This window comes from Quercus lobata, chromosome 12, assembly GCF_001633185.2.
Source record: "Quercus lobata isolate SW786 chromosome 12, ValleyOak3.0 Primary Assembly, whole genome shotgun sequence".
Classification (NCBI taxonomy): domain Eukaryota; kingdom Viridiplantae; phylum Streptophyta; class Magnoliopsida; order Fagales; family Fagaceae; genus Quercus; species Quercus lobata.
Window position 1 is genome coordinate 20,890,252 of NC_044915.1, and position 72,089 is coordinate 20,962,340.

The 72,089-nt window shown below is 37.8% G+C and overlaps 3 protein-coding genes, 1 non-coding gene and 1 pseudogene across 5 annotated transcripts; 3 read left to right on the forward strand and 2 right to left on the reverse strand.

Moving 5' to 3' along the window:
• Positions 1–19,969: 19,969 nt before the first annotated feature.
• On the forward strand, positions 19,970–21,547 carry LOC115972566 (annotated as a pseudogene).
• Positions 21,548–22,692: 1,145 nt separating this feature from the next.
• LOC115969904 lies at positions 22,693–24,749 on the reverse strand. Of its 2 annotated transcripts, none has more exons than XM_031089540.1 (2): positions 24,336–24,749; positions 22,693–23,043 (listed from the first exon to the last, which is right to left on the reverse strand). In XM_031089540.1, exons 1-2 carry the CDS (start codon positions 24,641–24,643, stop codon positions 22,938–22,940), a joined length of 414 nt encoding a protein of 137 aa, XP_030945400.1. In that variant the 5' UTR covers positions 24,644–24,749; the 3' UTR covers positions 22,693–22,937. The 2 variants fall into 2 exon arrangements, with proteins under 2 accessions (XP_030945400.1, XP_030945399.1); XM_031089539.1 differs by having other exon boundaries at positions 24,330–24,749.
• Positions 24,750–29,943: 5,194 nt separating this feature from the next.
• On the reverse strand, positions 29,944–52,578 carry LOC115970373 (sucrose-binding protein-like). Its single transcript, XM_031090013.1, is given in 10 exon segments — positions 29,944–30,101; positions 30,764–30,980; positions 30,982–31,083; positions 31,937–32,209; positions 32,305–32,366; positions 32,369–32,384; positions 34,235–34,437; positions 46,772–46,857; positions 52,183–52,527; positions 52,529–52,578. Coding segments are annotated over 10 exon segments (1,512 nt in total).
• Positions 52,579–59,567: 6,989 nt separating this feature from the next.
• Positions 59,568–59,921, forward strand: LOC115970374. The gene has a single exon (XM_031090014.1). It carries the CDS (start codon positions 59,568–59,570, stop codon positions 59,919–59,921), a length of 354 nt encoding a protein of 117 aa, XP_030945874.1.
• Positions 59,922–64,911: 4,990 nt separating this feature from the next.
• TRNAK-UUU lies at positions 64,912–64,984 on the forward strand. Its single transcript has one exon. It is a non-coding gene; the product is annotated as a tRNA-Lys (tRNA).
• The last annotated feature ends 7,105 nt before the right edge of the window (positions 64,985–72,089 follow it).

The following is a 72,089-nucleotide window of genomic DNA, read 5'->3' on the forward strand; positions in this document are numbered from 1 at the left end:
TCCAGCTACGCCACAATGATGACAGAAATGCTGCTTTTTCTGTTTGGACTTTTGAGTATTTCCCTTCTTAATCCTAGAGTTCTTAATCTCTTTCTTATCAAGCTTAAGGGGTGCTCTTAAGATAGATTTACTTTTGTCTACGTTCTCACTCGCCAATTCATTCTCAACATCATTGTTCTCAGTTTCAACATTATTAGCAGGAGGAATAAAAACAGTAGTACTAGTAGAAGCAATACTAGGAGAAGAGAAATCATACCCTAAGCCGGTTCGATCGGAAGCAGCTTTCTGAAAACTAAGCATCTCATCGAGCTTAGCACTTGAAGTCCTTTCCAATTAAGCTTTGACTTGGAACATTTTTGCCTCAAGCTTCTTGGTCTTTTCAGCCAAGAAATTATTCTCAAACTTAGTGCTCCAATAGTCTGATTTACTTCATCAAACTTTGTAGAGATCTCTTCTCGCTTAAGCTCCACATCACTAAGCTTCTTGGTGGCCAACCTATATAACTTCTCATGCTTTTCGGAGACCTTGTATAACTTTGCATAGGCTGTGTGGATGTCATCTTGTTCATCAATCTTTTCAAACTTAGACTCCACCAATTCCCCTTCTTCATCCACATCTTCAACAATTCCTTTAGTAGGATTTACGGTGTTAGTGAAAGCACTTTGGTCCTAAGGGTACAATGTACTGACCGCCATCCCTAACATCTTTCTTCCCTTTGTCTTGACTCTTGAATTGCGAAGAACTGGATTGCTTTTAGTCCTTATCAAATCCTTTCGCGTTGGCATTCTTCATAAACTTCTTGAACTGCCTCGTGATATAGGATTTCATCTTAGAATCTTCATTGTTTGAAGACTCATCAATGTCATTGCTCTTGGCTTTCAAAGCCAAGCTCTTGCTTTTACTTTTGCTTGATTTCCCTATCCTCGTCAAACCCAACTCATAGGTCTGTAGATTTCCAACCAGCTCAGTTAAAGGAATTTTGTCGATGTCCTTTGATCTCTTAATGGCAGTGATCTTGGCATGGAATCTCTTAGGTAGAGATCTGAGCTCCTTTCTCGCAATCTTAGGTTCAAGAATGGTTTTCCCAAGATTAAAAGCTGAGTTCACTATGTCCTTGAGCCTGGCATAAAACTCATCGAACGACTCATCCTCCTCCATCTTGATCTCTTCAAAGCTGGTAGTGAGCCTCTGAAGTTTTGAATCCTTGACAGCCTTGGTTCCCTCATAGGTTGCCTAGAGGATGGTCCATGCTTCCTTAGCAGTTTCAGTAGAGGATATTTTATTGAACTCTTCATTTGTGACTACACTGAATAAAGCATTCACTGCCCTACTGTTGAAATTAGCTGCCTTGATCTTAGCATCATTCCAGTCGGCCAGCGCTTTCGTAGGCTTGGTCCAGCCTATCTCCACAGCTTGCTACACTTTCTCATCCAAATACTGCAAAAAAGCTCTCATGCGTACTTTCCAATATGCATAGTTAGTGTCGTCAAATAAAAGAGGTATAATTAGAGACTGTCCTCTATCCATGACAGACAGGGGTTGATGTAGGACACAATTTACTATTTAATTATTGTAATTTATTATTTTTGGTATTTTTAAGTAAAAAACGTTATTTTAGGTTTAGGTGATTTATTTCCTTGTTTTTAGGTGCATTTAATGCTTTTTAGGTCAAATTTTATTCTTAATATGGTTAGGTATCAATTAGGAGTTATTTTAGAATATATTTTCTTGTCTATCAAGTTTTATGGAGCCTTTAAATAGTCCTCTAAGTCTATAAACGTTTTTCATAAATTATTGAATAAAAATCAGAAAAAAGGTGAGGCTTTGCTCTTCCTTTGGTTCTTCAAGAACTATGAACTTATCAGGGATTCTTTCTTGTGGCGTTCAAACTTTATACCTTTGGTTCGTGATTCAATTATAATCATTGGGTCAAGGTGTTACACATATACCTTTGGTTTGCGTTTTTATTATAAACGTTGGGTCAGGGTTTCTATCAAAAATCTAAATTTTAGCTTTCTTGGGCAAGTACTCCAATATTTTTGTTGGGTCTCAAAGCGTGTCGAATGAGGTTCGCATCATTTGGTATCAGAGCACAGGTTCTAAAATCAGTTTTCTATCCCCTTATCTTGTGTTTCCTGTTACCATCCTATCTTGTTTCTTTTGTGTTCTTTATTCCTTGTTCTTATTTTGTGACGTGCACTAGGTCAAAATCGTGCACTAAGCACCAAAAAAAAAAAAAAAAAAAAGTGAAAAAAAAAAGAAGAGATGGTAATTATTGAGAACATTGTGGAATATTCAATTGAGGTCAAATATGAGGATGAGTCCACAACTCACAATCCTCAAGTCTCAGTTGATTTGTTGAAGATGACTATACAATATGTTGATTTTCTTGGAGTAGAAAATTCTAATTGTATTATCAACCCTTTGTTGATTGATGTTACAAATAAATTGAAAGCAGACGAGAAGAAATTTTATGCTACACTTTATGAAGGATTCAAATTTCAGAACCGGATCAAGTTATTAAAGCATTCGAAGTATTTGTTTATTTGGAGCGGAAGATTTCAGATTTCAAAGATAAACTCAAGGACGAGTTTGTTTCAAGAAGAGGGGTCTGATGTAGGACACAATTTACTATTTAATTATTGTAATTTATTATTTTTGGTATTTTTATGTAAAAAACGTTATTTTAGGTTTAGATGATTTATTTCCTTGTTTTTAGGTGCATTTAATGCTTTTTAGGTCAAATTTTATTCCTAATATGGTTAGGTATCAATTAGGAGTTATTTTAGAATATATTTTCTTGTTTGTCAAGTTTTATGGAGCCCTTAAATAGTTCTCTAAGTCTGTAAACGTTTTTCATATATTATGGAATGAAATCAAAAAATGTGAGGCTTTGCTCTTCTTTTGGTTCTTCAAGAACCCTGAACTTATCAGGGATTCTTCCTTGTGGCGTTCAAACTTTATACCTTTGGTTCGTGATTCAATTATAATAATTGGGTCAAGCTGTTATACTTATACCTTTGGTTCGCGTTTCGATTATAAACGTTGGTTCAGGGTTTCTATCAAAAATTTGAATATTAGGTTTCTTGGGCAAGTATTTCAATATTTTTGTTGGGTCTCAAAGTGTGTCGATTGAGGTTCGCATCATTTGGTATCGGAGCGCAGGTTCTAAAATCAGTCTTCTATCCCTTTATCTTGTGTTTCCTGTTACCATCCTATCTTGTTTCTTTTGTGTTCTTTATTCCTTGTTCTTATTTTGTGACGTGCACTAGGTCAAAATCGTGCACCAAGCTCAAAAAAAAAAAAAAAAAGTGGAAAAAAAAGAAGAGGTGGTAATTATTGAGAACATTGTGGAAGATTCGATTGAGGTCAAATATGAGGATGAGTCCACAACTCACAATCCTCAAGTCTCAGTTGATTTGTTGAAGATGACTATACAATATGTTGATTTTCTTGGAGTAGAAATTTTAATTGTATTATCAACCCTTTGTTGATTGATGTTACAGATAAATGGAAAGTAGAAGAGAAGAAATTTTATGCTACACTTTATGAAGGATTCAAGTTTCAGAACCGGATCAAGTTATTAAAGCATTCGAAGTATTTGTTTATTTGGAGCGGAAGATTTCAGATTTCAAAGATGAACACGAGGACGAGTTTGTTTCAAGAGGAGGGGTCTGATTTAGGACACAACTTGCTATTTAATTATTGTAATTTATTATTTTTGGTATTTTTACGTAAAAAACGTTATTTTAGGTTTAGATGATTTATTTCCCTGTTTTTAGGTGCATTTAATGCTTTTTAAGTCAAATTTTATTCCTAAGATGGTTAGGTATAAATTAGGAGTTATTTTAGAATATATTTTCTTGTTTGTCAAGTTTTATGGAGCCCTTCAATAGTTCTCTAAGTCTGTAAACGTTTTTCATATACTATGGAATAAAATCAAAAAAAGGTAAGGCTTTGCTCTTCTTTTGGTTCTTCAAGAACCCTGAACTTATCAGGGATTCTTCCTTGTGGCGTTCAAACTTTATACCTTTGGTTCGTGATTCAATTATAGTCATTGGATCAAGGTGTTATACTTATAACTTTGGTTCGCGTTTCGATTATAAACATTGGGTCAGGGTTTCTATCAAAAATTTGAATTTTAGCTTTCCTGGGCAAGTATTTCAAAATTTTTGTTGGGTCTTAAAGTGTGTCGATTGAGGTTCGCATCATTTGGTATCAGAGCGCAGGTTCTAAAATCAGTTTTCTATCCCTTTATCTTGTGTTTCCTGTTATCATCCTATCTTGTTTCTTTTGTGTTCTTTATTCCTTGTTCTTATTTTGTGACGTGCACTAGGTCAAAATCGTGCACCAAGCTCAAAAAAAAAAAAAAATGTGGAAAAAAAAGAAGAGATTGTAATTATTGAGAACATTGTGGAAGATTCAATTGAGGTCAAATATGAGGATGAGTCCACAACTCACAATCCTCAAGTCTCAGTTGATTTGTTGAAGTTGACTATACAATTTGTTGATTTTCTTGGAGTAGAAAATTTTAATTGGATTATCAACCTTTTGTTGGTTGATGTTACAAATAAATTGAAAGTAGATGAGAAGAAATTTTATGCTACACTTTATGAAGGATTCAAGTTTCAGAACCGGATGAAGTTATTAAAGCATTCGAAGTATTTGTTTATTTGGAGCGGAAGATTTCAGATTTCAAAGATGAGCTCAAGGACGGGTTTGTTTCAAGAGGAGGGTTCTGATGTAGGACACAATTTACTATTTAATTATTGTAATTTATTATTTTTGGTATTTTTATGTAAAAAACGTTATTTTAGGTTTAGATGATTTATTTTCTTGTTTTTAGGTGCATTTAATGCTTTTTAGGTCAAATTTTATTCCTAATATGGTTTGGTATCAATTAGGAGTTATTTTAGAATATATTTTCTTGTTTGTCAAGTTTTATGGAGCCCTTAAATAGTTTTCTAAGTCTGTAAACGTTTTTTATATATTATGGAATAAAATCAAAAAAGGTGAGGCTTTGCTCTTCTTTTGGTTCTTCAAGAACTCGGAACTTATCTGGGATTCTTCCTTGTGGCATTCAAACTTTATACCTTTGGTTCGTGATTCAATTATAATCATTAGGTCAAGGTGTTATACTTATAACTTTGGTTCGCGTTTCGATTATAAACATTGGGCAGGGTTTCTATCAAAAATCTGAATTTTAGCTTTCTCGGGCAAGTATTTCAATGTTTTTGTTGGGTCTCAAAGTGTGTCAATTGAGGTTCGCATCATTTGGTATCGGAGCGCAGGTTCTAAAATTAGTTTTCTATCCCTTTATCTTGTGTTTCCTGTTATCATCCTATCTTGTTTCTTTTGTGTTCTTTATTCCTTGTTCTTATTTTGTGTCGTGCACTAGGTCAAAATCGTGCACCAAGGTCAAAAAAAAAAAAAAAAAAAGTCGAAAAAATAGAAGAGATGGTAATTATTGAGAACATTGTGGAAGATTCAATTTAGGTCAAATGTGAGGATGAGTCCACAACTCACAATCCTCAAGTCTCAGTTGATTTGTTGAAGATGACTATACAATATGTTGACTTTCTTGGAGTAGAAAATTTTAATTGTATTATCAACCCTTTGTTGATTGATGTTACAAATAAATTGAAAGTAGATGAGAAGAAAGTTTATGCTACACTTTACGAAGGATTCACGTTTCAGAACCGGATCAAGTTATTAAAGCATTCGAAGTATTTGTTTATTTGGAGCGGAAGATTTCAGATTTCAAAGATGAACTCAAGGACGAGTTTGTTTCAAGAGGAGGGGTCTGATGTAGGACACAATTTACTATTTAATTATTGTAATTTATTATTTTTGGTATTTTTATGTAAAAACCGTTTTTCTAGGTTTAGATGATTTATTTTCTTGTTTTTAGATGCATTTAATGCTTTCTAGGTCAAATTTTATTCCTAATATGGTTAGGTATCAATTAGGAGTTATTTTAGAATATATTTTCTTGTTTGTCAAGTTTTATGGAGCCCTTAAAAAGTTCTCTAAGTCTGTAAACGTTTTTCATATATTATGGAATAAAATAAAAAAAGGTGAGGCTTTGCTCTTCTTTTGGTTCTTTAACAACCCTGAACTTATCTGGGATTCCTCCTTGTGGCGTTCAAATTTTATACCTTTGGTTCGTGATTCAATTATAATCATTGGGTCAAGCTGTTATACTTATACCTTTGGTTAGCGTTTCGATTATAAACGTTGGGTCAGGGTTTCTATCAAAAATCAGAATTTTAGGTTTCTTGGGCAAGTATTTCAATATTTTTGTTGGGTCTCAAAGTGTGCCAATTGAGGTTCGCATAATTTGGTATCAGAGCGCAGGTTCTAAAATCAGTTTTCTATCCCTTTATCTGGTGTTTCTTGTTATCATCCTATCTTGTTTCTTTTGTGTTCTTTATTCCTTGTTCTTATTTTTTGACGTGCACTAGGTCAAAATCGTGCACCAAGCTCAAAAAAAAAGAAAAAAAAAGAAGAGATAGTAATTATTGTGAACATTGTGGCAGATTCAATTGAGGTCAAATATGAGGATGAGTCCACAACTCACAATCCTCAAGTCTCAGTAGATTCGTTGAAGATGACTGTACAATATGTTGATTTTCCTGGAGTTGAAAATTTTAACTGTATTATCAACCCTTTGTTGATTGATTTTACAAATAAATTGAAAGTAGATGAGAAGAATTTTATGCTACACTTTATGAAGGATTCAAGTTTCAGAACCGGATGAAGTTATTAAAGCATTCGAAGTATTTGTTTATTTGGAGCGAAAGATTTCAGATTTCAAAGATGAACTCGAGGACAAGTTTGTTTCAAGAGGAGGGGTCTGATGTAGGACACAATTTACTCTTTAATTATTGTAATTTATTATTTTTGGTATTTTTATGTAAAAAACATTATTTTAGGTTTGGATGATTTATTTCCTTGTTTTTAGTTGCATTTAATGCTTTTTAGGTCAAATTTTACTCCTAATATGGTTAGGTATCAATTAGGAGTTATTTTAGAATATATTTTCTTATTTGTCAAGTTTTATGGAGCCCTTAAATAGTTCTCTAAGTCTATAAACGTTTTTCATATATTATGGAATAAAATCAAAAAAGGTGAGGCTTTGCTCTTCTTTTGGTTCTTCAAGAACCCTGAACTTATCAGGGATTCTTCCTTGTGGCGTTCAAACTTTATACCTTTGGTTGGTGATTCAATTATAATCATTGGGTCAAGGTGTTATACTTATACCTTTGGTTCGCGTTTCGATTATAAACGTTGGTTCAGGGTTTCTATCAAAAATCTGAATTTTAGCTTTCTTGGGTAAGTATTTCAATATTTTTGTTGGGTCTCAAAGTGTGACCATTGAGGTTCGCATCATTTGGTATCAGAGCGCAGGTTCTAAAATCAGTTTTCTATCCCTTTATCTTGTGTTTCTTGTTATCATCCTATCTTGTTTCTTTTGTGTTCTTTATTCCTTGTTCTTATTTTGTAACGTGCACTAGGTCAAAATCTTGCAACAAGCTCAAAAAAAAAAAAAAAAAGTGGAAAAAAAAGAAGAGATAGTAATTATTGTGAACATTGTGGCAGATTGAATTGAGGTCAAATATGAGGATGAGTCCACAACTCACAATCCTCAAGTCTCAGTTGATTTGTTGAAGATGACTATACAATATGTTGATTTTCTTGGAGTAGAAAATTTTAATTGTATTATCAACCCTTTGTTGGTTGATGTTACAAATAAATTGAAAGTAGATGAGAAGAAATTTTATGCTACACTTTATGAAGGATTCAAGTTTTAGAACCGGATGAAGTTATTAAAGCATTCGAAGTATTTGTTTATTTGGAGCGGAAGATTTCAGATTTCAAAGATGAACTCGAGGACAAGTTTGTTTCAAGAGGAGGGGTCTGATGTAGGACACAATTTACTATTTAATTATTGTAATTTATTATTTTTGGTATTTTTATGTAAAAAACATTATTTTAGGTTTAGACGATTTATTTCCTTGTTTTTAGGTGCATTTAATGCTTTTTAGGTCAAATTTTATTCCTAATATGGTTAGGTATCAATTAGGAGTTATTTTAGAATATATTTTCATGTTTGTCAAGTTTTATGGAGCCCTTAAATAGTTCTCTAAGTCTGTAAGCGTTTTTCATATATTATGGAATAAAATCAAAAAAGGTGAGGTTTTGCTCTTCTTTTGGTTCATTAAAAACCTTGAACTTATCAGGGATTCTTCCTTGTGGCGTTCAAACATTATACCTTTGGTTCGTGATTTATTTATAATCATTGGGTCAAGGTGTTATACTTATACCATTGGTTCGCGTTTCGATTATAAACGTTGGGTTAGGATTTCTATCAAAAATCTGAATTTTAACATTCTTGGGCAAGTATTTTAATATTTTTGTTGGTTCTCAAAGTGTGTCAATTGAGGTTCGCATCATTTGGTATCAGAGCGCAGGTTCTAAAATCAGTTTTCTATCCCTTTATCTTGTGTTTCCTGTTATCATGCTATCTTGTTTCTTTTGTGTTCTTTATTCCTTGTTCTTATTTTGTGACGTGCACTAGGTCAAAATCGTGCACCAAGCTCAAAAAAAAAAAAAAAAAAAAAAAAAAAAAAAAAAGCGAAAAAAAAAGAAGAGATTGTAATTATTGTGAACATTGTGGCAGATTCAATTGAGGTCAAATATGAGGATGAGTCCACAACTCACAATTCTCAAGTCTCAGTTGATTTGTTGAAGATGACTATACAATATGTTGATTTTCTTGGATTAGAAAGTTTTAATTGTATTATCAACCCTTTCTTGATTGATGTTACAAATAAATTGAAAGTAGATGAGAAGAAATTTTATGCTACACTTTATGAAGGATTCAAGTTTCAGAACCGGATCAAGTTATTAAAGCATTTGAAGTAGTTGTTTATTTGGAACGGAAGATTTCAGATTTCAAAGATGAACTCGAGGACAAGTTTGTTTCAAGAGGAGGGGTCTGATGTAGGACACAATTTACTATTTAATTATTGTAATTTATTATTTTTGGTATTTTTAAGTAAAAAACGTTATTTTAGGTTTTGATGATTTATTTCCTTGTTTTTAGGTGCATTTAATGCTTTTTACGTCAAATTTTATTCCTAATATGGTTAGGTATCAATTAGGAGTTATTTTAGAATATATTTTCTTATTTGTCAAGTTTTATGGAGCCATTAAATAGTTCTCTAAGTCTGTAAACGTTTTTCATATAATATGGAATAAAATCAAAAAAATGTAAGGTTTTGCTCTTCTTTTGGTTCTTCAAGAACCCTGAACTTATCAGGGATTCTTCCTTGTGGCGTTCAAACTTTATACCTTTGGTTCGTGATTCAATTATAATCATTGGGTCAAGGTGTTATACTTATACCTTTGGTTCGCGTTTCGATTATAAACATTGGGTCAGAGTTTCTATAAAAATTCTGAATTTTAGCTTTCTTGGGCAAGTATTTCAATATTTTTGTTGGGTCTCAAAGTGTGTCGATTGAGGTTCGCATCATTTGGTATCAGAGCGCAGGTTCTAAAATCAGTTTTCTATCCCTTTATCTTGTGTTTCCTGTTATCATCCTATCTTGTTTCTTTTGTGTTCTTTATTCCTTGTTCTTATTTTGTGACGTGCACTAGGTCAAAATCGTGCACCAAGCTCAAAAAAAAAAAAAAATGTGGAAAAAAAAGAAGAGATTGTAATTATTGAGAACATTGTGGAAGATTCAATTGAGGTCAAATATGAGGATGAGTCCACAACTCACAATCCTCAAGTCTCAGTTGATTTGTTGAAGTTGACTATACAATTTGTTGATTTTCTTGGAGTAGAAAATTTTAATTGGATTATCAACCTTTTGTTGGTTGATGTTACAAATAAATTGAAAGTAGATGAGAAGAAATTTTATGCTACACTTTATGAAGGATTCAAGTTTCAGAACCGGATGAAGTTATTAAAGCATTCGAAGTATTTGTTTATTTGGAGCGGAAGATTTCAGATTTCAAAGATGAGCTCAAGGACGGGTTTGTTTCAAGAGGAGGGTTCTGATGTAGGACACAATTTACTATTTAATTATTGTAATTTATTATTTTTGGTATTTTTATGTAAAAAACGTTATTTTAGGTTTAGATGATTTATTTTCTTGTTTTTAGGTGCATTTAATGCTTTTTAGGTCAAATTTTATTCCTAATATGGTTTGGTATCAATTAGGAGTTATTTTAGAATATATTTTCTTGTTTGTCAAGTTTTATGGAGCCCTTAAATAGTTTTCTAAGTCTGTAAACGTTTTTCATATATTATGGAATAAAAATTAGAAAAGGTGAGGCTTTGCTCTTCTTTTGGTTCTTCAAGAACCCTGAACTTATCAGGGATTCTTCCTTGTGGCGTTCAAACTTTATACCTTTGGTTCGTGTTTCAATTATAATCATTGGGTCAAGGTGTTATACTTATACCTTTGGTTCGCGTTTCGATTATAAACGTTGGGTCAAGGTTTCTATCAAAAATCTGAATTTTAGCTTTCTTGGGCAAGTATTCCAATATTTTTGTTGGGTCTCAAAGCGTGTCTAGTGAGGTTCGCATCATTTGGTATTAGAGTGCAGGTTTTAAAATCAGTTTTCTATCCTTTTATCTTGTGTTTCCTGTTATCATCCTATCTTGTTTCTTTGTGTTCTTTATTCCTTGTTCTTATTTTGCGATTTGCTCTAGGTGAAAATCGTGCACAAAGCTCCAAAAAAAAAAAAAAAAAAAAAGTGAAAAAAAAGAAGAGATGGTAATTATTGAGAACATTGTGGAGGATTCAATTGAGGTCAAATATGAGGATGAGTCCACAACTCGCAATCCTCATGTCTTAGTTGATTTGTTGAAGATGACTATACAATATGTTGATTTTCTTGGAGTAGAAAATTTTAATTTTATTATCAACCCTTTGTTGATCGATGTTGCAAATAAATTGAAAGTAGATGAGAAGAAATTTTATGCTACACTTTATGATGGATTCAAGTTTCAGAATCGGATCAAGTTATGAAAGCATTCGAAGTATTTGTTTATTTGGAGTGGAAGATTTCAAATTTCAAAGATGAACTCGGTGACGAATTTGTTTCAAGAGGAGGGGTCTGATGTAAGACACAATTTACTATTTAATTATTGTAATTTATTATTTTTGGTATTTTTATGTAAAAAACGTTATTTTATGTTTAGGTGATTTATTTCCTTGTTTTTAGGTGCATTTAATACTTTTTAGGTCAAATTTTATTCCTGATATGGTTAGGTATCAATTAGGAGTTATTTTAGAATAGATTTTCTTGTCTGTCATGTTTTATGGAGCCCTTAAATAGTCCTCTAAGTCTATAAACGTTTTTCATAAATTATTGAATAAAAATCAGAAAAAAGGTGAGACTTTGCTATTCTTTTGGTTCTTCAAGAACTGTGAACTTATCAGGGATTCTTCCTTGTGGCGTTCAAACTTTATACCTTTGGTTCGTGATTCAATTATAATTATTTGGTTAAGGTGTTACACTTATACCTTTGGTTTGCGTTTCGATTATAAACGTTGGGTTAGGGTTTCTATCAAAAATCTGAATTTAGCTTTCTTGGGCAAGTATTCCAATATTTTTGTTGGGTCTCAAAGTTTGTCGATTGAGGTTCGCATCAGGGGTTAGTGGATCACACAGCAAAGATTAACCCTAATAAGAGTGTGCCTGTTCTAATACCAGTTGATAGGCCAAGAAAGTATTAACCCCTTGTGATGAATTAATTGATTAATTATCCAAGTTTATTAATTAATCAAATTAACATGCAAAATACATGGCAGTACAAGCAAATCATCAATTAAACTGAATGCAGTGGAAATTAAATTGACATTGTGATTTGTTTACGAATGGGAAAAACCTACACGGCAAAAAACCCCACTGGGTGATTTTAAGGTCATTACTCCCGAGAATCCACTATTATCAAAACAAGCGGTTACAGGTAAAGGAATCCCAGTACCTTATACCAACCTACTGTTGAACCCTTACCCCAATACCCAATTGGACTTATTTTGTAGTGACAATCTCTCATTTCAATGCACAGCTCCCAGTACGTGACTAACCAATTGCGTAGATTTCAGTACACGACTTAATCACCAACTTGAGAAGAATATTGGTTGCAAAGTTCTTCAATTTATCACACGATAAAGATCAAGAAGCTCATTGGTCACAAAACCCTATGGTTTTCAAACATAACAGATTCTTCAAGAGAAAGATGAACTAGGGAAAATTCTATCTCTTGTCTCAATTTGCATGAACAAGACTTTGCTTCACACTTGTATAACTTGTGTAACCTTTGAAGGCCCTCAAAATAATCCTTATATATGTTTAGGGTTGTGAGAAAAGAAAGTCTAAACACATACTCATGGATTGGATGAAAAACAGCTCTGAAAAAATGAGTTTCATAAACCTCGATAAATAGCCATCTATCGAGCTAGCTGTCAAGTCACGGGCTTTAGCAGCTTTTAAACCTCGATAGATGCTAGCTGTCGAGCTTTAAAAACCAGCACTTTCTCAATTGATTCTTGGACAGATTTGCATGGTTTTAACACTTGAACTTGAAACCTTGTTCCTTGAAGTATTAAACACATCCTAGATCTACCCAATTACAAGTAAAGTGCGTTTTGTCAAAAGATTAGTCAATTACATAAAATAGTGACATATATTCCTAACATTGAATCACATATATCCTAATAGGTAGAGTTAGATTGATGAGCCTGTAAATAATCAAATTTTTCTTAGAAGATTGCTTTTAGTCATCACTTTTTGGACGGTTGGTTGGAAGATTGGTAGATAAAACTAGGTTTAACTTAAGCACTAAGACTAAGAATCCATGCATGTTAATTTGCAGTCCAAATGTGGGGTCACTGGTTCCAAAAGAAAAATGCCCATTGGCCATCTAACCTATACACACGATCAATGTAGTATTCACCCAGCTCTTGCCACCTAAAAAGAGACTCACTCACGTACATGGCAATCTCAAGTCAGGTTGTGCATTGATGTCACAATGGATGGTCAAATATATAATTACAGACTTCAGTAAAGAAAATAGCAATGGTTTTACTTTTATAGAAATGTTTATATATATATATATATATATATATATATATAAAGAACTTCATATAATGAAAGAAAAGTATACTTTTTTTTGGTGTATAGAGCAAAAATTGAAAAGGAAAAAAAGAAAAGAAAAGAAAGAAGCTAACAAGAGCAAATTACTTTTCAATTATCAGGAGAAATTATATTTTATCACCCTAAACTATGCACTAGATTACATTTTGCACCCTAAATTATCCGACTGCACACTTTGCACCATAAACTATCACATTTATCACACTTTACATCCCGGTGTTATTTTTGCTGTTATATTTAACAGAATCTTGCTGCATGTGACAAGCATATGGTTTTTGCTTAGGTGGAATAAAGTTAAAAGATTGAAACACCCTTCTTCAAAATCAATTAGAACAAAACCCATCCTCTTCCTCAGATTCTGTTTTAAAATATTTAAATTTACATCTCTGATTCCATGGCAGAATTCATTCACAATACCCCATCACCTTCCCTGAATCATTGTTTGTTTAGTTTTCATCATTGGACAGACGATTCCAAATGCCTCCTTCTGACCCTCAAAACTAAGCCTAGATTGGAAAACTGAGCCACGGAATGTATTATTGATATATTGAAAAACTATACAGAACAAATCTTCAAAGATTGACATTAAACACCTCAAATGGAAGAATGAGCTATATTAATATAAAAAGTAAGAGAAATATTATGGTCAGTGTGGCTTCAAAAATAAGAAAAGAGCTCTTCCACTGATATGGGCCTGGACTATCATTCAGAGATTCCAACGCTAAGGATTTCTTTGCGTCAAGGTCCTTTTCAAACGCAAGCAACATATTAGAGGGAAATCTTTTTTTAGATGGTGGGTGTGTGAGACAGAGGCAAAGGTTCTAGTGATGAAAACAAAACAAACAATGATTCGGGAAGGTGGATGGGGGACTCTGAATAAATTCTGCCATGGAATCAGAGAGGTAAATTTAAATATTTTGAAACTGAATCTGGGGAAGAGGATGAGTTTTGTTTTAATTGATTTTGAACAAATGTTTCAATCTTTTAACTATGTTCCACCTAAACGAAAAGCATGTGCTTGTCACATGTAGCAAGATTCTGTTAAATATAACAGCAAAAATAACACCGGGGTGCAAAGTGTGATAAGTGTGATAGTTTAGAGTGTAAAGTGTGCAGTCGGATAGTTTAGGGTGCAAAGTGTAATCTAGTGCATAGTTTAGGATGGTAAAGTGTAATTTCCCCCAGTTATCACTACCTCTGTTACCATAAATCAACATTATAGTTTCCCATCATATAATAGGCATTTTATGTATGAATTTTGCTTCTTACTTTTATCATATCCAAACTAGAATAAATAACATTCAATCATACAACTATAATATATAAAAGGTAGAAGATCCAATAGGATTATGGAGTCATAAATTTTTGAGACAAGCCTCACAATTCAAAAAAAAAAAGAAAAAGAAAAAAAACCAAGGATAAATTCAAACCCTTAACAAGGAACTAAAATAAGAACCAAGGTTAACAACAAAGTACATAAAAGCCAAAGTTAAACTAACTAGTCTAGAGTCCTAACCTTCGAGATTAGCAAATCTAAATCATGGCATTCTTGTTCTTCATAACTAATTGCCTGATATCCTATAACTCATTCACTTGAAAGCTAGGATTGTTCAAGACTGTGTTATCCAACATCCCAGGCATGATATTGTAGTTAGACGTATCATTCAGTGGAGCATATGGAACAATATTATTAGAAGAAACTGTACTGAACTTCACCTGAGCAGAGGATGCCCTGTATAGGAACCCAAAATCCGGAATATAAAACCTGCAAGTGTTATGAACTTCACTTGAGTCCTTTTCTTAGACTAGGATTCCTAATAACCAAATAGAAAAAGGAATCAAAACATAAACTAAATCTCATAGTTCATATTTAAATAGGATACTAGCACAAAAAACCTCACTCTTGCTTGGATTTACTGCACCGCCAAAGATAAGTAATACAAACCATGATCCAATGCACAAATTTGGTAGGGAAGCCAGCTAATAGCAGACACGTAAGAATAAACTTAAGCCTATAGAATCATAGGCTTTCCTCAAATCAGCCTTGATGGCACATCTGGCTATACCATTGTGCCTATTATAGACCATTGTTCCTATTATACCATCTGTGTTCCTCTTGAGATCTTCATGTTGTGTGAGTCTAAGCTAAATCTATCACTTTCTCTTTGGTTGAGACTTTGTTTTATAAATATACTGAGCTTATAAACTTTTTCCTTTTCTTACTGGTTTTACTTTGGAATTTTTTGTGTGTGCCTAATTCACACTCAGCTCATGCAGAAAAAAAAAAAAGCAATTGAATTTGAAAATTTTATTAATTTTTCAAAAGTTATTGTGCTTATTTTATCATCTTATTATCTCATCATGTATGTGTGATGTTTAAGTCTTGGAGCCTATTTGTTGTCTTCTGTTCAAAACTTTAGTATTTGGGGGAGAATCCGATCAGTTACTGTGAGCAGATAGAAATGTATATATATATATTTTTAAAATGTATGAATTTTTCTTTTTAGTTGTTTAATGTTTATATCACTTTCAATGTCACCTACAATTAGCTATTGTTTAATCATCTTAAATACTAGTAATTTTCTTGAGGAAAGCAAATGGGACTAAAGGAGCCCAGAGAAGGAAGTAGCAAACCCATGGGCATTATGTGATGTAGAAAAGTAAGAATGGGCCACGACAGGCCCAAAGTAAGAAAGTAAGGGGTTGATGGAAGGCTCATGAACCCCAAGGATGAAGGATGTGGTAATTGGCTTAGAGAAGCCCAAAAGAGTTAGTAAAAGCCTATGAGAATACAGAGTTAGAAAATGAGCCAAGGATGCCCAAGGAGAAAGAAATGGGCCAAAGGAGGGCAATGGGTCAAGAAAGCCCAAAATAGCATGAGTATAAACCCAATGACCATACTGGGTCATTGTAACCAATTGAGAGAAGAGTATACAATAGGCCCGAAAGAGGCCCAACGAGTATGGATCAAATAGCGCCGCAGTAGGAATAACAAAATGGCATGACAGGAATACTAGCAAGCCAACGGAAGGAGCAAATAGTGTGCTAAAAGGGAGAAAGGCCCAGCCCTTGGGGGAGGCAAACCATAAAGAATGGAGGATCAGAAAATAGTTCTCGCCACAAGAGGCCAAGAATGAACGGCAGAATGTGTAGACGAACCTCCAGTCCATGGCAAACACATAAGCAGCAGACAAACTTTGGACATACACGGAAGTGGAGCACGCACAGGGCTTAGGCACCACCAACATGTACCCAGCCAATATAGGAGTGGTGGGTTATGGGTTAGAGGTAAGAGAGGGTATGGTTTGGCGATGGGGAGAAGGGAAAGCCTATTCTAGGGTTCCCGCTCAAACTCTTTTAGGGAAAATGTCCTGCTGGGATGACATACCACCCAAAAGAGGGAAGGATGAGTTGGAACCACTAGGTGTATGCCATGAGGGATAGTAAGAGATAATACCTACACTGTGGTAGATAAGAAGGCCACGATGAATAAGCAAACAAAAACAGTTTTCTTTGTTTGGTAATGGGAAGTGACACAGCCAGCACAAGTGGTGGTGGCTAGGCTGCTGACAAACCAGTGGATGGTTGGGAAGGACACCCAAATCTAGACAAAAGTAGTTAAGAGCTAAAATGGTAAAAACCAGTCATGGCAGGCAGTATATAAAGGGCCCACGTTGTGCACAATATTATCATCGCAACAGTAGTAACCACTAGGAGAGAATTACAGCACCACCATCACACTACATGAGTAAGCACTAAGAAAGAAAGAAAAGAGTGGGAAAGAATTAAAGTAACAAAATAGAGAAAAAAGAAGAAGAGGATCAGGATTAGAAATAGAGAGTGTGGAATGGCAGACATGCACCAATAGTCCAATCCCTTCTCTCCCTCTAAAAGCCTACCCTCTATTGGGGATAAAGGATTCGCTTAGGGCATAAGCCATTCAGGCTCGTTCCCTCAAAGTGGATAATTTCTACAGTAGGATCCTCCTACGAGGTTACCCACGTTGAGGAAGTGGTTCCCTCCTTGGTATTATTCCTGTGACACAACTGAACACGGCAGACTAACCTATTCCTTCTTTGATTTCATTACTTATCGTTATTATTTCCTTTCTTGTCTCTTGCAATTTCACTTATAATGTGTTCCTCATTGCTATACCGTTCTTCTTCTTATTTTGATTTAGGATCCCTTATTTGTTTTGCTTGGCAGTAAGCACATCTCTTTTATAATTGTTTTATTATATTTATCTGTCGTAACTTTTGCAATAGTTTCATTTCGTCTGACAGCAAGTGTGTTGTTTTTATTATTGTCCCATTGTATCTGTTTGCCATAACTATTTGTAGCAGTTTTGCTTGCCATGGGCATGTGACCAAAGTTTCAACAAAAAGAGGCATAGTTTGTGCATAAGTCAGACTAAGGTGAGTTGCAATTGGACCGGTCTTGACTCTCCTACCTAGAACACTTGGGCCACAGTGTAGCAGAAGGTAGGCTAGCCCAAAGGTGCAAAAAGGCCCACCATAGTGAGGTAGAGTAAAATTATTTTATAAAATCTTAAATTGATTAAGAAACTATACCATTGCATGATTTACTATTGTATGACATCAATTTGTGTTACAATTTGATGAAGAAGCCATTGCTTGAACATGCAATGGTTTACAAAAAATAACTCAAAAATTCAAATATTAAAACTTCTGAAAGACCAAAAAATATTAAAGAATCAGATGATTCATTGTTTAGAAATTATTTAAACAAAACAAAATATATATGACTAAACAATAGAGAAATATAAGAGAAAGATAAGTCACATTCAAAAGAATAATTTATGACTATAACTATTGAAAGGAATCAAAAGATTCAGAGTTTACAAATTATTGATAAAATATACATATATATGTGACTACACAAATTCAGATGTTAAAACTTTCAAAATGCCAAAAAAGATTATAATTAAAGAATAATTTATTGAAACAATTTAAAAAATATATGACTATTCAAAAGATAAATATAAGAAAAAGAAAAAAGTACACAAACCCATAAAGCAATAAGTTTTAAATTTTAACGAGTCTAAACTTTAAACGAACCTTATCAGGATGTGGCCCACACTAAAATATGTTGAGTAGGAGCCTACATTGAAATAATGAAAGCCATATCTCATCTTAATATATTGTATATAAGCTTTCTACCTAAGAAATTAATATACTTTCATATCATGAGGTAAAGCAAAGACACACGCAATAGCAACAACCTTAAATTTCAATTATTGCAAGCTTTTTTATCTTGTAAAAAATGATTAAAGAGAGTTTGATGGTTTATGTACGAAAATTACTTTTTAAAAAAATACATGAAAAACCATAAAATAATTTTTATTTTTTATTTTTAACAAAGTAGAGGAGAAGAAAATAACAGAAGAAGATCTCATACCTCTACTCGGCTTTAAAAAAATATATTGGCGTTTGCACTGCTTTTATAGTGTTTATGATTAAACTCGCAAATTTGGAGATAAATTATCAACGTTTAAGTTTGAGTTTAAGTTGGACTTGTTAGAGAGATAGAGTTTTACTCCTTATTAAGTTTGGACTAAACAAAAATAATTTTGTTTTAAAAAAATGATAATGATAAGTTTGAGTTTAAGTTGGACTTGTTAGAGAGATAGAGTTTCACTTCTTGTTAAGTTTGGACTAAACAAAAATAATTTTATTTTAAAAAAGTGATCATGATGTGGCAAGCTTTGGAGAGGTTAATAAAAAGTCAAAGGCAAAAATGATAATGAAGAGTTTGAGTTTAATTTTAAGTTGAACTTGTTAGAGAGATAGAATTTCACTCATTATTAAGTTTGGACTAAACAAAAATAATTTTATTTTAAAAAAATGATAATGATGTGACAAACTTTAGAGAGGTCAATAAAAAGACAAAGGTTTCGGTTATATATATAGATTATGCAAAAGAAATTATAATTAGAGAAAGATCATAACCAACCTCACATATATAGTTATACATATGCCCTCCATAGGGGTATCTGGGTGGTGAATTTATTGGTCTGAGGCATGGTGTAAACTCGAAGGTCTTGAGTTCAATTCATCCGACTTTCGGTAGATAAAGTTTCTGAAGTATCTCAGGAAGTTGAATGGTGACAAATGTTTGTTAAAGGAATCTAAATGATTAGCAAGACTATAATTAGAGTGTTTGACAGGCTCTTAGAATATTGTTTGAGGACCACCATAAATATTATAGCCTTAACAACCAACAATCAGATTACATGATAGAGAGGAAAAACATATATCTAGCCAACTACTTTTTTTGTTTTTGTTTTTTTTCATTACAACAAATCTTCAATGGTTAGACTCATGCATTAAAGGGAAACAAAGGGCCCATTTTGAGACCTATTCATGGTTTGTACCCTATTCATATGCTTCAATGGATTATTATATCCATTCACAACAGCAACATTGCACTAATTGCAGTTTTTGCGCTTCTCCATTACCCTTAAAAATATTATTAAGGCCTGCTCCAAGGTCCTATGATATCAAGCAAGAATACATTTTTTTTGCATCATGAGTAGACAACTTCCACTTGAAATTGAAATTTACCACACATCCTAGTACTATCAATTTCATTAATCTAATAAAGCAAGAACTGTACCAATTAACCAAACAAAGAGAACATCGACAAAATAAACGTATGTTTATTACAAAAGACAAAAGCATGAGAGCAATGGTCCAGGAAAGCCCAAGGCCCCCACCAAAGACTTCGTCATTGATTCTATTGGACCAATAGAACTCGATCTTGTGCTTCAAAAAAGACAAAGAAAACATCTGAGAAAGTGGAAGACCAGCCCACATTCACAAGCCGAAGCCATGTTGCCCATTTTCCTTCTCATTCTAATTCCTTTACTTTCCCTATTCTTCTTCTTCTTCCTCACCACCTCCAAATCCAACTTCAAAGCTCCCAAATCCTACCCTCTAGTGGGTTCATTCTTCGCCATCCTCGCCAACCGAGATCGCCAGCTCCAATGGTTCTAAGAGATCCCCCTAGATTCACCTTCCGCCACCTTCGTTCTCCGCCGCTCCTACTCTAACCGCCAAGTCTTCTCCGCCAACCCTGCCGTGGTGCAACACATCCTCAAGTCCAACTTCCAGAACTATGAAAAAGGCGAGACTTTTCGTTCAAGACTCACAGACTTTCTCGGCCATGGAATCTTCAACATCGACGATGAGTCCTGGAAGTTCCAAAGACAAGTCGCTAGCCACGAATTCAGCACCAAATCTCTCCGCAAGTTCGTTGAAACCGTTGAGGACACTGAGCTCTCTGACCGCTTAATCCCCATTCTCTCCTCAGCTGCCAAAAATGGAACTGTCCTAGATTTCCAAAACATTCTTCAAAGGTTTGCTTTTGATAATATATGTAAGATCGCTTTTGGGTCCGACCCGGTTTACTTGTCGCCCTCTCTTCCATAAGCCAAGTTCGCCTTAGCCTTTGAAGACAGTGTTCGAATCAGCTACGGGAGCGAGGCTCACTGCTTCAATCCCACTCATTTGGAAAATCAAGAAGTTTTTCAATATTGGGTCAGAAAAGAGTCACAAAATGGCTGTCTCAGAAGTAAAAGAGTACGCCATGAACATAGTAAAAGAAAAGAAGCAAAAGCTAGAGCAGCTGGGAGAGAAAGAGAGCCTCGATGATGACCTTTTGTCCAGGTTCTTGAGCTCTGGCCATGTGGACGAGAAGTTCGTGACCGACATTGTGATCAGCTTTCCAATCGATGGGCCTGACACTACATCAGCGGCTTTTTAACATGGTATTTCTGGCTTCTCTCTCAGCACCCAGAAGTCCAATCCAATGTTGTGAAGGAAATCAAGGAACATTCCGAAGAGCCTGCTTATGAAGAAGTGAAAGACCTGGTGTACATTCACGCCTCTTTATGTGAATGCATGCGGCTGTACCCACCAGTCCCGTTGGACACGAAAGAGGCTCTGAACGACGACGTGTTGCCCGGAGGGATGGTGGTGAAGAAGGGGATGAGAGTTTCTTACTTTCCATACGCGATGGGGAGGTTGGAGTCGCTGTGGGGATCAGACTGGGCCGAGTTCAAGCCCGAGAGGTGGCTGCAGAAGGAGGAGAATTCCAAGTCATGGAGGTTTGTGCAGAGGGACTCGTACCATTACCCGGTGTTCCAAGCGGGTCCTAGAATTTGTTTGGGGAAGGAGATGGCTTTCTTGCAGATGAAGAGAGTGGTGGCTGGGGTTTTAAGGTGGTGCCAGCGTTTGAACGAGAAGTTGTGGAACCAGAGTATAATATTTCCTACTTGACTGCCAAGATGAAAGGTGGGTTTCCTGTGAAGATTGTGGAGAGGGGTCAAGATGAGAATTGAGTGAACTCTTCCTACTCCTACTACTTACTTTCTGTGATTGAAGTTAATAAATTTGGATGATGATGTGAAGTGTGCAATTTTATTTCCGTAAGTTATGATCAGATATTTGATTTATGTTAAGTAATTTTCAGTGTTATAGATTAATAGTCACCTCCCTTCCTTACTTCCTGTGTTCTTTCCAATTCTTTAAATACTCTACGTCTCTACCCAAAACACCATACTGGTCAAAATTCAACAAGTTTGTCACTAGTTAATAATCCATCTAACTCAAGTATGATTTAATTCCACTCTTCTAAACAATTTTATAATATATATATATATATATATATATATATATATTTTATATCTGTCCAAAGGTCAAACAAAGATGTCTTAGATATTAAAACCACAGTACACAAAAGTTTTCACTGTAACAATTAATCATGCCCTATAGTCTTTTGTGAATCACTTGCTGATACATCTAGTGCAACACAAACTTGCACCTCATCATGTCCTATTAGCTAAAAGTAATTTTCTAAATTGGGTTTTCTACATTCATATAATTAATGATATGAGTGAAAGATAATTATGAAAGTTTCTTTTTCTTGTTACATTACTAGAAATTAGATGATGGTATTCAATTCTTCATATGTGGTTTAGTAAATCATCTAAAAAAGGTGTTGTACTTGAAATGTATAAGGATGAATTAGCCGTGTTGTTCTCAGTCTTCCGGACACATACAAGGACTAAATTGCATTTGCTTTGTGGATGCAATAGAAACATTTTACTGTAGGCATTAGGGAACTTCAATCATTAGATGATAATTGTGATGCGCTACAAAATAGGATGTCAGTACTCCACAACAAATGCTGTAACGTTTCCGAGAATCATAGAAGTTCATTGAGAAAGACACTTTATCAAGGAAAAAGAAAAATTGTTACAATTTTTCAAGCAAGGATATTTTAACAAATAGATATTATACGCTTCTAAGAACTATATATCAGTAACTACATTTAGATTATATGCTTCTGATCGAGCCCATATCAGTAACTACATTTAGGAAGAGCAAGACCAAATTTGGTCCAAGTACTATATTTCAGTAATAGTATAATACCTTAGTGGAAAATATATAAGCATAACCACATATCTAGTTACAATTTAAATTTTATTAAAAATTAAAATGAAATTCACAATCAATGTCATTACTTCCAGAACACAGAAGTTCTGATCCTAAACAAACTACTGTGGCTATTCAAGACCTAAAGATGTGTTAACTAAAAGAATCATGTGATGCCCTTTGCAAAAGTGCATGCCAATCACAAAAACCTGAAAGCTATGCACTGCAAATGTTAGTACTGGCTAGGAGTAGTTTGAGAATATGTGAATTCACTTTTCACAGTTGAACACCAAACACACTTCACAGCAATCGTCTTGCTACCTTGCAATTGCTTCTTGTCTCCCCCGATTTGTCGATGAGGATCTGTTTACCGCGGCACTCCGAGGAACAAAATGCTTGCAAATTACTGCATTGCATCATCAAGTAAAGTCTAAGAATAGAGTGTAATAAAATTAATTTTACTTAAAAGGAATCAGAAAAATACATTTGACCCAAAAAAAAAAAAAATAGTATCACAATTATTTCCACAACTTGTTCATTTAGCGACTTGTGAATGGTGGAATTGTAGACCTACATGGATCTACTATTGTAGGCAAGTTGTAGCCAAAATTGTGGAACTACAAATTTGGGAGGACAAAAATAAAGATAAATGGAAAAAATATCCAACCAATCAAATTGTACCACATCATATAATCAAACAATTATGAAAAAAAAAACTAATTTGGATTTAATTTTTTGTTATTTTCTTAACAAATATAAACAGAGAAAAAATAAAAATAATTTGATTCTAGATGTGTATTTTAATGATTTTGATCACGAGTTAAAAAAAAAAAAAAAGATTTTGATCACTGTTTTTCTTTTAAAAACTTAAAATAGACATAAAATTAAAATATGCTAAGAAATATATAAAATATAGCATATATATATATAGAGTTGGGTTTAAGTTACACCTGGTGCAATGTTATACCACTCAATATTTTTTAATTGAATGCGAATATTGACAAATTCACCGTTAGATTACATTATCTTCGTATATTCTTCATGCTTGCAGAATTTCGAGGTGATCAAAGATTAATAGTCATGTCATCAATTAATTGTTAAAATTCAAATTTTTATAATTTAAAATAATGCATAAAAGATGAGTTTATAGATCAAATGGTAAATAACATTCAATTGATATGAAAATTGACATGCATGTTAAGAACATGTAGAACATGTAATTCAACGGTTGGATTTTCAAAATATTAATTCAATAATAAGTTATTGAGTGGTGTAACATTACTTAGAGTTACACCAGGTGTAACTTGAAGGTTGAACCCAACCTATATATATATATATATATATATAAATTAATTGTGAGTTGTGACTTAATTTTTCAAGAATTGTCATGTCCAATTTCTATGTAAATTACAAGACACTTTTAGCTAAATTTTAAGAAGAAAGAATTTGCAATAAAATTGGCAGAAAAAGAAAATATTGAATTTAATTTTCCATTATAATTTGCTATAACATTGGCTAAAAATATCAAACAATGACAACAACAACAAAAAGAAGACTAATTCGACTATAATTTTCAATTTTTATCTCAACAAATAAATAAAACCAAAAAGAACTTTCTTTTCTTTAGTTTTCTTTATTTTCTCAGTGGCCAAACAAGGACAAAGAAAAGGAAATATAGGATGCAAGACATACCCGTACATGTACACGTCATTGTCACTGATCCACTTTTTGCAAAGGTGGCATCTTTCCAAGAAATTCCCAAGCTGTGGTTGAGAGCTCTCCATTTTCACCAGAGCATCACCACTCGTCGGAGCCATACATGGCCAAAACATCATCGGCGCCACTGGTACTGGCATCGCATAAACTGCATTCATCGGAACCATACCAGGATTGCACCAGAAGTCCGTAGTCGGCACCGGAGGCAAGACCTGGTTGAACATGAAGCTGTTGTTGTTGCCATCGCTCGAGGAGGAGGAGCTAGCAATTCGCGTGCATTTTGCTGACATCTTGATGAGAAAAGAATAGCAAGGTTTTAGTGAGAGAAAGTTAGGGTTTTAGAGAGAGAGAGAGAGAGGAAGGGTTTCAGAGAGACTGAGAGTGAGAGAGAGATAGGTCATGCGTAACTTGTGGAGGTTAAACGTTAGCTTTATATATATATAGGCTACTGTGGTCCCAGCAAAATAGCGTTTCTTTTTACTTTTACTACTAAAATGGGAATCGAATTGTGTATTCCAAAATTTCCTCATTAGTATTTTTTTTTTTTTTTTTAAAAGTAATGAATGTTTTAATGTAGGATGTCTGCTCTTAATGATAACTTTTTATCATTAAATCAAAATATTAATCGATTTTTGGTATATGCCGAGATTAAACCCCAAATTTTTTATTTAACAATCACCAATTTTACCAATTAATCTAACTAAAACTCACTAGTTGATAATTAGAAATTGTGGAATTCTTTTTCCTTTTGGGGTTGTGATGCGATGTGAATTGTAATTCAAGGAATTTAGGGGGACTATTAGATCCCACAAAATCTTCCATGATTTTTTTTTAACAATTTATATAATTAGGTGAAATAATTATGTGTTGGGACTTACAAAAATATATGGTAAGAATTAAATCAGCAGCAAGTATAAAAGATTAATGGTGTGTTATCAAACTCCCATGATTTGACACTTCAAAAAAAAAAAAAAAAAAACTCCCATGATTTGAGAGTCTGTGTTCTGTTACACCCAACTTGCACACACTAGATAAGATTTTTTTTTTTGTTGCTAAATCATTAGATAAGAAATCAACATGGTTTTAATAATACCAACTCATAGTTAAAAAAAGAAAAGAAAAAAGAATCAACTTATTATAGTTTTTGTACTTCATGACATTTAATTTCAATGTGTTTAGTATGCTTATAAAAGATAGTAATAGCAAGACCATGAAGTGTTGTCGGGTTGAATGCCCAAATCAAAATGCATGGATTGAAGCCTACCAATTCACTGGTTGTTGTTGCCTTTGCCTTATATTTGAATTTTATAGAACATTTTGACAATGTTATGCATTGTAATTTGCTTCTTTGTGCTCCATTTAATATGATTATTCGAATGTACAATGAATGACGGAACTACATTGCGACTACGAGGGGTCATGACCATTCGAATGTACAATGAATGACGGAACTACATTGCGACTACGAGGGGTCATGACCCACTGGAATTTTGAAGTTTTTTAATAATTTAAATTAATATATAAAATTGGAAAGTCTTGGGATCAAAAAGTTTTTACTTAGCCCTCCAAATTAAAAATTGTAGCACTCACATTGAAAATTGATCCCAGAATACCTAAAAAATTAAGGTTTTATTTGATTGTTTGGTAAGGAAGATGGATAAGTGGAAACATGAAATAGAAAAGAGGAAGCAGTGCACAGCTAGAGGGACAAAGCTAGTCTTGTTGCTTCAATTTCCCTTTTCCCCCCTCAAATGGAAAACATCTAGAACCACCAATTTTCTCTCCTATTTTTCACTGTAAACTAAATAATGAAAAGACATCTTTCCTCTTTACTTCTCCTTCTCATATTTTTCATTCAATTATTTTTCACCCAACCAAACCCACTATAAAAGGATCAACAGTCAACAAACTCAAATATGTCGCCAGTGGCTCCCAAAATACACACACACACACACACAAACTCCTTTTATTTTTATTTTTTTTTTTAAAATCAAAACAAAACAATTCCCTTCTTAAAATATTAAAAAAAAAAAAAAAAAAAATCTAAAACTTAGAAACTAGGAAAATGACTTATACGTTATAGTTGTTTTATTTGGCATTACACTTTGGTTGTTTCTATTTTTGCCTAAAGTTAAAAATTTGTCTTTTCGGGATTTGAATAAATCACCAGTTTAGTGAAAACGTATTGAAAATTAGTTATTAAAATAGTTAGCATTACACTCTAGTAGAAAAATCTCTGATGGTTGAATAAGAGATCTAGAATTCAATTTCCGTTTACACTAAAAACCGATTCGTGTCTTGGTCTGATAATAAAAAGCTATATCATTAGAAGCGAATGCCATAAGTTGAAACTCAAAAAAAAAAAAAAAAACATTTTAAATATGAATTTAGTTATACTTGCACATAAGAAAGAAAACTCGAAAGGCCAAATTAAACCTCAAAAAATACCTGCACATAAGAAATGGTTTTTACAGGATTAAGCTTGCGCACTTTGAACTGCAGGGTCTTGTCTCTACCTTCAGCCCTTCTCTTATTGATCCCAACAGTAGGCAGCTCAGTTGTTGTTTCCATTGGAACCACTTTTTGTTGGTCTCTGCTGCTTAATTAGAGTAATCTGGTGTTTTCTAGTACTGGTGTTTCTGCCTTTTTTTGTGTGTGTGTGTGTGTGTAGCTTCAAACATTTATTAACTTGAATTTTTATTTTGTGTTAGCTTCAGCTTCTTCTTTCGTGAAACAGAGATTACACTATTATCTTTATGTATGTTGTTGCTTATTGTTGGGCTGTGTTTTATATAGAGAAGACTCATACCTCAATTTTGTTTTAAATTTTAGGCAAAGCTTGAGTTCAGTGTTTAGTAGCACTAAATCGTGTAATAGCACTAAACTTGTCACAATAGTGACATATGTCCATTTTTAATCACGTGTTATCACCTCAAAAGGTCCAATACACTGGAGACGATGCACTTAAGTTGAGTCCTTATTTAAAAAAGAATTTAAATTAAAAACAAGTAACAGCCCCCTTGGCAACTTAAGTGGCATAAAAATTTATCACCATTAATCATATCAACATTTATTACTATTTTAATACAATTCCAACCATTCCAAAAAGTTAGGACCTAGACTGACATATTTAAAACATTAAAAACCAAATTTACACACTATAAATTATGTTTAAATTTTATTCTATATTTAAACTCTTAATTAATTAGAATCTTACGTCATACAATTACTTAGAATCTTATGTCATATTTTCTTTAATTGATAGTCATAATTTCATATTTTCTGTAATTAATATATTTTCTTTAATTAATAGTTTCTTTAATTGATAGTCATATTTTCTTTAATTGGTAGTTTCTTTAATAGATAAAATAAATAATTCTCTATACAAACACTCATAATAAATATCTATTAATAATTATTATAATAATATATTTAATAATTACATTTTAAAACACATCATATTAAATACCTATTAATAAATGTCATAATTATCAAATTCATATTTAGTATTTCATACACAGATTCAATCATCAAAATAAATTTGCATTAATAACTATTATAATTTTCAAATAGGCCAAAATGTAAAACTCACTTTCTAAGTTTCATCATTTTTTTTTTTTCATTTCAGTCCTATAAATTTGGGTTTTGTCATTTCAGTCCTCTAAGTTTCATTCTTTCCCAATTAAGTGTCTGTTTGGTATGATTAATTTTTTCAATTTATTTTACTATTTAATTTATTTTTGCTCGTATTCATGGGTCCCATTATACTATTTTAGTTAATTTTTACTTTTATCTACACTACTTTCAACAAAAAAATTTTAGTTTCAGCAAAATAAGCAGATTAAAAACAGACCCTAAGTCGTTCGTTAATATGTTATTAATATCTGCCGTTAACATATATATATATATATATATATTTTAATTTTAGAAAAAATGTTAAGTAAAAAAAAAAAACAAGAAAGCCATTTAGAGGATCGTTCCCTCCCACACGTAAACGTTCCCCCAACATGAGTAATAAATACTTTGGGTAAGCTCAGATCAAATCGATACCCATTAAAAAAAGATAAGATTAAAAAAAAAAAAAAAAAAACAAGAAAGCTATTTAGAGGGACATTCCCTTCCACACGTGAACGTTCCCCCAACCTGAGTAATCAATACTTAGTAAACTCAGATCAAATCGGTACCCATTAAAAAAAGAAAATAGAAAAAAAAGAAAAAAAAAAAAAAAGAAGAGACAACCCATTTAGGTTCATTTCATGTTTATACATTTCTAAACAGAATTCAGCAAAATAGTGGATTGGATCAATGACTCGCCGAGTTGACTCATAATTTTGAAGGTTAATGATTTACCAGTGTAGCACAGCTACTCATGGAAAATAGGATTCAAATCTGTAACCATTAATGCAAATGAGAAACTGAACAAACCCCTTTTTGGGAAATTTAATTTCTCCCTCAAATTCCATAAATATTTGTTAAAAAGTGAAGTCCAAACTAGACTCAGCGAGTCAACTCGTCCCCAGAAGAAGAAAATAACTATAAAAAGCTAAAGCAAGTCCACACCTTTTGGCAAATAGTGAGGAGGCACTTTCCATGAGAGTCCATGAGAATGATTTCACATTTGTCAACTCTCTCTCTCTCTCTCAGAGATCAGGGTGGGGTTTCATTTTTGTCATTCAGGTCTGGAAGGGAACGATACTCTAATTGGCTTCCTATTTTGCTAAAAAAAAAAAATTGCCTTTCTACTTTTTTTTAATTAACATTTTTTCTAAAATTAAAAAATAAATATAAAAGTAAAAAATAAATAAATTAATTAATTAATTAACGACAGTATATTAACAAAACAGTAACGAAAATCTTAATTGAAATGAAATAAAAGTTAGAGAATTGAAATCACAAAACTTAAACTTATAAAACTGAAATAAAAAATTATAAAACTTAAAAGATGTTTTTTACATTTTGACCTTTCAAATAATATAGAATCATATTAAACTTTGTTGTGCATTGTTAAAATCGTAGTATTTAATATTTTATACAAAATACAATCATCATCAAAATAAATGAGTATTAATAACTATTATAATTTTCAAATAATATAAAATCATGTGTATTAATAGCCATTATAATTTTCAAATAATATAGAATCATAGTAAACTTCCTTATTTATTTATTTATTTTTAGAAGATAGTAAACTCCCTTGTTCATTGCAAGAGTTGCTGACTCATGTTTGGGGGAGAGACTAAAATTTTAAAATACCTTAACCTAGACAGGGACGAGGAATATATATAATACAATTTGGATAGAAGCATCCGTGTCTTTGAGCTTGCAAGAATAGTCAGTCACCAGGAGAGGGAGAACACAGAAATAAAATCCAAACTCCTCCTTTTTATTTATGTGTCTCTTATTCAAGGTTAGTACTCCAGCATATATTTACAACATTGCTCATATACTCAAGCATATTTTTACATCATTGCACATACTCAGCATACATCATACATATAAGGAAACCGCAAAAAAAAAACCCTTTTCAAAAGCTCTTATAATATAGCCACTTCCTACACCAACTTTCGACCCCCCATGCAATCCTCCTTACTCACAAAGCACGACCATATTCCTCTTCTCGTTCCTTTGGCCCTTGGAAAAATAAGTCCCCATCTTCGAGGTTGAAGATCCTTTCCACCTCTCTTGCCGGCGAGTTAAAGGCCAACTCCTTTGCCTCCTTTTCTAACTTATTCATAACATTCCCTTTCCCTAGACAATCAAATAAGGAAGAAACTAACACACAACACAGATAGTAACAACTTTAGAATATATAGCTAATTTGCAAATGTCCAATAACACATTTCTAATCTCCCTAGTTAACTTTTTACTAATTATTTTTTGTCAAGAGTAAAAAGTTAACTTAAGTCGATGCCAAATTTGCAAATATGGGTGTCCAATAACAAATTTCTAATCTCCCTAGGTAAGTATAGGCGCCATTCATCAAGGTGATCCGTAAAATATTGACTCAGAGAAATCTATGAATATCTGATGAATATATCACATGAGAATTGGAAAATGAAAAGGATACTCCTAAAATTGTAGTACACTCTCTATTCATTAGAATTTAGGAGTACTTTTCTTGTACCTTAATAAGGTATTTTGCTTGTATAGCACTAGAGGGATGCACAAGACTTGTGTCTGAGACTTAAACTTCGGACTCCACATGCATGTATAAGGCCAAAACTACTGGACAACCCCTGGGATATATTCTAGTCTATTTATTCATGAGAAGTACGTACACCTTGCTTGTAAATTAATACAATATTTTCCTTCTACAGTGCATGAAGCTCCTACAGAGTAACATTACACAGTTTTCTCATTATTTTTTAAATAGAAAGCAATAAGGTGGATCAAGGGCAAGACAAATATACCAGCAAGATGGTACCTAATGTTTCCTTTGGCAATGATCTCGAAGCAAACGACTTTCAGGTCACTATTCCGTGAAGCAATGACTGCAAAAGGATGGCTAGCAGGAGTTACAAACACCACGCCGGGTCTCAAGGCACCGCTAACCTTCCGGTATCTTGTGCTACTCTTTCTTGGTCCAGAGCTTCCCTTGCCACCTCTTTGCCCTCTTGATCTAGAGGAAGGAAGAAAGATGAGGGCATGCCATCTCGAAGTATCCTTCACCTTCAACTATGACAGAGATCTTTGTCGGCCTTGAGTAGTAAACAGGACCAATCATAGATCCCTGTAGTTCAAATTTTACAAAAACATGTATATATATACATCAAGAAAGGAATTAGTAGAAAGTAAATATTTTTAAATGAAATGGAAAGGAAAAAAAATTGCTATAGAAAAAATAGAAATGGAAAGTAACGTAATTATATTTGTACTTCAATGATGTCACCTATATAATAACTCTATATAATAATCATATGAGTTGTTTAATCACTTATGGGTGCTGTTAACGGACACCCATTTAATTTGATAAAATTTAAAATAAATTATTCACTTTTTTTTAGGGATGTGAAAAAAATTGAATATGTATTAAATGTGTGTTAGTTTAAATGGAAAAAGTCAAATTATTTTGTGATAAGTCACAGTTGAAAAGTAAAACTTTGTCAATTTCCTATGCAGTGGGATTTGTGATATATCATAAATGAACCATAGCTAGTTCATTAATAGGTGCTGGCCGGCATCTGTTAACAAAGTCCATCACTTATAAATCAATCATATGATTGTTAAACAATCATTTAACAACACAAGTGATTAAAATATATACATGTGAAGATTGAAGGGAAACGTGAGTAAATTATTAAAAATCAATTATATAATCATACAAATGCTTGATTACTTCTTGTTTGTTGTGTAATATATTGATACATAATCAACTTTTTGTTTGTTTGTGTAATATATTGATATATAATGAGGTGTTAGTGTTGGACTGATGTGATACACAAAAAAATGTAAAATGATATTCCAATTAAGATTTTCACTTAAACAAGTTTAAAAAAAAAAAAAATTGTATTTTTAATATTTGATCTTTAAATATAGATGGGATAAAAATACATTTGAAAATAGAATGGGAGATTTTTTATTACTCTGGTGATGTTAGCAAAGGCAACAAAAAGGTCGGGGTCTTGTAGCTGCTTGTAATCGTTGGGTAGGGCTTCATAGAGACTGCCATATTGGTTCGACTTAGATGGCTGTTTGTTGAAAAGATTGTATGGAGCGCTTGGAAAGCTACCAAAAGGCCAAATGCCAGCTGAACCTTGCTTGTGTTGACGCAAGGCCTCGATTTTTTCTTTGGAGGCTTTCATAATGCTTCCTTTCCTCTGCTTATGAAAGAGCTTGTCCAATTGAAACCCGTTTGCCTGGCTCATTTTGAAATTGAAAGAAGAAGTATAAGTGTCAATCAGAGTTATATATAGAATCTCCAAGTGAAACAAATTAGAGAGAGAACCTATACCTTCAGAGCGGCTTGAAGAACTTCCCGGCTGAATGCCGTGTGGAAAGATTCCAGGTCTTCGTCCCTGGTCCATTGAATGCCTACACCACAAGAATTACTGCAAGCAATTAGCGTAAGTTACAAAAATTAAGAGTCCATTTGGATCAAAGGTGATAGGCCAAGAATGTATTGACCCATTGTGATAAATTAACCAATTGATTTAGCCAAGTTAATTAATTAATTCAATTAACATGCAAAACGCAGTTAACAGCCTTGGTTCCTTCATAGGTTGTCTGGAGAATGGTCCATGCTTCCTTCGCAGTTTCAGTAGAGGATATTTTCTTGAATTCCTCATTCGTGACTGCACTAAATAGAGCATTCAATGCCTTACTGTTGAAGTTTGCCACCTTAATCTTAGCATTATCCCAGTCAGCCGGCGGTTTCATAGGCTTAGTCCAGCCTATCTCCACAGCTTACCACACTTTTTCATCTAATGACTACAAGAAAGCTATCATGTGTACTTTCCAATATGTATAGTTAGTGCCATCAAATAAAGGAGGTATGATAAGAGACTATCCTCTATCTATGATAACCAAGGGTCAATGGATCACATAGTACAGATTAACACCTAATTAGAGTGAGCCTGTTTTGATACCACTTGATAGGCCAAGAATTTATTGACTCCTTGTGATAAATTAACCAATTGATTTAGCTAAGTTAATTAATTAATTCAATTAACATGCAAAACACGTGATAGCACAAACAAATCACCAATTAACTAAAGTGCAACGAAAATTAAATTGACATGGTGATTTGTTTATAAATGAGAAAAACGTACATGGCAAAAACCCTACCGGGTGATTTTAAGGTCACCACTCCCAAGAATCCACTATTATCAAAATAAGTGATTACAAGTAAAAGAATTCCAGTACCTTATACCAATCTACAGTTGAACCCTTACCCCAATACCCAATTGAACTTGTTCTGTAGTGATAATCTCTCATTTTCAATGCATGGCTCCTAGTACGTGACTAACCGATATATATGCGGATCATAATATGTGACTTAATCACCAACTTGAGAAAGATGTTGGCTGCAAAGTTCTTCAATTCATCACACGATGAAGATCAAGAAGTTCCTTGGTCACAAAAGCCTGCGATGTACAAATACAGCAGCTTCAATAGAAAGATGAACTAAGGTAAATTCTATCTCCGGTCACAATTTGCATGAATAAAACTTTGTTTCACACTTGCGCAACTTTTGACGGCCCTTAAAGTAATCCTTATATATGTTTAGGGTTGTGAGAAAAGAAAGTCTAAACATGTACTCATGGATTGGATGAAAATCAATTCTGAAAAACTGAATTCCATAAACCTCGATAGATAGGGTATCTATCGAGCTAGCTGTTGAGCTTCGTGTTTCAGCAGCTTTTTAAACCTCGATAGATGCTAGCTATCGAGCTTTAAAATTCAGTACTTCTTCCCTTGTTTCTTAGACAAATTTGCATGATTTTAACACTTGAACTTGATACCTTGTTTCTTGAAGCATTAAACACATTCTAGATCTACCAAATTACAAGTAAAGTGCGTTTTGTCAAAGGATTAGCCAATTACCTAAAATGTTGACATATGTTCCTAATATGATTCACATATGTCCTAACAAAAGGCGAGGAAATGGGAGTAAAGTATAGTAGATTTAGTTTAAAATTAGCCTATTTTCAATCAACTTACTTTATTCTCATTCACTCCCCCTTAATCCCCCTAAATCCAAACGGATCCTAAGTGTTGCTTGCTAAGATGTCATGGTCTTGGAACATATTCAAACCAGTTGGAATGTAATGTTACCATTTAACCCTAACCCTATGATCGATGTTATTTCATCATTATTCTTTTACTCTAATTTCATTATGCCATCTTTGTAACAAGAAACTATATGGAGACATTGAGATTACCTCGAAATGCCCAAGAATAGAGATGGTTTGAAGGATTTTGACAACATAAAGCTTCTCATTTTCATCCCTATTGATCATATATATAGGCGTTCCCACTGGAACCCTGATTACATCTCCACATTCCAGGTTAAAGCTCTTTCTATCCTCATCACTCACAACGCTCATTCTCTCCTCATCCCTCACCATAGTAATAGTTGCTCGCCCTGATCACATTATACAATATTAACAAGAACCACAAATTTAGAATCCAAGCTAGATCAAGAATTGTAAATGACACAACGTAGTTCTTAAAACTAACAAAATAAGTAATAGTTTTTTTAATAACATATTTCACATTAGATGACATGTGACATGTCATAATTCTGTTGGTGCAAGATTATGCATGATACAAATAGTATAAGTAGGAAGCCCATATAAAAGTAATACTACCCTATGAAAAATGAATGGAGATTCGATTTGATTTGACTTTTATAAATTCATGACACATTATAACATATTATAATGTATTAAGGTGTAAATGTGTATGTGGGGGTCGGTTAATCAATAAATTATCAAAATTGTGTTAACTGGGCCTGTGGCCTATCCGAGAACGTAAAACTGTCCGAGAAGGCCCATATCAGGTTATAAGGGTAACCAAATGAAAAGATAAGATATCACGTGAGGTGAGTTCAGTATTCGTCTGAGGTCAAAAATCCTTATCGGCAATATGTGTCCGAGGACGACCTGAGCGCTATACTGTTACAAACACACTTCAGAGCTGCATTACCACTAAAGGTGGGACATGGGACCAAGGGTAAAAAAGAAAAGGTGAACAAATATATTTAACAACAGCTGCCTTCGCATTAATTACCTCTCAACCAACTCTTTGGAAGCATTAATGTGGAGGTGATGCCGGAACAGTGATGAAGCAGCCTTACAGCTGCTGGTTGGAGGTTCCAGAAGGTGTTGGATGGGACAGGAAGGGATCCCCCGAACCCAACCCACACGTGTGTGGTGAAGATAACACTAAGAGGGCAGTATATAACATGTAAGAATGCATTGAGAAAAGAGATTTTGAACTTCTAAATGAAGAATACTTAGAAGAAAATCTTACAAAATAAAGAACTAAATTTGGTTCAAGGAGAAATTGGTCGATATATTGGTGTTAATCCATCTATAAACGTGAAGTGTAATCGTTTTTCTTTTGGAGTTCATCTAGTTCTTTGACATCCACGCTCTACAAATTTATTGTTTGGGCCTTTAACGTTTGGACCCAATACCAATTTGGGATCATTACAAATTGAGTCCTTACAATTGGCGCTGTCTGTGGGAAGAGCTTGATCTAACTTAAAAGAAATCCGGTGCAACGTTCATGATGGAGGAAGCAGGTCCACATCACTATGCAGCAGGACCACATTAGGTAGATGTCAACCCACACCAAGCAGAGTCAAGGGGCTCCCAGCATGGTGATCCCCACTGGAGTCCCGAATGGAGAGAAGGCCGTGAGGGGAGTGTGCACACAACTCATACCACCAAAAGTCACTCTCGTGGGAAGAGCCATGTCTCCCATGCAAAGAATGACAGGAACCTGCAACGTGAGGTTGACGAGTTGAAAAGAGAGTTGCGCCATGCCCGGCGTGAACGTTCCCCACCTTGCTCCGAACCATCATCCGAGGAGACGGATGGAGCTAGTTATAGGCGGAGATCTAGAACTCCACGTAGTGAGACCTTTTCCTATGAAGAGGAGCACAGCCATCGACATAGGTACAGAAGCCCGCCTAGCAGGGGCTTGGGGAACAACGCCATGAACAAAGTGTTGAGCCAAGTTTCCAAATCACCCTTCATAAGGAATATAGAAGATGCGATTCTTCCTCGGCGATTCCACCAGCCTACATTCACCCTGTATGATGGCCGGTCAGACCCAGTAGAACACATTAGCCATTTTAGCCAAAAGATGGCTATCTACTCTAGGGATGAGGCCTTGATGTGCAAGGTCTTTCCATCAAGTTTGGGTCCGGTGGCGATGAGATGGTTCAACGGTTTAAAGGCCAATTCTATTGAGTCCTTCAAAAAGCTTACCCGGGCTTTTGGCGCTCGCTTTATCACTTGCAGTAGGGTTCCTCGGCCTTTGGGATCCTTGCTGTCTATGTCCATGCAAGAAGGCGAGACTCTCAAAACTTATTCAGATAGATACTAGGAAATGTTTAATGAAATAGAGGGAGAGCATGATGATGTGGCCATAAGTACTTTCAAAGCTGGCCTTTCAGCTGATCATGATTTAAGGAAATCTCTAACTGGTAAACCTATTACCAGTGTACACCAATTGATGGATAGGATTGATAAGTACAGAAGAGTAGAAGAGGACCAACTTCAGGGAAAAGGAAAGGCCAAGGTAATCCCTTAGGAGAGGAGAGATTTCAGGTCGGACCGTTACAATAGTAACCGACCTCGGAAAGACTTCATTGGGCAATCAGGTTCTGCTGACACCCAGGTGGTTAATGCAGTGTTTCGGGAGCCGGTGCAGCAGGTGTTGGAGAAGATAAAGAATGAGCCCTTTTTTAAATGGCCAAACAAGATGGCGGGAGAGCCTAAGAGACGCAACCCGAACCTATATTGCCACTATCATCAAGATCATGGGCACATGATGGAAGATTGCAGGAATTTATGGGACCATTTGGAACAGTTGGTCCGAGAGGGGAAATTGAAGCAACTCTTGCATCATTCCAGTAGTAGGGTAAGCCAAGCAGGCTCAGAAATGCGTGGGGACGCTTCTTCAAGACTCCCCCTTGGTACGATAAACGTTATTTTTGCTGCCCCAGAGAGGACTAGATCTTGTCCTTCCAGGGTACTGTCGGTGTTCCGACCTCCAGCTGAGGATCATTGCCAAGCGTCGAAAAGAGCCAAGGTGGAGGTCCCCCTGATTCTGGGCTTTTCGGATGAGGATAAGGTTGGAACCATACGGCCCCATGATGATACTCTGGTGGTCACGCTGAGAATTGGTGGGTACGATATCAAAAGGGTGATGATTGATCAAGGTAGTGTTATGGATATAATGTACCTAGATTTGTATAAGGGGCAAGGTCTGAAGCCAGAGGACTTAGCAGCCTACAGCTCCCCTCTGGTGAATTTTGAGGGAAGGATGGTCGCTCCGAAAGGATAGATCAGACTACCTGTGCAAGCCGGTATGGATGTGGTGGAGGTGGACTTCATTGCTGTAGACATTTTCTCTCCATACACGGCTATTATGGGCAGATCTTGGCTTCATACCCTGGGAGCAGTCTCATCTACTCTACATCAGAAAGTGAAGTACCCATCCGGAGGCCAAGTATTGGAGATAGTAGGAAGCCAGGTTGCAGCTCGGCAATGCCTAGTAGCGGCTATACAACATCGGCCAGAGGCAGAGACCTCGGCTACCGCCGATAATGGATTATAGCAATTAAAACCCCCAGCATTACCTTTGGATGTACCAGCCGATGAGGTAAAGTGTGAAGAATTGGAAAGGGTAATTGTTGCTGATGATCCGGAAAGATTCTTCTAGGTTGGGGCTAAATTGTCTTTGCAAGAGAAGGAGAGATTGCTGGAATTCCTCAGAGCAAATGTAGATGTGTTCGCATGGAGCCCATATGAAGCCCCAGGCGTAGATCCGAATTTCATTTGTCATCGACTCAACATGAATCCTTCCGTTATTCCCAAAAGACAACCACCTCGGCGACCATCAAAAGAGCACGTCGAAGCTGTCAGGAGTAAGGTGGCCAAGCTCAAGCAGGTTGGGGCTATCAAAGAAGTTTTTTATCCTCAATGGTTGGCTAATACGGTGGTGGTAAAGAAGAAGATAGGAAAGTGGCGAGTGTGCGTGGACTTCACGGACCTCAATAAGGCTTGTCCTAAGGATCCATTTCCCATGCCGAAGATAGACCAGTTGGTGGATGCAACCGTTGGTCATCCTAGGATGAGTTTCTTGGATGCCTTCCAAGGATATCACCAAATACCGCTAGCATTGGACGATCAAGCGAAGACGGCTTTTGTCACCCCTATTGGAAACTATCATTATAAGGTGATGCCATTTGGTTTGAAAAATGCAGGATCTACCTATCAACGGATGATGACTAAAATGTTCGAACCGCAACTGGGTAGAAACATTGAAGTTTATATCGATGATATGGTAGTGAAGAGTAAAATGGTGTCCGAACATGTGGAAGATCTTATGAACATCTTTGGAATACTGAGAAAGCATAAGCTACGTTTGAATGCTTCAAAGTGTTCCTTTGGCGTAGGGTCTGGAAGGTTCTTGGAATACATGGTGACTCATAGAGGAATTGAAGTGAACTCAGATCAGATTAAGGCCATCAACGATTTACAAGCACCTCAGAATCCAAAAGAGGTGCAGAAACTGACTGGAATGACTACTGCTTTGAACCGATTTATCTCCAGATCGGCCGAGAGGTGTCGTCCCTTTTTCCTTCTACTGCATAAGTGGAAAGGATTTGAATGGACCGAGGAGTGTGCTGTGGCGTTTCAGCAGTTGAAGGAATACCTGTCCAGGCCGCCTATCATGTCTAGTCCTGAGGTGGATGAGGTGTTGTTTGCTTATCTGGCAGTTGCCCCTCATGTAGTTAGCTTTGTCTTAATACGAGAGGACAGCGGCGTCCAAAGACCAGTTTACTACGTAAGTAAATCCCTTCATGAAGCCGAGGTGAGATACTTATCATTGGAAAAGGCCATCTTGGCGGTGGTCTATGCAACACGCAAACTTCCACATTACTTTCAAGCCCATACTGTAGTTATCATGACTTAGTTACCTTTTAAGTCCATACTTAGAAGTGCAGATTACACTGGAAGAATTGCAAAGTGGGGCACAATCCTAGGTGCTTTCGACATCAAGTATATGCCTCGCACCTCTGTGAAAGGCCAAGTCCTTGTCAATTTGGTAGCTGAGTTTGCCGAGTGCCCAGAAGAAGCTAACACGAAGCAAAATGACATGGATGAAAAATCGGTTGGTCTGATCTCCACACAACGCGCTCCCTCCTAGAGAGTATACGTGGACGGAGCAGCAAACCAACGGGGGGCAGGATTGGGGTTAGTTTTGATATCCCCTGAGGATGTCATCATTGAGAAGTCCTTGAGGCTGGGATTCTCTGCTACTAACAACGAAGCAGAATACGAAGCTTTGTTGATGGGAATGAGTATGGTCTAGAAAATGGGTGGAAAGGTAGCAGAATTATTCTCGGATTCAAGATTGGTAGTCGGCCAGGTGAAGGGAGAACTGGAAGCCCAAGATCCAAGAATGCAGGGGTATTTAAGTCAAGTTAGGCGTAGGTAAATGAAATTTGAATCTTTCGACTTGTCGCATATCCCCCGAGGTGAAAATACTCATGCCGACTCCCTAGCAACCCCTGCCACTTCTTCAACATGGAGTTTTCCTCGAGTGATCATCGTCGAAGATTTGTATACCCCTACCCCATCAGAAAATGACGTTTACCCAGGTTCATCAAGTCAATCTAGCACCGACCTGGATGGATCCCATATTGAAATACCTCGAAAGTGACATCTTGCCCGAAGGGAAAATAGAAGTTGAGAAAATAAGGAGGAAAGCTCCTTGGTTTTGGTTATCCGAGGACAAAAAGTTATACAAACGGTCCTTCTCTGGGCCGTACCTACTTTGTGTACATCCCGATATGTCAGAGTCGCTCATAGAGGAGCTATATGAAGGCATTTGTGGAAGTCATATGGGAGGAAGGTCCCTATCGCACCAGGCCATTACTTAAGGATATTGGTGGCCAAATATGCAGAAGGAAGCGTAGGAGTATGTTAGAAAATGTGACCAGTGTCAAAGGTTCGCTCCAAACATCCACCAGCCTGGAGGAATTCTTAACCCTCTGTCCACCCCTTGGCCTTTTGCTCAATGGGGGCTGGATATTGTCGACCATTTTCCTAAAGCTTTAGGAAACAAAAAATATCTGCTGGTCGGCACGGATTATTTCACTAAATGGGTTGAAACTGAACCTTTAGCTAACATCAGAGACGTAGATGTTAAGAGGTTTATCTGGAAGAATATTGTCATGAGATTTGGAACTCCGCGCACTCTTGTCTCGGATAACGGCCTTCAATTTGATAGTAAGGCCTTCAGGCAATATTGTTCAGACTTAGGTATAAAGAATAGATATTCCACTCCATCCTATCCTCAAGGGAATGGGCAAGCTGAAGCTGTTAATAAAGTAATAGTCAGTGGACATAAGAAGAGGCTAGATGATGCGAAAGGAAAATGGTTGGAGGAATTGCCACATGTTCTTTGGACTTATCAAACAACGCCTCGACGATCAACAGGAGAGACTCCTTTTTCCATGACCTATGGAGCCGATGCCATCATCCCTCTGGAAACTGAATTCCCAACGTTAAGGACTAGTACATTTTCCTCGGACAGTAACGATGGGATGTTGGAAAAAAGTTTAGACTTGATCGAAGAGCGAAGGGAGAATGCAATGGTCCAATTGGCTTACTACTAGCATAAACTCAAGCAAGGCTATGATATTAATGTGAAGTTGAGACCGTTAGCCGTAGGAGATCTGGTGCTGAGGAAAGTTCTGGGAACCACCAAGAATCCAGCTTGGAGAAAATTAAGGCCTAATTGGGAAGGGTCTTATCGGATTACTTCAGTAGTCGGAATAGGAGCCTATTATCTGGAAGACCTAGATGAAAAAGCTGTACTTCACCCTTGGAATGTAAATAATCTCAAGTGGTATTATTATTAAAAGTAGTCAAGTTTGGGTTTTTCCTTTAATTTATGCTAATCATGCATCTTGTGTTTCCATACCTAATGACATCTTGTGAAGTATTAAACAGAAATTAAGTTATGTTAGGTCCTCAGACCACAAACTTAGTGGAAATTAATGCCCCATGATATCTATTGAAGTATTAAACAGAAACTAAGTTATGTCAGGTTCTTGAACCACAAACTTAGTGGAAATTGATACCCTATGACATCTACTAAAGTATTAAACAGAAACTAAGTTATGTCAGGTCCTCGGACCACAAACTTAGTGGAAATTAATGTCCTATGATATGTACTGAAGTATTAAACAGAAACTAAGTTATGTCAGGTCCTCGGACCACAAACTTAGTGGAAATTAATGCCCTATGATATTACTGAAGTATTAAACAGAAACTAAGTTATGTCAAGTCCTCGAACCATTAACTTAGTGGAAATTAATACCCTATGATATTTACTGAAGTATTAAACAAAAACTAAGTTATGTCAGGTCTTCGGACCACAAACTTAGTGGAAATTAATACCCTATGACATCTATTGAAGTATTAAATAAAAACTAAGTTATGTCAGGTCCTCGGACCACAAACTTAGTGGAAATTAATGCCCTATGATATTTGCTGAAGTATTAAACAGAAACTAAGTTATGTCAGGTCCTCGGACCACAAACTTAGTGGAAATTAATACCCTATGACATCTATTGAAGTATTAAACAGAAATTAAGTTATGTCAGGTCCTCGGACCACAAACTTAATGGAAATTAATGCCCTATGACATCTATTGAAGTATTAAACAGAAACTAAGTTATGTCAGGTCCTCGGACCACAAACTTAGTGGAAATTAATACCCTATAACATCTACTGAAATATTAAATAGAAGTCTATGAATATCATTTAATGTACAATTGAAGTACTGAAGACCCAACTTTATTCAACTTTTGAACATTCCCTAAAGTTTCAATTGATTAGAAAGAATACATATGTATCCAAAATGTCTCCCTGAGACCTCATAGTATTAATGTTTATCACCCATTTTTAATCGTCAATTGTTAACGTTTATAAGTTATTTTTTCTCTTACAAACGAAAGATAGTCAAAATTAATTCATTCAAATTAAACTAACACAGTGAACAAGTACAAAGATAAGATAAAATAGCAACAACAGTAAGCGAATAAACATAAATATTCTTACAAAAGTCCTAATCAAATTACAAAATTAGTTCTATTTTTTCAACTTAATTTAGAGCTTTGGAGCTTGGCTGGCTGATTTATCTGTCTCCGAGGTGGTGACTCCCTCTTTATCCTTAGCAGCTCCCCCAACTGGCAAGACTGTGGAGGCTAGATCCGTTGAAAGCTTTGGGAGGCCACCTCTACCTCAGAAGCTGCTGCAGTCTTGTCCAAGGAGGCTTTTGGATGGGCAGTATTCTCTTTAGCTGGTTCTGGTTGGCCAGGAGGAGGAAGACTTGGAGGCAAAACCTCCTCATTGGGATTAACGGTTAAGGGAGTGGCTTCAGCTTGATTGGATGGAAGAGCTGAAGGGCTGATTGCTTCGGGGTAGAACACATTCTTTGGCCTCCTTAACTCGGATGAAGCCTCAACCCCAGCTCGGTTAAGGGCTTCATCCCAAGTTTGGGCGCAGTAGATGCGGCACACCATTGGCACCTCGGCCCTCAGAGTCTCCTCCATCTCAACTACACCGATCTCATAGCCCTTCTTTTTAGCCTCATTCGTTGCCTTTTCGGCCTCAGTTTTTGCTCTCTCAGCTTCCTCCTTAGACTTTTCAGCTTGCTCCCTCAGCTTTTAAGTTTCCTCCAAATGCTTCTTAAGGACCGCAATTTGCTCCCAGGCAGCTTTTAGCTCTGCGTTTGCTTCACACAAGCGCTTTTCCTGGTCCTCAACCTGCTTTTGATAGCCTTCCAAGGCCGAGTCAGCGCTCTTGCGAGCTTGCTCCTCAGCAAGTAACTTTTTCCTCACATCAGCCAAGTCCTGCTCGGATTATGTCAAAGTCTGTACAGCCGACGCCCGTTTCTTCTTTTCATCGTCTAGCTGACTGTAGCAGATATTGAGCATCTCATCTGGCTTAAAAGTATTTTGGATAACCTACAAGGAAGAGATTAATACTATAGTCAGTAAAAAGTACACATCAATGAGTAATGATCACAAAAAGAAAAAGAAAAGAGTTAGCACTATACCATGCCCAAGTATCTTTTATTATTGAGGATGAGTTCATTCTTCCTCGCGTTCTTTATTTTGGCCATGTCCTTTAGGAGTAACAAGGCCTCATCTATAGCCGAGACTACGTGACATCCAATGCCACCGTTGAAGTCCCTAATAGATGCATCATCTTGTAAGGGCTCCCCACCATGCATGGGTGCTGGCAGCCAAGCTTGAGGCTCAGGAGGTTGAGTATCAAACCTCTCTTGGCCTCGCTGAGGAAGATGGCTAGTTTTTTGCTGCTTTACAGCTCGTTGGGCATCCTCCTCGCGGGTCGGACAAGACTTGCCAACATCCACCACATCCTTCCCCTTCTGCTCCCTGTGCCTTTTTAACTCGGCAGCATCAACTCTGACTGGCTGGGGAGGATGATGAGGAGGTTGGTGAGGAGCAGGAGGAGGAGACCTGGAGGGAAGAGAAGGAACTTGGGATTGCGTTGATTTTGCCGGCGCATTCTTCCCGGGCTGATTCTCAATTAATTCCATCAAACTTCTTTGGGGCTTCCTTTGTATCCCCATCTCGTTAGGATCTTCTTCGTAGTGTATAGGTTGATCAAAAATCCCAAAGTCGTCCAAGGAGTCTGAGAGTTCTACAACTTCTTCCTCTTCTTCTTTTTCTTCCTCTTCCTCTTTCTCTTCTACTTCCTCTTCTCTAAGGACAGGCTGGGATGAAGAGGCTCTTGTTGAGACGGCGACCATAAAAAAGGGCTCAGTGTGGGATGTATCCTGGGGAAGTGGAATACCTTCTAAAACAATGAACCCCTTGTAGGCAACACTAATACGGTGAAGTCGAGGATCACAGGCTCTGATCACGCACTTCGGTGCCTGGAAAGCAAACGAGAGGGGGGTGTAGCCGAGGATTAAATGGGCTGCCCGAAGTTGGCTGTCAGCTTCGTTCACGTATATCTCGGCTTTCAATGTCCTATCCAAGCTTGCTTTGTTGACTAACTTAAGGTTGGGCTTCGTGAAATGTCTATCTGCAAAACCATTGGATTGAAATGAAACGTCATTAGGGATAAGAATTCTAAGACTCAAAACAAAAAAAAAAAAAACAAAAAAAAAAAGGAAAAATATGTATGAGCTGGATATTATGGATCTATGACTGCATTCCCACCTGGTGTTCCTTCCTCCGTGGAGCATGGCAGACCATCATGCCATTCCCCAGAAAAGATAAGGAAATCCTCCTTTAAGTTCTTGTTTGAAGTGGGAAGGCACCAAATTAGCCTCACCTCGGGATATCTCGACTTGAGATAATACCCCTGCCCCTTCAAATGATGGAGGTTGTACACCCAATTCACGTCATGATGGGTCAGGTTTAGGTCCATTCTCTCGTTCAAAGCCTCTATACTTCCCAAGACCCTAAACATATTTGGGGCACATTGAGTTGGGGATAACCTAAAGAACCTAAGGTAGCTCCTAGTAATTTTACCCATGGGGATGGTCATCCCGCCTTCTATGAAGGCAATCATGGGAATAACCACTTCCCCTGTTTGTCTAGTGTCGGCCCATTCCCCTTGGGCTACGTACCTCATACCCACCGTTGAGGGAATCCTATACTTAGAGCGGAAATTTCTCATACTTTCCTCGAACTCAACTAGACATCGAAACTTACCCTCCTTTTTCCCCATTTTCCTAAAGGATTTAGTAGAGAAATTAACGAGTTTAAGATGAAAGCGGTAAAGGTTTTGAGAAAACTTACAGGTTTGAAAGAGGGTCCTCAGACAAGATTTATGTATTTGTAGATGTCAGGAAAACGACGAAAAAGGTGAAAGACAGGTTCAGTGTATGAGCTCTAGAATTGTGTGATTGCTGAAGGTAACTAAGAGAATTGATTTGAGAATTCCTTTATAGTCGTGCAGAAGTTATGAGCGGGAAAGTTCCCACTCGTGAAACGAGATAGACCCCCTACCGTTCGATTTACATCTTACCGTTGAACGTGGGAGACAGGGGTGTCGCCAAAATTTAATGCTGCCACGTTCGGGATGCTGAAGCGTCAGGAGCATGCCCAAAACATAAAAAGGTATGGGCTTATGACATCAAAATCAATCTTTTCTCCCGAGGAGTCGAAAAGCAAGATTTTGAGGGGCTATTGTGGGGGCCGGTTAATCAATAAATTATCAAAATCGTGTTAACTGGGCCTGTGGCCCATCCGAGGACGTAAAACTGTCCGAGGAGGCCCATATCAGGTTATAAGGGCAACCAAATGAAAAGAAAAGTAGATATCACATGAGGTGAGTTCAGTATTCATCTAAGGTCAAAATCCTTCTCGGCAATATGTGTTCGAGGATGACTTGAGCGCTATACTGTTACAAACACACTTCAGAGCTGCATTACCACTAAAGCTGAGACATGGGACCAAGGGTAAGAAAGAAAAGGTGAACAAATATCTTTAACAACAGCTGCCTCCACATTAATTGCCTCTCAACCAACTCTCTGGCCGCATTAATGTAGAGGTGATGCCTGAACAGTGATGAAGCAGCCTTACAGCTGCTGGTTGGAGGTTCCAAAAGGTGTTGGATGGGACAGGAAGGGATCCCCCGAACCCAATCTACACGTGTGTGGTGAAGATGACACCAAGAGGGCAGTATATAATATGTAAGAATGCATTGAGAAAAGAGATTTTGAACTTCTAAACGAAGAATACTTAGAAGAAAATCTTACGAAATAAAGAACTAAATTTGGTTCAAGGAGAAATTGGTCGATATATTGGTGTTAATCCATCTATAAACGTGAAGTGTAATCGTTTTTCTTTTGGAGTTCATCTAGTTCTTTGACATCCACGCTCTACAAATTTATTGTTTGGGCCTTTAACGTTCGGACCCAATACAAATTTGGGATCGTTACAAATTGAATCCTTACAGTATACATACACCAATTTAAAAAAAAAAAAATTATATATATATATATATATATATATCAATTTATTACCTTAAACAAGTGACGAAAACATATCTACTCTCAAGGAAAAAGATCATCTCCATAACATAACATATCAAATTAAGAAGATCATCTCCATAACTTAATATATCAAATTGTAAAGCTTATGTACTAAAATTTAAAATATTTCTAGAAATACTTTATTCCATATTTCTATTACCAATTTATTAAAAAGCTAATGATCGAGAATGAATCGATTTCATAAATCTAAAATGGGATTTCATAAAGCTACAATGGGATGTGATGTAAGTTTCAACTTATTTGAGTTTTTAGTCTCTTTTTGGTACTATTTATGGGTCTCATTATATTATTCATCTAACTTTTAACTTTTTCTTTCTATGTATTCATTTGAGAAAATAAGCTTTGTTTAAAAACTGTCCCTAAAGGAGATGATCATATCCCTTATCCTCATCATTTCTCTAACTAATAACTAAATAATTTTTTAAATAAAAACCAAAAGAGAGAGAGAGAGAGAGAGAGAGAGAGAAAGCTAGCTTATAGACTAGTCCAAGCACACTATAATATTATATATTTTAACTAAAAATTAAAAACTGCCCCTAAAGGAGATGATCATATCCCTTATCCTCATCATTGCTCTAACTAATAACTAAATAAGATAAGAATTAGTAGGATGAAAAATTACATGCCCTTGGCAACAAAGAGAATAAGTTCAACATCAAAGTGAGCTGGGCTTATGAATGTCAAAGGATCGGCTTCAAGAATCACCACACGATAGTTCTATAAGAAAGCACAAAGAATCTTGAAGAAGAAACAGAAAGCTAGAGAGAAAATTGGTGAAGAAAATTGACTTTTCACTGAATGAATGAATCTGTACAAGTAATTGTGACTAAATACAAAAACAGAGCAAAGCAAAATATCCCAAATTACACAGGATTAGTTATAGCACGTGTGTTAGTTAGTTATCTCACGTGTGAACACATCCTACTTAAATACATCACTAAACTACAGGTAGCTCTAGTCTGCATTAAACTACAGTACTACAATAACTACACTACACTGCTGTCGTTTTATCTCAGACTTCATTTCTTCTCATCTTTCTTCTTTTGATTTGTTCCTTTTCTTCCAATCTGATCTGATTCACAACTTTGATACTCCCCCTCAAGATGAGAACCAGGATTGTGAATGTTCACAATGCTCATCTTGGTAAGTAGTGCTTTCAATTGTTGACCACTAAGAACCTTTGTAAGAAGATCAGCTAACTATGAATAAGTAGGAGTGAAGAACAATTTGATGACCTTATCTTAGACCTTATCTCTGACCAAGTGGCAATCTATTTCTATATGCTTGGTCCTTTCATGAAACACTAGGCTCTCACCAATATATATGGTTGCTTGATTGTCACAGAAGAGCATTGTAGATTTTGGATGAAATACTTCTAAATCCTTCAACAAAGCCAAATCCAAGTGATTTCACAAGTAGTCACTACCATAGCTCTATACTTTGCTTCAGCAGAAGATATAGAGACTATGGATTGCTTCTTAGATTTCCATGAAATTAGAGAATCACCCAAGAAAATACAATACCCAGTAGCGGACCTTTTGGTATCAATACAAGATGCCCAGTCTGCATCTGTGTATGCTTTCAAGTGCAAATCAGACTTGGATGACAAAAGAATACCCTGACCAAGACTTCCTTTAAGGTATTGTAACACTTTATAGGCTGCATCCAGATGAGGTTTTCATGGGTTGGACATAAATTGACTCAGTTTATGTACTGAGTAAGCAATATCTAGTCTGGTAATAGTGAGATATAACAATCTACCTACCAATCTTCTGTAAACACCAGGATTAGGTAGCAACTCTCCATAAAACTTGCTCAATTTTGAGTTTTTCTCCATAGGAACTCTGCTAGGCTTGCATACTGTCATGCTTGCATCTTTAAGTATCTCTAAGGCATACTTTCTTTGGCACAAAGATGTACCTTGTTTTGATTTGGCCACTTCAAGTCCAAGGAGGTTTCCAAGATTTTTGAGCTTGAATTCTTGATCCAAGAACACCTTAAGTTCTTCAATAGCATGAACATCATTGCTAGCAATGAGAATGTCATCAACATAAACTAATAGGGCTATGAAGGACTGATTGAACTTTTTGGTAAACAAAGAGTAATCGGACTTAGATTGCTTGAATCCACACTTCAAAATGGTAGATGAAAACTTGGAATACCACTATCTTGAGGCCTGTTTGAGACCATACAATGATTTGTTGAGCTTACACACCAAATGCTCCCCCTTGCTGTGAAAACCCTGAGGCAACTGCATGTAAAACTTCCTCATGGAGATCACCATGGAGGAAAACATTGTTTACATCAAGTTGAATAAGGTGCCAACCCCTCACAACAGCAATAGCAAGTAAAGTTTTGACTGAAGTCATCTTGGCTACAGGAGAAAAGGTTTCTGTGAAGTCTAGACCTTCCTGTTGAGCGAAACCCTTAGCCACAAGCCTTGCTTTATACCTCTCCACTATCCCATCAACCTTATACTTGACCCTATATACCCACTTGCACCCAATAGCCCTTTTATGAGGAGGCAAGGGAGTGACAGTCTAGGTCTAGTTAGATTTCAATGCTGCAATCTCAATAGCCATGGCATCCTACCATTTAGGGTCTTTGACAGCCTCATTATAAGATTTGGGCTCAGGAATAGCAGTGATAAGAGAACAAAAATGGGCATAAGAGGGTGACAAACCAGAAGAATCAAGATATTGAGATAAATGGTATTTAGTACTTGAAATGGAGGAGGTGGATCCAGTCTTGAAGGTTGGATTGGAATGAACAAATCGATCTTGAACAACATTACTGCATTTATAATCTTGCAAATAAGCAGGAGCTTTAGTGATTCTGGTAGACTTCCTAAAAGGAGCAGAATTAGGAAGAGGAATAGGTAAAAGATTTGCATTAGCAGAAGAAGAGGAACAGTTGAAGGTGTGGGAGTAGAAATAGAATTTGGTAAATCAGAAATAGGTAAATCTAAAGTAGTGTGAGGTAAATTTGAAGTAGTGTGAGGTAAAGGTAGGTCAGAATTAGACAAGGCAGGTGTAGGAGCTGAATGATCAGGTGAATCAAGAATAGAAATGTCAATAGGATCAAAAGGATGAGAAACAGAAGGTAAAGAGTCATTAGCAATATCTAAGGAAGGGAAAATATGAGGGAAAGTGATGGTAGAATCAGGTGAGGAAGAATATGTGGAGGAAATAAAAGGAAAGACAGTCTCATGAAAGAGAACATCTCTAGAAACAAAAATTTTCTTAGTTGCCAAATTAAGCACTTTTAAACCTTTAACACCATAAGGATACCCTAGAAAAACACATGGAATAGACCTAGGATCAAACTTAGATCTATTTTGAGACAAAGTAGAAGCAAAACAAAGACAACCAAACACCTTTAGATGATCATAGGAATGAATTTTGTTATAAAGCTTCTCAAAAGGTGTTTTGTTACCTAGGGTGAAAGAAGGTAATCTATTGATAATATACACAACAATTAAGACACACTCACCCCAAAGTAAGAGGCACATTTGACTGAAACTTTAAGGGTCTTGCAATGCTCAATATGTGTTGGTGTTTCCTCTCCACAACTGAATTCTGTTGTAAAATGGCAACACATGAATGCTGATGTATAATTCCATGATCAGCATAAAAATCTTTAAGGAAAAACTCTTGAGCATTGTTAGTCCTAATAACCTTGATATTAGTGTGAAATTGTGTGGATATCATGGTGAAAAAGGAAATCAACAAGGGTCTGGTTTTTGATTTAGTTTTCATAAGGTATACCCATGTGGATCTAGTGGCATCATCTACAATGGTAAGAAAATACCTAAAACCATTATGAGTAGACTTTGCAAAAGGACCCCAAACTTCACAATGGATAAGATCAAAAACATTTTCAGACAAATGATTAAAGAAAGGAAAGGGTAAACGTTTCTGTTTTGCAATGGGACAAAGAGTATAATCTTTATTGCTATGTACATTGCTTACATCAAGAATACAATCATGTAAAGCATGAAGTTTGGCATCTGAAGCATGTCCTAGTCTAAGATGCCAAAGATATGGCTTGGTAATGACAGGAATATCAGAAACATTATTAACAAAAGTACCAAAAACAGAATCTAGAATGGAAGATATTGCAAAATTTGATTTGCAAGAAGTTGTAGATAACAAGTAGAGGTTGTTATGCAATTTACCCACTCCAATCATTTTCCAACAAGAAAGGTCCCGTATAAAGCACAAATTGAACAAGAAAATAAAGCAACAGGACAGACATTTTGTCAATTGACTCACTGAGATCAAATTATAAGTGAAAGCAGGAACACATAACACATTTTCAAGAACCAAACTAGCTATAACTTGAATAGTGCCAATGTGTGTGACAAAAACTCTTTCACCATTAGGTAATTGAACAAAAGATGAAATGGAACTAATTATTTTAGTGAATAATTTGACAAAATGGACAATATGATCTGTTGCCCCAATGTTAAGGACCCAAGTTTCCTTACCAAAAACTGTTTTATTGACTGGATTCTTGGCAAAAATGGAATGTTTCATATTCAAGCAAACAAAATCTTGAAAAGAGGCAAAAAAGTTACTTGGAAGAGCAAAATTGGATGTGGTAATAGCATCATTGGAATTACTAGAAGTGGATGCATAAGAGTTCAACAGAGAGAGCAACTGTTGATACTGTTCTGAGGTAAAAGGGAAAGGGTTATTCTAATGCATAATCTTAGATTGCCCTTAATCATCATCAACCATAACCTGATTAGCCTTGGCAACTCTTCCCTTTTGCTTGTAACCTGGAGGAAATCCAACAAGCTTGTAACATTTCTCCATGATGTGGCCAAGCTTTCCACAGTGGCTGCACACAGGCCTTCCTTTCCCAACATTGCCCTTGAAATTCTTGCCATTACTGTTGTTTGAAGAAGAACCTTGATTGAAAGCTTGGTTCTTAACAGCAAGTGCAACTGATTCAACAGAAAGAGAACCATTAAAGGTTGAAGACCTTTGCCTTTCCTCCTAGATCACCAACGAGAAAGCCTTATCTATTGATGGCACAAGTTCCATCATAAGGATTTGAGTCTTGACTTGTGAATAGCAATCATTCAATCCATTGAGAAATTGCATGATTGAATCTTGATGAAAAAGATGTGCAATCTTATCATTTACTCCACAAGTGCATTTACCACATGAACAACTTAGCAAAGGCCTAAGATTCAACAATTGATCCCAGGTAGCTTGAAGATCAGTGAAAAGCTTGTCATTGGCTTGTAGAAAGTGATTCTTGAGTGCATTCTACACTACAGGAGTTGTGTCTTTGTAAATGACACTAGCTGTGATATGAGGTGAAACAAAATTCAAGATCCATGATGAGATCATTGAATTGCACTTTGACCAGGCTTATTTCTCGAGTGGTGTGATTGCCATTGAAGCAGTGATGGAGCCATCAACAAAACCAAGTTTACTCTTGGCATCCAAAGCCATTCTCATTGGCCTAGCCCAAGTTGGGTAATTATCCTCAATCAGAGGTTGAGCAACGAGGATTGCACCAGGAGATTCACCATGATGTAAAAAAAATGGACTGCGAGGATCTTCCATTGGAGAAAGCACTGAGATGAAGAATGTGAAGTGGTTTCAGTGTTTGACACCATTGACAAAGGCTCAAGCTCTGATACCATATAAGAGAGCACAAAGAATCTTGAAGAAGAAACAGAAAGCTAGAGAGAAAATTGGTGAAGAAAATTGACTTTTCACTAAATGAATGAATGAATTTGTACAAGTAATTGTGACTAAATACATAAACAAAGCAAAGCAAAATATCCCAAATTACACGGGATTAGTTATAGCATGTGTGTTAGTTAGTTATCTCACGGGTGAACACATCCTACTTAAATACATCACTAAACTACAGGAAGCTTTAGTCTGCATTAAACTACAGTACTACAATAACTACACTACACTGCTGTCGTTTTATCTTAGACTTCATTTCTTCTCATCTTTCTTCTTTTGTTTCGTTCCTTTTCTTCCTTTCTGATTTGATTCACAACTTTGACAAGTTCTCAATGCCACGAAGAAGTTTGAACCTCTTTGTAAACCTCTGAAGAACCTGAACACTACCTTCATCAGTCTCAACCCTGGACTCAAAATCCTCATCTTCAAACAAGTAAGGATTATCTTCCTCCTCTTCTTCTTCTTCTTGCTCCTCTCTCTCCTCTTCCCTGTCATAGCCTTCCCTTTCCACTCCACCATTTCCCTCTCCTCTTTGCCTCTCGCGCACTTTTTTCTCTCTTATGTACTCGTCACAATTTCGATCACACTGTTGCTTTTGTCGCTTACATTGTTTTTGGCATATTTTGAGCTCCGGGTCCTTGGCCTGAGCTAAACTAGCACATAAAACCCAAGAGAGACAAGAGCAAGCGAGCTAAAGAAACCTTAGCTTTGGAAGCCATTCTTGGTGTTACTATAGACTATAGAGTTTAGTTCTTGATGAAGAGTGTGAACATCGTGGTGGAGTATATATAGTGTGAGTGAATTAGGGAAAGATATGGTGATGAGAATGAGAAAAGGGAAGCCATGCTTGAGGACGAGTGGACCCAACGTGGCTATCATCTGAGAAGGGATTGACAAGTGCTAGCTATAGCAAGGACAACAAATATGTCATCGCCTTGGAGCAATTGTTTCTTCAATCTTCTACATCATTATATGGAAAAGGACTACCATTTTTTTTTTTAATTAAAAAAATTAGGGTGAAATTCAATTTTCAAACTAGTACTTCTGATTTAATTTTTGTGAATTTAATTCTATATTTTAAAAAATGATTTAATGTGATCATTTCGTTCAAATATGTTACTAAATTATGCCATTTAATTATATAAAAAAAATAGAGGAAAGCTTATTCAAATGTGTGCCATTTATTAGACCTTGTTATTTAGTGAGTAATAATTTAAAAAATTACACAGTTTCATTTGCTAATAAATTCGAGTGGAAGTACCTAATTAATTCATTTTGATAATATAAAAGACTAAATTGACAAATTAAATTTTAAAGACTAATTTAACTATTAAAGTAAAAGTTAAGGAACTGTACAGCACCGAGGTACTCGGATCCAGTTGGACCTTGGGTTCAGGCCCAGCAGCATGGCCCACATCTCGCCCACATCTCCAATCTCTTTCTACTCTACCCTTACAGACTACAAGCCCAAGTTTCATCACCTGACTTGGCATAACGTTTCCAAATAATAAAGAAAGACTAAAATCCGAACACACCATAGCATGCTCGGCAGTTTCCAGGAAACATCACTACCGAGCATTCCTACTTGAGTTGGAACCAAGTTCCAAGGCCACATTCGCCACATTCCACCCCCACCTAACCACCCACTTACAACTGATGATATTGGACCCCCAATTGCACTAACTGTGGTTGTAATCATAATCTCCCCACTAATCCAGAGCTATAAATATAAGAAGATGGAAAGGAAAAAGTGGTTGTTGAGAGGTTCACAAAAAATAGAGAGTAGAGAGAAACAGTGATTCAGAAAGAGAGAGGAGAAACTACGTTGAGTCTTTGTGCCGAGAACGACCCAAAGTAGGAAATCCTAAGCCCACCTTATAAGTAAGTTGTGAGCCCAAGTGAGGTCAAGCCCAATAGCCACATTTCCGACGCGCACAATTGGCGCCCACTGTAGGGCTATCCTACGAAGTTGTGGTTCGACTGACTCACACACGGGAAATGTCCGAAGGGCGTTCGGGAGGCCAAGCCGAGAGCAGATCTGTAGGATCTTCTCAGGACTCCACATGGTGGGAAAAAAGACAGAAAAGGCGTGAGGATAGGGAGCGTGAGCGTAGAGAATAAGAATTTGGCCTTGGGGAGGGGTCAGACCAGACTCACTAAACAATGTCGGGTGCCTCGAGGCACGAACAACATGATGAGAGAGACCAAGAGCTGGAGTGGTTGCGTAGACTGGTGAGGGATTTGGAGTTGGAGGCAAGGGGTTGGCGCCAAAGAAAGGATCGAGACAACCGAGAAAGGAAGGATGGTAGTGTGGGAAATCAAGGCGAGGAGAGGTCCAACCAGTCTGGTTCCCGTCAACACCGGGATCGTTCCCTTTCCCGAGAATCACGTCGACACAGGAACCGCTCACACTCCTAAGAGTCGCGACAACACCGGGATCGTTCACGTTCGCGCAAATATGCCAACCGTGGTTCAGATTCCTCGGAGGAACGGCAACCCTACAATGCTGCCATGGACGCAATGAGCCGGGCCTTACGAAGAGCTACTCAGTCACCATTCTCAAATGAAATTGAACGAGCCCCTATGCTGAGCCAATTTACGCGGCCACTGTTTAACTCCTACGATGGGAAAACGGACCCAGTGGAGCACATCAGTCATTATATCCATATGATGTCTTTGTACACACAACGATGTGCTGATGTGTAAGATGTTTCCCTCTAGTCTTGGCTCCACGGCTTTAAGATGGTTTAATGGATTACGAAAAGGTTCCATTCATAGTTTTGCCTAGTTGATCCAGGAGTTTGGCACTCGATTTGTGACGTGCAGCTGGGTGCCACAACTGGTGGACACACTGCTATCCATAAAGATGAGGGTCGACGAAACCCTTCGGAGTTATGCCAATCAGTATTGGGAGCTATATAATGAAATCGGTGGGGGTAATGAGAAGATTGCGGCAAGCACTTTCAGGATGAGGCTGCCTGAGGACTCTGAATTACGGGAGTTGTTGACAAAAATACCTCCTGAGGATATGAGGAAACTTATGAGGCGTATTGAGGAGTATAAACGTCTTGAGGATGATCGGCTGCAGAATAAAGGTAAGGCTCCATTGCTGAATCGCTCCCGGCAGGGCGTTTTTCCCACTAGACCGAGGAAGGACTTTAGGATGCAGGAACCAGAAGTACAAATGGGAGGGGTGAATGTAGCATTCAAAGAACCGGTACACAAGATTTTAGACCTGATTAAGAACGAATCGTTCTTCAGATGGCCGAACAATGTGGGGGGTGACCCGTCTAGGAGGAATCAAAACTTGTATTACACATACCACAGAGATAAAGGGCACACCACCGAGCAGTGCTGGTATTAAAAGATCATCTAGGGCAATTAGTGAAGGCAGGATATTTAAAAGAGTTCGTAGTGGGTTTCGGGAACTGGGATGCCGGTCATGGTGCTCAGCAAAAAGGGAACCCCCTCCCGCCGCCATTGGGGGTGATCGAGGTCATCCATGCTTCTCCGAGGGGTGAGATTATAACCAGAAAAGGAGTATTGATAGTGGCACCCAAAGAAACTTGTACGGAAAAACAACCACCCGAAAAGAGGATGAAAGTTGGCCGGCTGGTAATTTCTTTTGACAAGGAAGATCTTGAGGGAATGATTCAACCGCACAATGATGTGTTGGTATTAACAGCGCAGATAAGCAGCTTTTTAGTGAAAAGGGTGATGATAGACCAAGGAAGCGGAGCCGACGTAATGTACCCAGATCTATTCGAGGGGCTTGGATTAAAAAATCAGGACTTAACGAAGTATGATACGCCATTGGTCTCATTTAATGGAAGAGTGGTGATTCCCGAGGGTCAAATTTCCCTTCTGGTAAATATGGAGGGTAAGGAAGTGATGGTGACCTTTATAGTAGTCAGATCGTTCTCTCCATACACGGCAATCCTAGGAAGGCCGTGGATTCACGCAATGAGGGCTGTTCCGTCCCCCTTGCATGTGAAGGTTAAATTTCCTACCGAGCATGGAGTTGCTGTAGTACGAGGAAACCAACAAGTGGCTAGGCAATGCTTGGTCACAGCAGTCAAGTGGAAGGGCAAGCAGGTTGAACAAAAGGAAACCACCGAAAAAGCATCTTCGTAGCAATTACAGAAGCCCCGAGAAGAAGTGGGGGCGAGTTGTGCCTACGAGCTGTTGAAGGTTAAAATATTTCCAGACACTGATAGGTATTTTCAAATAAGGACGAGCATGAAAGACCAGGATAAGGTAGAAATGTTGTTATTCCTTTTGCAGAATGTGGATGTCTTTGCATGGAGTCCGTACGAAGTGCCCAAGGTAGACCCCGAGTTCATTGTCCATAAGCTCAATGTGGACCCGTCATTCCCCTCGAAGAAGCAAAAGTCGAGGAGAGCGGCAAAAGAGCATGTTGACGCGGTCAAGTTGGAAGTCCAAAGGCTGAAGGAAGCCAGGGTGATAAGAGCAATCTTCTTCCCGGAATGGCTAGCAAATACCGTGGTAGTGAAGAAGAAGAATGGCAAGTGGAGGGTTTGTGTGGACTTTACAGACTTAAACTGGGCATACCCGAAAGACCTGTTCCCTATGCTGAAGATTGATCAATTGGTAAATGCCACATACGGACACTCGAGGATGAGCTTCTTGGACGCGGTATCATTAGATTGCCCTGGTACCTGAGGACCAAGAAAAGACAGCATTCATCTCCCCGAATGCAAACTATCACTATAACATGATGCCATTTGGATTGAAGAATGCCGGAGCCACGTACCAACAGATGATGACAAGGATGTTCCGAGATAAAATTGGGTGCACGGTAGAAGTATACATCGACGATATGGTAGTGAAGAGTAAATAGGAAGCACGGCATGTAGAAGATCTTTGGGGAGTGTTTGAGGTGCTCCGGCAACATAAGTTGCACCTAAATGCCGAGAAGTGCACTTTCGGTGTGGGAGCTGGTAAGTTCTTGGGGTATCTGATCACTAATCGAGGAATAGAGGCCAACCCCGATCAAATTGAAGCCGTAAATCACCTTAGGCTACTGAGCAATCCAAAAGAAGTGCAAGTATTGACCGGGATGTTAGCCACACTTAACCGATTCATTTCCAAATTTGCTGATCGCTGTAAACCGTTCTATCAGCTTCTGAGGAAGTGGAAGGGATTTCAGTGGGATGAGGAGTGTGACAAAGCCTTTCGAGATTTGAAGAAGTATCTAACGTAAGCGCCTACGTTAACAGCCCAAGATTTCGGGGAAGATTTATTCATGTACCTCTCAGTGTCCGATCATGCCGTAAGTACCGTGCTGCTAAGAGACTGAGGAATATAGCAACCAATGTATTACATAAGCAAAACCTTGGTTGACGCCGAGACAAGATACCTATCTTTGGAGAAGTTAGTGTTGACCCTGGTGCACGCCACGAGAAAGTTGCTGCATTATTTTTAGGTTCATACTGTATTTGTCTTAATCGAGTATCCTTTACAGTCATTGTTAAAAAGGTCAGACTTCACGGGCCGAATAGCTAAGTGGGGACTCGGTTAGGTTCCTTTGACATACGGTACAGGCCGCGAAGCTCAATAAAAGGGCAGGTCCTTGCTGATTTCGTTGCGGAGTTCTCCCCTAAGAACGACAGGAAGATGATCTGTATTGTAGAGAATCGCCCGTGGAAAGTGTTTGTGGACGGCGCTTCGAGTGCTATAGGGGCCGGAGCTGGAATTGTCGTAATTACTCCGGAAGGGATACAATTGGAGCATTCCTTTAGATTGGGGTTTAAAGCCTCTAATAACGAGGCCGCGTATGAGGCCTTTCTTGCATGATTGAGGATTGTTTTATGCTTGGGTGCACAGGATTGTTTTATGCCTGGGTGCACAGGATGTGGAGATTTATTCTGATTCTCGATTGGTTGTGTATCAAATCTAGGGAAGCTTTGAAGGTCAGGATTCTCGGATGAAAGCCTATTTGAGTGCAACAAAGCAAATCATTAACAAGTTCAGAACGGTGAAGGTGGCCCAAGTCGGCCGGGCACAAAATAGACACGCTGACTCACTAGCTACGTTAGCCTTCTCAATGACCGAGGAGGTTCCTTGGCTTATCAAAGTAGAGCTTATAAGGGAGCCAAGTATTGGTATGACAGATAACTGCATCACGGTCGGGGTTGGCATCGCCAGAATTTCAACAACTAGGCCGTGCTGGATGGACCCGATTATTGACTTCTTGGCAGAGGATCGAGTTCCAGATGACGAAAAAGAGGCCAAAAAGATTCATCGAGTGGCTTCTTGGTATTGGCTATCAACAGATCGCAAGTTATACCAAAGGTCTTTCGGAGAACCGTACCTTTCATGCTTACACCCCAAGAAAGTAAATGAGCTTCTGTCCGAGTTGCATGACGGAGAGTGTGGTAGTCATGTAGGGGGGAGCTCATTAGAATACAGAGCGATGACTCAAGGATTTTGGTGGCCGCAGATGCAGAAAGATGCAGCGGAATATGTTTGGAAATGTGAATAATGCCAAAAACACGCCCCCCTGATTCACCAACCAGCAAGTCATTTAAATCTCGTCAATAGTCCATGGTCGTTTGCACAATGGGGGCTAGATATTCTCGACCCATTCCCCCGAGCAACAAGTAACCGCCAATTCGTGTTGGTGGCGGTTGATTATTTCACGAAATGGGCGGAAGCCGAGGCCCTGGCAAATATCCGGGACGTAGACATTAAGAAGTTTGTGTGGGAGAACATAGTCACGAGATTCGGGGTGCTGGACTCACTGATATCAGACAACGGGCTACAGTTTGACAGCAAAGCTTTCCGAACCTTTTGCAGTGATCTTGGCATCAAGAACAGGTATTCTACTCTAGCGTATCCCCAAAGCAACGGCCAAGCTGAGGCAACTAACAAGACAATTTTGAACTGGTTGAAGAGAAGGTTGGACGGGGTGAAGGGAAGGAGGGCCGAGGAACTACCTAACGTTTTGTGGGCTTACCGTACAACCCCTAGAAGGTCCACAGGGGAGACTCCATTCTTCTTAACGTATGGAGAAGAAGTCGTGATACCGGCCGAGGTGAATTTGTGCAGTGCACGAGTTTCAGGATTTGACCCCGTCTAGAACGATGGTTTAATGCTGAAACACTTGGATTGGTTGGAAGAGTGCCGAGAAGCAACAACTAGGGATGGCAATTTTTCCCCGCCCCTCCCTTGCTTCGCCCCGTGCGGGTTTTCCCCGCCCTATAAAGGTGATGGGGCGGGGATGGGTTTAGACTTTTTAAACCCACCCTACCCCGTTCGAGTTGCTAAGGGTTATATTTGTAAATTTTTCATATCCTAAAACCCTACTATTTAAATAACATATCAATATTAGCTTATTTTATTCTACCAAATGTGGTTCTCTGTCTTTATTTTGTTATGTGTTATACTATGAGGTTTTTTTTTTTTTTTTTTTTTTTTTTTTTTTTTTTTTTTTTATTGTCTTGTTAAACGCTTGGATATATTATTCAATTTTTTTCTAAAAATTGATTTGATTTGATGGGATAAATTTAATTTTAATTTCAAGTATATTTTTATTAATGAAATAGGTTTCATTGAAAAAATTGTACTAATTGTAGGGAAAATTAACAAAAAGTAGAGTTTTATGAGGTAGGGCGGGGCTTCGTGGGGCCCCAACGGGCAGGGATGGGGTGAGAAAGTTTTCCCCGTCATGTGGGGCGGGGCGGGGATGGGGCAAGACAAAACCATGCGAGGCGAGGACGAAGATCCCATCCTTCGGCCTCGCCCCGCCCCATTGCCATCCCTAGCAGCAACAATATGGCTAGCGAAATACCTGCAGAGACTTTCCCAAAGATACAACCGAGATGTCAAAGCTAGGGAATTGAGTGCCGAAGACTTGGTGTTGAGAAAAGTTGTAGGGAAAATGCGGGATGCAAGTGTTGGGAAGTTAGCTCAAACTTGGGAGGGACCGTACAGAGTTACTATCATTGCAGGTGCAGGAGCGTACTATTTAGAAGACCTTGATGAGAGGCCACTTCCCCGGCCATGGAATGTCCACAACCTTAAGAAGTTTTACCACTGATCATTCGTGCGCGGAAACGTAAATCTAGACCCTGTACACCGCTTTAGTCAATATGATGATGAGGTTCCTTGTTGCAATTATATTCAATTTCATTATTGCACATTTAGTATTAATTTATTGCATATTTAGTATTAATGAATCACGTCAAGGACAGAAACCTCATTCTTGGTACGATCAATATCACTGAGCAGGTGGAAACCTTATGCTAATAAAAAATCCTAAGAACAGAAACCTCATTCTTAGTTCAATCAATATCACCGAGCAGGTGGAAACCTTATGCTAAAAAAAATCCTAAGGACAGAAACCTCATTCTCGGTTCGATCAATATCATCGAGCAGGTGAAAACCTTATGCTAAAAAAAATCCTAAGGACAGAAACCTCATTCTCAGTTTGATCAATATCACCGAGCAAGTGGAAAATTATACTAAAAAAATCCTAAGGATAGAAACTTCATTCTCAGTTTGATCAATATCACCGAACAAGTGGAAACTTTATGCTAAAAAAAATCCTAAGGATAGAAACCTCATTCTCGGTTCGATCAATATCACTGAGTAGGTGGAAACCTTATGCTAAAAAAAAATTCCTAAGGACAGAAACCTCATTCTCGGTTCGGTCAATACCACCGAGCAGGCGGAAACCTTATGCTAGAATATGTGGAAGCTTGCCACTCATCTTCTCAAGAAGGCGAATATAGGTTGTGTAAAACACCCAATATTTGGGGGCTTGATTTATCCTACCGTACAAATCATCCCAGGCCATACATGTAAGAAGATAAGTGGTAACAAAAAAAAAGGGGGGGAAGGTAACAACACAAAACAAAGCAATAGCCAAGCATTCACGAACATGATTAAAGCAAACATATGGCGAATAAATCATCAACCAAATAAAGTTAACAGAGAAATAAAATCAATGTTTCGTCGCCATACCCGGCAACTGCGTACGGGTTATCCCCGGGAAATAAAGAGATTGTTCAGTCACCACAACCCGGTGACATAGGCAAATTTACTAGAAAGGAGATAATATTAGAAGACAATAAAAAGAAATAAAAGCAATAAAGAGTCGATTTGACAATTAGGTTGATGGAACGGAGGGTCTGGTCTGGTCGACTGCGTCGTTCTATTACTAGCTAGCCACGAGAGAAAGCAGATCCACACCGGGCTGATCATGAGCACAGGGGATGCTGGTGGCTTCTATTTCATCTAACTCTGCATAAGCATCAATCTGTTCCACCAGTTCCCTCATGATTGCTGTTTCCTCCTCGTCAATAGGCACCGGGGGATTCTGCGCGGCAGGGGTTGAGCTCGGGAAGGGTATTTGACCGGGATCTTTCAGAGGGAAATCCTCAGGGACCCCCAAAATCTGCAAAGCGGAAAACCATCCCGCCTCAAAACCCAACCTTCGAATCTGATTCACAACTGGCTCCGCAGAATTCTTGGCATCTACGAACCCTTCATTATACCATTTTTCCTCACAAGCCTCCAAAGCCGCTCTCAGGTCGGCAAGTTCCTCGGCTTAAGCAGTGTTCAAACTTATTGCCTCGGTTAACTTAAGGTCCGTCTTGTTCTGCTTGGCCAAGAGTTCCCCGGACCTTTTCTCCGCCATTGCCCTGGCCTTCTCCGCGGTAGCAACTTTTTCTGGCAATATCAGCCGCCTTTATTTTCTCCTTAGCTGTTTCAATAGCTATCTTCCTTGCAGCCCTCTCCCGGTCAGCATCCTCGACAAGTTCTTTTGCATGACCATCTAGGATGTGGGCTAGTTAAGCAGCCTAACAAAGCAACAAGAATTAGTACGGTAATAAATTGAAAGGTAAATGAAAGATAATGAATGTGTAAAGGATAGTAAAAAATTAGTAGGTGAAGGGTTACCGCGATAGTATGCTACTATAGCCTTCGCCCCATAAACTCCTTCAACCTTTCTTCGAAGGCATGCACGTCCTCAGGCAGAAGGAGGCCCTACGCCAGAGTTTGAGCAATGCGGCCCCCTTCACCTTTCTCCCAAACCCACACAAGTGCTAGCGGGAAGTGGCTTGCCATCCAACAAAAACTTGGGCTTCCATGCCTACGCGGCTTAGGAGGAGGATGCTACGCTTGACCTGACTTGGGTTTGCAGCTCTTGAATAAAAATGCCACCAGTTGGTTGGGGAGGAGTCCAGGTTGCTGTATCTCCCGAGCTAGTAGACATTTGCGTCTTCCGGACCCGTCTGGTTTAAGGAGGAGGTGGCGGAGGAGGCGCTTGAACTTGCTCTAAGGGGGTGGCTGCTGCACAGCTTGCCTCGCGCTGGGCACGAAATGGTTTATGGCCATAGCCCTTCGGGTCACCATATCTTCACTAAGGCAGGGTTCGGTATCTGAAAGGTCGGTAATGTCAACAACAAATTGCTCGGCTTCCTCTACGGGAGCCTCGGGTTCAGTAGCTTCCTTGGGCTGTGCAGCTTCTTCATGGACGGGAGCTTCTTCTTGGACATGTTCGTGGGCAAGCTCTCGGAGATGCCGGGACACACACTCCGCCGACTCACCCCGTAATGGTGCAAGTTCGTCCGAGCAAGTGTATTGCCTACCCAGTTCCTGAGCTTCTTCAACTGTAAATTTCGGCGGAAGAAAATTCGCATGCCGAACATCAATATATGACAAAAGGGGGCTGTCAACCAAAAGTGCTTGTTTAAAGGACTGCCAGGTGAAATAGACCGGTTCAACTCCGAGAATTAGATGTGATGCTCGAAGCTGTCCGTCCCAATGAACGTATATCTCGGACCGGAGTACAAAATTCAGGTCCCTAATGTGAACTGTCCTGATATCCGGGACAAACACTTTACCCTCTGCAAAAGGAATATATATACATTCATACAAGAAAATGAGATACAATGTTAGTGTCCAAATAGATAAAACTACCATAAGTAGAAAAACAATTAAGTTAGAGATCGATACGAACCCACTTCGCACCGTGAGAGAGGGGGGGAATTTCTCTGGCAAACCAATTGCCGTGCACCCGGATGAACTTCTCGGCTGAATTCCTATTTGAATCAAGTAGGCATGATATTAGCCGTACCCGTGTATATCTAACTTTTAAGTAATAATTGGTGTTCTTATTCCTACAAAGACTGTATATGTGGTTTATATCATGGTGATCCAATTGTAAATCAAATGTATGGTTCAACCTGCTGACACAACTAACTACCTGGTAAAAATTGGGGGAGAGTTAGTCGGGGCATAACCCATAATACCTAAGTGTGTTGACTAAGAGAGGGTTCACAGGAAACCTAACCCCGCCCTCTAGAATCGCCATTAATGGGAAGAAAACAGTATCATGCCCTCTGTGGAGAGCAATTTTGCTCTCATGGCAGTATGCCACTTCCACATCATCGGGGATATCAAACTTTTGCCTAAATGTGGCTAAAGATGCCGCAGTATCCAGAAGAAAGGCAAAACCCATTTTAAAGTCTAAATACTGAAGGAAGAAACTCGAAGAAACAAGCTGAAGTAAGAGGAGGGGGTAGAAAACTTACTTTGGGCTCTAGGGAAGAAAGGGTCTCTGGAAGTGTGAGTAAGCGCACAGATGAATGCTCGGTAGAGAGTAAACTCAGGAAATAAGGAGTCAAAAAGTGAAAGAACGTTTTGAGATGAACTATTTATAGAGGCCAAAGAGGACAGAGAGATGTTTAATTAGCAATAAAGAGGCACGATTAGCAAAAAACTCTACGAATGCCAATGACAACTGACACGCGCGTCGTCTCGGTTCATGAACCGTCAGGTAATAATGACAACTGAACCTAGTGCCCCGGAACAACACGTCTTTTGAGAGAGCATTAATGGGTTGCCGTAACCGCCCAAGTCTCTACCTATTAATCTCCTCAAACGAGAATGTCTTTCCGGTTCCTTAATTCTTCCCAGTATCCGGGCATGAATCAAGGGGAGGCTAATGTACGGCACCAAGATACCCGGGTCCAGTTAGGCCTTAGGTTCAGGCCCAGTAGCATGGCCCACATCTCCAATCTCTTTCTACTCTACCCTCACAAACTACAAGCCCAAGTTTCATCACCTAACCATTGCTCGGCATAACGTTCCCGAATAATAAAAAAAGACTAAAATTCGAACACACCATAGCATGCTCGACAGTTCCCAGGAAACATCACTATCGAGCATTCCTACTTGAGTTGGAACCAAGTTCCAAGGCCACATTCACCACATTCCACCCCCACCTAACCACCCACTTACAACTAATGATATTGGACCCCCAATTGCACTAACTGTTGTTGTAATCATAGTCTCTCCACTAATCCAGAGCTATAAATATAAGAAGATGGAAAGGAAAAAGTGGTTGTTGAGAGGTTCACAAAAAATAAAGAGTAGAGAGAAACAGTGATTCAGAAAGAGAGAGGAGAAACTACGTGGAGTCTCTGTGCCGAGAACAACCTAAAGTAGGAAATCCTAAACCCACCTTATAAGTAAGTTGTGAGCCTAAGTGAGGTCAAGCCCAATAGCCTCATTTTCGGCGCGCACAGGAACTAAATTAAATTTAAACAAAAATCTTTTCTTTTCTTTCTTTCATTTTTTTTTTTTTTTTTTTTTTTTTTTTTTTTTTTTTTTTTTTTTTGTAGAAGCAAAGTACTAGCCATGCTACACCAAAAATAAATAAATAAAATCTAAGGTTTCTACTTTCTATCTATCCATGATTGCCATGACACATAAAGTTAAGGAACTAAATGATAATTGATGTGGCCTCAATATCATCATATGTAATTGTTTCCAATTATTTTTTGTTTTAGATCGATTTAAAACAAATTGATTATCATTTATTAATTATAAATTATTATGTATTAAAAATTGTAGTATTGTATTGTTTGTAGCCCTGTGGCAAATCGAAGCTGGGTTTTGCACTCAAAACGACACGTTATTAGAGTGTTCCCGTGATGGTATGGACAAAGGAAGGGAGGTCGGTGACTGTTCTAAAATTTAGATTGATTAAAAAAGGTGGAAGAAAAGACAAACAACAAGCCGTCTTAGCTCAGCCGGTAGAGCGCATGGCTTTTAACCATGTGGTCGTGGGTTCGATTCCCACAGACGGCGTGTTTTAGTTTAATTAGGCCTTTTATTATGCCAAAAGGTTTACTTTTTACTTAACAACATAAGACACTCCTGACCTGAGTCCTGACTCCACTGCTACTATTGAAAAAAAAAATTCAGTTTTGTGATTTTTTTTTTTTTTTTCATTTCTCCTTTAAAATTTAAGCTGACAAATTAAGAACATTTTTAAATTTTGGCATGCAAGTTTAACTCTTTTTATTAATGATTATATATATGCTTTAATAGATCATAAGAGAATGATTACATTTTAGTTTTGCCATCAATCTATCGCAACCAGTCTCAATTGCCCCGGGTTTGAGACAAGTTATGGACTAAATATATGACACTAAGCATGTGCACACACAAGATTGTTGGAAATAGTGTGTGTGTATATATATTATGTGTTATTGGAAATAGAATGTATTATGGTTGTGAAATACTAAATGTATATTGGAAAAAAATAATTTTATTTTAATTTTCTAGTTGCAATATTCATGTTGTAAATGAATATTTTGATTCATATAATCATTTGGAATTACATGTTAATTAATGATTATTCATGCGAGCAAAAGTCATCATTGGACATGGGAAAAACAACTTAATATTTTAGAAAATTCTTTATTAAAATAAGTTAGTTTTTAGCTAATTACTACAACCCCACTCAATATTTTTTTTGTTAGATAGGAATTTTAACAAATCCATCATTGGATTACATTTTTTTTTTTTTTATATCCTCTGTACTTGCAAAATTTCCAAAAAATCAAAGATTAATCGCTATGTTATCAATAAAATATTTACATTTTAAGTTCTTGTAGTACAAAATTATATGTAAAAATAATTTTATAGATTGAATAGTAAATAACATCTTATTAGTACAAAATTTGACAAGCATATTAAGAACATAAAATACATGCAATCCAAACTGTTAAATGTTCAAAATATGTATTATTGTTAATGTTTTTAGCTGGAGTTGTAGTTATTGCCATTAGCTATAATGAAGTTTGATAAGGGTATTTTTGGTAATAAAATTGGGACCCGTAAACAAACAGAGCCCATCAAGGAAAAGGCCGACGGCTTCAAAGGAACCTTTGGCCCTATAGCAATCGTGGGATTCCTAAGGAACCAACGGCCATGAGGATAGATCAAAGACAAAGCTGACGGGTGCGCCTCCCTGCCAAACCGACGGAGGATCCCCTAATTGGCGGAGGACCCCTAATTGACGGAGAGGCATATTGACAGGTCTTATGTGGTCTACACACATATTCATATATGGAAACATTTTATGCATCACGCACAAAGACCCTACCACACGATTTTCACCTTCCCAGAATGGAGAGTATCCCCAATATCTCGATAGCATTAATTCCACCTTCTCCCAATAAGGAAAATCCCCCTATTCTCGGGATCTAGGGCTCTTCCCCACCACTATATAAGCAACAATTCTCTTCCTTTCCCAGGTACACAGAAAATCCCTAGCTCTCTCACTATAGAGTTCTTAGAGATTTCTCATTCACTGACTTAACCTTTGGAGGATCTTTGGCCAGTACCCCACCGATGCCTTCTGTTTGGTTTATGTTTTCATATTCTTTAGGTAACTATCAGAGCAATCAGGAGCCATCAACTCACTGACGATTTTTGTGCAACATTAGTTAGTGTCGTCTATGGGAAACGAGTGATTAGCCATACCACCACTTCTGAGACAAAGAGTTGCATGGTCCAAACACGATCGATAGCTACCATCAACTAGGAGACAGGGAATCCCTCCAACGCCTTGAAAAGGCAAGTGTAGACCCTGGCAGTAGCAGTTGAACGGCTTAGCCAATGCAACAAGGAGTTGGATCAACAGCTGAACCAAAGGAACAAGCGACGTACCGAAGACCAATGTGACAAATGGGACAACGATGAGCAAAATGGTAGTCATCTCCTGACGGAGGACTGTCAGGAGAGGGAAGATTAGGAAGAAAGCAATGTCCCCAGCAGACGAGACCAACCAGAGGACACTAACTTCCCATCGGAAATAAAAATCAATGCGATGCGTAAGGCCCAAGACAGGTAAATGATAAAGGAGAAGATGGATATAATGATGAATTCCATGAGGAGACAATTGTCCACCAACTTGGAGAAGTTAGTTCAACGAAAGGACTTACCTTTCATAGTGCAGGTGACTTCCTTCCCCCTCCCTGCCAAGTTCCGGATAGTGCAGGTGACTTCCTTCCCCCTCCCTGCCAAGTTCCGGATGCCACAGGTGGAAACATACGACGGATCACGGGACCTGCTTAACCATTTGGAGTCGTTCAAAACCCTCATGCCCCTACAAGGAGGCCCTTTTGATTGATGAAGCCGATGACAAAGTTCTGGTCACCGCGTTCACCAACGGGTTGCAATTTGGAAAGTTCCTCTTCTCTATTTATAAGAATAACCCAAAGATGATGGCCGATATGCTGTACAAGGCCATGAAGTACATAAATGCTAAAGATGCAATGATTGCCCGAGGGGGTAGGTTGAAGAAGAGAGAAAGGCAAGACGATCCCCGTCTAGACAAAGGAAGAAAGTCTACCCGAACAAGCAGCTGAAGGGACAATAAGAGATCAAGACCTCCCCCTGGGAGGACTGTAAACTTCACACCCCTAAATACCCCGTTGGACCAAGTCCTCATGTAGATAAGGGACGACATGGCGTTCACTTGGCCGGACAAGCTGAAGGGCGATCCGAACAAGAGGCCTAGAAACAAGTACTGGTCACTTCCATCGATACCATGGGCACGACACTTCCAAGTGTTATGATCTCAAGTAGCAGATTGAAGCCCTTATTAAGCAAGGAAAGTTACAACGGTTATAGGCACAAGGGAAAAGAAGTGTCAGAGTTGCCACCTAGTTATATGGTCTAGGAACCATGAATATAGCGTCCTTTCGGGGAAGGAACTTTGGTCTTACTACCAGAATATGAGTTTGGAGTTTAGGTACGCTCTTAGGAAGGTGTTTGGCACCCAAGATCACCCAACCCTAAGGTTGGCCTCCCATCATTGTGTCTTATGTCCTAACCTTATTAAAAACATGTTCAACACTTATATCTATACTCACACACACGCTAACATACATCTAAGCATACAATCATGGCATCATTCATCCCAAAACACATATTCATTCTTATAGGAAAAGAGAGCCAAATACAAAGGAAACCCTGGCATTCATCTAACATATGAAAAACCCTACCATACATCTAAGCATGTTCCATCATATCATCAAAGTGAAACCCTGACATAAATGCATGGACATTGCTAATGCATGACTTACCCTTTACTTACCTTTCAGCAGCATAGCACCTATGGCATCAATATATGAACATGTGAATAAATGGCATTAAAACTAAGAAAGCCTAATCCAAACATGTGATAACAAATAAACATGTTAAAAGATAAATAAACAGTTATGAGGTTGAAAACATATGAAGAAAGAGGCTGCATAGCAACCCAACATGCTTAAAAACATGAAGAAAACCTAAAACTAACCTAGACAAACATATATAAACATAAATTAAACAAAGAAATAGATTAAAGGCAGAAAAGAAAAAGAATAGTTCAAAAGAATACCTTAAAGCAAAAGCTCCTAGGCTTGATTTTTTACTGTTCCCCTCAGTCAATCACAATTCAATAAAACAGTGATTAGTAATCTTAAAGTCAAAGGATTGGGGCCAGAAAAGATTCCAATCAAATAAAAAAGACTTGAGGGTGTTTTATGAAAAAATCTCTTTTGATTCACTATTTTCTAGTGAATCATAGGTTTTTCCCATGAGATTTCTATGTGTTTTGAAAATGTACCATGTAAAGATTTTTATAGTTGAAAAAATAGGGTTTGGAACGGCTCCCAGATGATGTGGGATTCATTCCAAACCTCAACCATTATTGTAGAAAACTTGTATTTCATATGCTTCTGAAACTCTAGCTGCATATGCAAGAATGTGCCTACATACACATGCTTAGCTCTCGTACTTAAGCCACAACTCACGTATGCAGGACGAGGGCCACTTTGGTCGTATCATTTTCCAAATTTTATTTTTCTCATTTAAAAGGTTATATTTTCCATTTTAACACTCCTCAAGTCAATTTAACATCTGATTGGGCTTTAAACTAGCCTTAGGCCTTAGAGTTCGAGCATCATTAGAGAATGGGAGCCCAAGTCGTAAGGAGTATAAAATGCGGTGTCTATAATGGTTCGTCAAGGGCAGAGAGAACCCGCCAAGGGACACCGAACCCAACCGATGGGTCGAAGTAAAACCAAGGGCCTCGCTTGGAGAGATAAGGGTGATCATGGAGGGAATACAATGGCTGGCTCCTCTAAGAAAGCAAGGAAGATGTACTTACGGATAGTGCAAAGTCTCCAGATTTTTGGACGACCACCTAAAATGACTAGGGTCGATAACCTAGCCATCAGTTTCACAGAAGAGGACACTCGACGACTCTAGTGCCCTCATGACAATGCCCTGGTCATCAACCTATCGATTGCGGACTTCAACACTCGACGAGTGCTAGTGGACAATGGAAGTTCAGTAGATATCCTCTACTACCCTGCATTCCAGTAGCTGAGGATCGACAAGGAATGTCTTCTGCCCTCGAATACACCTCTAGTCGGACTTGGCAGTACCAAGGTTTTCCCTGTCGGAACTATCACCCTGCTAGTAACGCCATCATTGGGTGTCCTACGCTCAACGCATAAAGAGTGGCCACATCTTCATACCACCTACTGGTGAAGTTCCCAACAAAGTATAGGATAGGAGAAGCACGTAGGGACCAGATGGTCGCTCGTGAATGCTACATAGTCATGTTAGAAATAGACAATCATTTGCAGGCATTAAGCATTGAGGAGCGACGAGTTATAGTAGAACCAGTAGAAGACCTGGAGGAGATCTCCTTGGATAACAACATACCAAGCCGAATCACTCGTGTCGGCACACAGACCAATCCTTCAGTTCGTAAGGAGCTCACCCTTTTCCTAAAGAACAATTAGAATGTCTTCACTTGGAGCCATGAGGACATGCTAGGGATTGATCCAAGTATCATGGTCCACAAACTCAATGTGTGCCTATCCTTCCCTCCAGTCCGACAAAAGAAGAAAGTCTTCACCCAAGAAAGAGACAAAGCTATAACTGAGGAAGTTTGCAAGCTACTAGAAGCAGATTTCATTAGGGAGGTATATTATCTTGAATGGTTGGCCAACGTAGTGATGGTCAAAAAAGGGAATGGCAGTATTAACCTCCTTGTAGACTTAACGGCCGAACACCAGCTGTTGAGTTTCATGGATGCCTTCTCTAGATACAACTAGATCAGGTTGGATAAAGTGGACCAGGAGAAGACCTCATTTGTCACGAGCTAAGGGCTCTTTTATTATAAGGTCATGTTGCTTGGATTAAAGAATGCAGGGGTGATGTACCAAAGGCTTGTGAATAAAATGTTAGTCCAACAAATTGGGCAGAACGTCAAAGTATACGTGGACGACATGCTTGTAAAGAATAAAAAGGAGAAAAGTCACCTGGATGACCTCTGGGAAACATTCGAAACCCTGCACCTCTACGACATGAAGCTTAATCCTAGCAAATGCGTGTTCGAGGTATCATCGAGAAAATTTCTAGGCTTTATGGTGTCGCAACGAGGTGTGGAGGCCAACCCCAAAAAAATTTAGGCCATATTGAAGATGACGCCTCCAAAGAACGTCAAAGAGGTGCAAAGCTTGAATGGTAGGGTGGCAGGTCTCAATAGGTTTGTCTCTAGGGCAATGGACAAGTGCTTACCTTTCTTCAAAACACTAAAGAAGGCCTTCGAATGGACCGACAAATGCTAGAAGGCTTTCGAGGAATTGAAGGCATACCTTGCGTCCCTACCGTTACTTAGTCCATCCAAACCCGGTGAAAAGCTCTCCCTTTACTTAGCTATGTCTCCAACGGCCGTCAGCTCAGCTCTTATTCGAGAAGAAGATTACATATAGTTATCCGTCTGCTACACCAGTTGAGCACTACAGGGAGCGGAAGGAAGGTACCCCCCATGGAAAAGTTGGCCTTTACCCTAACCACGGCTACCTGAAAACTCAGGCCATACTTCCAAGCACACACCATAATGGTCCAGAAGGACAAGCCATTGTGAAGGGCGATGAACAATCCAAAGGCAGCCGGACGAATGATTTTATGGGCAATAGAGCTCAGCGAGTTCGACATACTATACCGACCAAGAACTGCGATCAAGGCCCAGGCCTTAGCTGATTTCGTTGCCACATTCACAGCGAAAGAGGATGAAGACAAAGGACCAACAACATGGATGATGTGGATGAACGGTTTGTCTAACCGACGGGCTGAAGGAGTTGGGGTTGTCTGATAACGTCTTAAAATGTATACTTGTTATATATTTATATGGGCATTATCTCCTTGTTACTATGCTTAATTTGTATAATTAAGCCATGATTTGCATTAGTCCCTATTATTTATCTTTACACAATTTCTTGAATAAGATGTCATTCATTGCGTGTATTTTCTACTTTTAGGAAATCATGTGAAAAAGATGAGTTTACAGGAGTTTGTGAGAGAATGGAGGCTAAACTAGAATTATAGAGGAGCTGAAAGACCATGCGTAAATGTCTAAGGAGGTGTAGCAAGAGTGCTTGGGCCGTCTACCATGTTTAGAAACTTCAAATATGGAAAGAAATCAAAGAGGCAAAATCTGAAAAAGGCAAAAAAATCAGATTTGAGCACTGATTAGTATTTTGGGTGTACCTTTCTCCTCAAAAATCCAATTGACATAAGGCTAGATGGTTGGAACCGTGACTTAAATATCTACAACTTTCCAGTTTTGAGTTTTTCGAAGTTCACAATTTTTTAGTTTTGATTCACCACAGTAGCTCATAAGTTACTGTTGTAAATCTGGACGAAAATTAAAATAGTAAAAGTTTTATTTTCTTCGGACACTTTTACATTAGGGTTTTGGAGGGGGGCTGTGGAGAACTAATTTTGGGGAGAAAAACCTTATATTTTCCTTCCTCTAATGGCAACCTAAACTCTTTGCTAGGGCTAGGGGTTATGTTTCTTCTATACAGTATGAATATTTAATGTAATTCTTTCTAAGATT

Excerpts from the sequence above, each read along its gene's own strand:
- LOC115969904 (XM_031089539.1), bottom strand. The coding sequence starts at position 24,643 with ATGTCAGCAAAATGCACGCGAATTGCTAGCTCCTCCTCCTCGAGCGAT. Across the intron at positions 23,044-24,329 it reads AATGACGTGTACATGTACGG|TAATTTGCAAGCATTTTGTT; the intron begins GTATGTCTTGCA and ends GATGCAATGCAG.
- LOC115970374 (XM_031090014.1), top strand. The coding sequence starts at position 59,568 with ATGGGGCAAGACAAAACCATGCGAGGCGAGGACGAAGATCCCATCCTT.